We start from the raw sequence: 72,089 nt of genomic DNA, 5'->3' as shown, positions 1-72,089 counted from the left end.
AAATCAAATTCTTATTTTAAAGATAATTTTAAGTAGTTGATAACTTGGTTATTAAAAAGACAGGAGAAAAATTAATAAATAATATTTTAAATTTACAGCATTAGATTGTTCTGATAAGAAAAAAAACTTACAAAGGTAGAGATAAAAAACAACGTAATTATTTTCTTTCTCCTAACTTGAAGATTTTAAATATTTGCTTATGATTATCTAAATATCGTGTCTAATATCCCTATAATGAATTTAAATTAATAAGTTCTCTTGTATTGTTTTTGGTCACATTAATAAATACTGGAATAATAGGAAAAATTCATTAATCTCTTGGATTTACTTAATAAGATGTCAGCGATCTTGTGATCCTCAGATTTTCTAGGTTGTATTTTGGAAATTTACTTGTAAGTTCAGTCACTGCTTACAGAAAGGAGAAAATACAAAACTTCGAGCCTGATTCCTCTGAAGAATAATGTTTAATATCTGTTTAAAATAATAAAGAAGATGTAAACAAGAACATTATAATTTTTGAAGAAAATAAATATTTCAATAAGATAGTGAAGATTAGCATTCATCCTTGGTTAGCTGAATACATCCTTCCTTTTTTATAGCAACACCATGGATAATTTTTAATTTGTAGATATAAAACAAAATCTACAATCTAAATGGAAAGATAAAGTGGTTTGCTTAGTAACATGAAACATTGACTATAGGTAGCATTTTACATCTATAATCTATAAGTTATTCATCTGAAATTTACAATTATGAATATAGTACTAACTGAACTTGAAAATCATTGCTAATTCTGTGTGTATGTTGTATGTATGCATTTATGCACATCCACAATTGCACAGACCTGTGTACAAGAGTGTTCCGGTTCAAAACATTTCCTGAAGGAGATTAAGAGCACAACTGAAAGAGAGTAAAACAAAGTGGATATGGATCTTTACCCCAAGCTGGTAAAGGAAAAAAGAATCTTGTCTTTGATTTTCAAGGTCTAGTGTGGAATCTACTATTCAAGTTCTCAAATATCTATTAGGTATTAGACCACAGTGAATAATTATACGTTAATTAAAAAATGGTATTACCTGAATGGTTGTGTCCCCTTACAATGTATATGTTGAAATTCTATCCCCTAGCTGGTGATATTAGGAGGTCAGGCTTTGAGGAAGTGATTAGGTCATGAAGGCAGAGCCCATTCTAATGGGATTAATGCCCTTATACAAGAGGCCTAAGGGATCTTACTTGCTCCTTTTCACTATGTCAGGGCACAGTGAGAAGGTCTCATTTCTGAACCAGGAAACAAATCCTAACCAGACATATTGATCATGGACTTCCCAGGCTTCTGAACTGTGAGAATATTAGCAAAAACGAAAGTTATGAAAACACATGGTAGTACATAGAGGTACTCTTGGAAAAAATATATTAACATTATTTTCTGTTTATCATTTCATACTTTGTTATAATCTTAGATAATATAAACATATGGACATCTTTTGTAATATAACTTGACCATGTTGTGTAGATAAAGTTATAGTAGTAAACTAATTTTATCATTAAAAAGTAAATCTAAGTTTAACTTTTTAAAAATTGATGTTATATGTAAATATATGGAAGTTTATAAACTTGCATGTATTTAGTACTTAAAATACAGTTTACACATGTCATTATGTACATATTAGATTACATGTTTCTGCAAAATAAAAAACATGTAATATTCTATTATTTTATAATAATGACATAATTTAGTTTACAAATGAAAATTTTACAATACACATTCTGAACTACATAGGATCTTCTATCAACAATAATGCAAAATGTGCTTATTATCTCATTAATCCTTAAACTGATGTATTAATATTTATTCAATCCCCTTCTTTTAGAAATTCTTAAATTAAAGGTATATTACATTGTCAGCTGTGTGTTGTGGCTCATGCCTGTAATCCCAGCACTTTGGGAGGCCAAGGCAGGAGGATCACTTGAGGTTAGGAGTTTGAGACCAGCCTGGGCAACATGGCCGAACCCCCTTCTCTACTAAAAATACAAAAATTAACTGGGCATGGTGGCACATGACTATATTCCCAGCTACTTGGGATCCCAGCTGAGGCTGGAGAATTGTTTGAACCCAGGAGGCGAAGGTTGCAGTAAGCCAATATCGCACCACTGCACTCCACCCTGGGGGACAGAGTGAGACTCTGTCTCAAAAAAAAAAAAAATCAAGTTTGAAAATGTTAATTGACTTACAAAGTCAGATAAAAATATTTTGATTATATATTAAAATCTTCAGTTAAAGGCATTTGAGGAAGATAAGGAATTAATTAAAAGAATTAGAAATATTTCAAAAGCAGGGTACTTTCAGAAATAAATTATTGTAATAGTCATAGATAATATTCTCTGATTTTTATGGTAATCATATAAGCAATTCACTTGTCTCCCTTTTAATTCTATGTCTATACACTTTACTCCTCATGGCAATTTAAAATAGAGACCAAACCTGCTTTTATTAATAATGTGAATGAATGCTTTTCAAAATCACTACACCACACAAAAGTTATGAATGACTGACAAATAATTATGAATTTGACACCATTTTATTACACAAAATGTTATAGTGTATCCTGAAATTGTTACAATGAAAGGTGATTTAGAGCCTTTATTCTCTTATTGTTTATAGGAAAAAATCTAATTCTTAATGTACTTATGTCAGTTTTTAAAAATAATGAATAAATTGAACATTAATGAAAACACATAACTCATGTCTAAATTGTCAATATTGAAAAACATTTTTAATGATTTAAGTACATGTTTACTCCATTCTTATACTAAAAAAAGATTTCATTATCATGTTTTTATTAAAATAATTCTTATGTATTAAAATTATTTAATGATCTTTATGACTTCAGTGTACTTCTATTTTTTAAAATGGTAAAGAAGTATATTAGTGTATATATATGGTGTTCTAGATTCGTTGGATTAGAATTAAAACACTACGATCATCAGATTCTCTTTCAATAATCCTTGAAATAAGGCATGCAATGTTTTATAATTAAGACTTATCTATTTTCCAAAAAATTATGAATTATCGATGTCTGAATTTATATCAATTTTAATATAGAACTAGCAGAAATATACTTTATTAAGTACAATAAAATATTTTAACAACAGTTTTGACATTTAGTTGGTAATTTGATATAACAAAAAAGTAATCAAGAAATACATAAAAGTAATTTCAAATTCCCAGAGAGATTTGGAAAGATCAATTACTCACAAAAGACAATAAAAGGTAAATTGAAGGAACAAATGGGAAATAAAACTATTTAATATTATATGTTAAAATCCTGCAAATTATTATAGTTATAAAATCACTAAGAGTGTAGTATGATATACTAGTTACAATTAAAAGTTGAAGAGATACATTGTATTTTATCTCTCTGGGGTTCAACTTTGATTTTTCAAAACTGACTCAGAAGAGCAAAGTTTTTTTGCAATTTTGCTTTCTCGGTTGTCCTAAATAAATATCTTCTTTATTGTATACCTGAAATTTGCTTGCAGAGTAGATCTTAAGTGTTCTCACCACAAAAAAATGGTGATTTTGTAAGGAGATGGATATGTTAATTAACTTGACTGTAGTAATCATTCACCATGTATATGCATATCAAAGTAGCATACCATATGCCTTAAATATATATAATTTCCACTAAAAAAGAAAGAAAAAATGTTCAGAGATAGTTTATTCAAAGAAAAGTGTATTTATCAAGATATAAAACATGCAGATAAATACGTCCAAGAAATCTATAAACAAAGTGTTTAGTCAAGCTAAAATGTATGGCAAGTTATTGCTTTACTTGGCTTAAATCAGAAAGTCTTAATAGATTTCAAGAAATCTTATTTTGAAAATAAAAAGATTATATAACATAAATGCTTTAAGCCACTGGAATATTTTACATTATTTTTCAGTTGTAGGTTGTTTTAAATGACAGTTTTATTGAGAAATAATTATCCCAACATAAAATCTATACTTTCAAATGTACAATTCAATTTTGAAAATATATTCAAAGAGTTGTGTAACCTTCATCACTATATCACTATATAAAAAATTTAACACCTGAAAGAGAAACCCTATACTTATTAGTAGTTACTCCTAATTTCCCCCTGTACCCATGCCACGTAAATCACTAATCTACTTTCTGTTTCTATGGATTTTTCTATTGTGGACATTTAAATGTAATCATATAATGTGAGGCATTTTGTGCCTAGATTATTTCCCTTAGCATAACAACATAATTTAGTTTTAGTTTAATTTAGTTTAAGGTATGGCTACGTTATAGCATGCATATTTCATTCATTTTAATAGATAGAATGTTCCATTGTATGGACATATGATGCTTTATGCATAAGTCAGTTTAAAGATATTTGTGTTACTTACACTTTTTGACTATTACGAAGTGTGTACATTTTTCTTAGGTGTATGTCCAGGGGTGGAATTGCAGGGTCATATGGGAAATCTGTGATTAACTTTCATAGAATTTTCAGTTTTTCAAAGTGGCTGCATATATCACAATCTAGCAGTGTATGATGGATTCTATTTCTATAAATTCTCCTCTACATTTTATTGTTTGTTTGATTTGTTTTAGCCATCCTAGTGTGTGTGAAGTGGTATTTCATTGTGATTTTGATAGCGATATTGAGCTTATTTTCATGGGCTAATGTGCCATTTGTTTGTCTTCTTTGGAATGATGTCTATTATTGACATTTAATTGGCAATTTTATTTAACAAAAAACTAAACAAGTCATTTACCTTTCAGGTCATTTACCCAAAAATTGCTGTTGTTTAAGAATTACACACTTTGGAGTTAAATACCTTTGAAAACATACCTTGTAAATATCCTATGCTTTGAGCCATCTTTTGATTGTGTAGACTTTTCCTATAAAGCACAAAAGCTGCTTTTTTTTTTGCTTTTTGTTTTTTGTTTTTTTAATTTTGGTTATGCCCATTTACTTATTTTTTTTTTGTCACTTGTACTTTTGATGGAATACCTAAAAAAAAAACCATTGCTTAATTCAAAGTTATGAAGATTCACTTTTTTTTAAAAGCGTTTTTTAGTTTTAACTCTTATACTCAGGTCAGTGTTTAACTTTCAGGTGATTTTTTTTATATTGTGTGATATACACTGCACATTTAGTCTTTTGCTTGTGGATACTAGATTGTCCCATGATGGTTTGTACAAGATTTGTGCACTGTGTATTAAAAAGTATCATATAAATAAATTGGAGAAAACAGAAATAAATGAAAAAACTCACAAGATTAATGGATTGGAAAAATTGATATCATTAAGATGGCAATACTTCTCTAATTGATCTACAAAGTTAAAGCAATTTATACCAAACTCTAAGATATTTTTGCAGAAACTGATAAATTAGTCACAAATTAGGAAACTCAGGGAACATTGAATATCAAAAATTGACCAAATAACCCTTTAATAAACAAAATTAGAGCACTCACACTTCCCCATTTCAGAAATTTCAGAATTTACTTTAGGGTTACACTAATGAGGATAGTACGGCACTGACATTTGGATGGATATATAGAGCAATAGAATAGAATTATGATTCTGTTTCTTTTTAGGTCACTTTTAGCACTAGGTATCTTTGTATAGGTTATTCATATCTTTTAGGTTACCTAATTTGTTAATATAAAATTGTTCATAAAAATACTGTATAACTTTTTTTTATATCTGTGATGTCAGTAGTGATGCCTTCTGTTTTAATCCTGATTTTATTAATTTAAGTCTTCCTTTTTTCTTGATCAGTCCAGCTAAATATTTATTAATTTTCTTGATTTTCCAAGAAATAAAATTTTATTGAGTTTTTCTATTATGTATTACTTTCACTTTTATTTTCATGCTTGTATTTATACTTTCTTTTTTTCTTGCTTTTTTTTTTTTCTAGTTTCTTAAGTAGGAATAGTAGAAAGCCACATTTCTTATCATCATTTTAGCTCTATTCTTTAAGTTTTGGTGCACTGTGGTTGTATTCTCATTTATCTCAAAGTATTTTTGAATTTTACTAGTGATTTCTTCTTTGACTCATTTGTTACTTAGCAATATGTCAATTTGTACATTTTTATGAATTTCCAAATGTCTATCTATAATTGATGTCCAATTTCATTTCACAGTGGTTCAAGAATATACTTCATATGTTAATCCTTTACAATTTTTAATTTATTGTGGCCCTTTCTAATGATTTAACATATGGTGTATGGAGAATGTTTCCTGTGCCCGTCAGTGAATGTTTATTTCTTTTTTATTGACCGAAACAAAATAAGCCCATTCAGTTTCATTGGTTCATATTGTATCTTAATCTATTTGTGTTGCTGTAAAAGAATATCTGAGACTGGGTGATTTAGAAATAAAAGAGGTTTATTTTGCTCACAGTTATATAGGCTGTACAAGAAGGATGGTGATGGCATCTGAATCTGGTGAGAGACTCAGGCTGTTTCTACTCATGGCAGAAGGTGAAAGGGAGCCAGTGTGGGCAAACCAAATGGCAAAAGATGAAACAAGAGCGAGAGAGTGGAGATGCCAGACTCTTTTTAACAATTGGCTCTCAAGAGACCTAGCAGAATGAGAGCTCACTCACTCCCACCCCAACAAAGAAGGAATTAATCTATAAGAATCCAACCCCTCATAACTCAAACACCTCCCAATCGGCCCCATCTCCAACCTTGAGGAATCAAATTTCAACATGAGCTTTGGGAAAACAAACATCCAAAATAGAACATACTGCTTTTCAAATCTTGTTTTTCCTCTTTTCTTCTGCCTAGTAATTTTTTAAAGTGCATTATTTAAGCCTCTGTTATGGTTTGGCTGTGTTCTCACCCAAATCTCATCTTGAATTGTACTCCCATAATTTCCACAGGTTGTGAGAGAGCGTTGGTGGGAGATAATTTGAATCATGGGGAGGGGGTTCCGCCATATCGTTCTTGTGGTAGTGAATAAGTCTCACGAGATCTGATGGTTTTATCGGGGGTTTTTGCTTTTGCATCTTCCTCACTTGCCGCTGCCATGTAAGAAGTGCCTTTTACCTCCCACCATGTTTCTGAGGCCTCCCCAGCCATGTGGAACTTTAAATCCAATTAAATCTCTTTTTCTTCTGAGTCTCAGATATGTTTTTAGTAGTAGTGTGAAAACGGATTAATACAGCTTCCAACTATTACTGTCAAAATGTTTATTTCTCCGATCAATTCTGTCAGTTTTTGCTTCATGTATTGTAAGCTACTTGTGCTAAGTGCATATATGTTCATAATTTTAAATTATAAAATCCTAGTGAATAGACTCCTTGTGATTTGACACGTTCATCATTTTAAATTTCCTTCTTGGTCTCTAAAACGATAAAACAATGTTTTTCTTAAATGCTACCTTTTTTCCTGATATCACCATTATTTCTCCAGCTCTCTTTGTTTATGTTCCATGGTCTATGGTTTTTCAGTTCTTTCATTTTTAACCTATTGAATCTAAAGTTTGTCTCTAGCAGAAAACATATACTTCGCTTACGTTTTTATTTTTTCTGATTTTTGTAATCCTTATCTTTCAATTGAAATGTTTCATTCAATTACATTTACCATAACTATTATTTTGCTATTTGGTTTTTGTATGTCTGATGTATTTTGGAGTGTTATTCCTCCATTACTTCTTTTTCTTGTTTTAATCAAATTTTTTCTAAAATACCATTTTAATTTCCTTCTTTTTTTTTCTACATTTTTGTGAGATATTTATTAGTGGCTTTCCTGATAATTAAAATTACCAACTTAGTTTAATACAATTTCAATTAACACCAACTTAATTTCAAATTATACAAAAAATTACAGTACTATGGCTCTATGTCCTCTTCTATCATATCGTTGTCATGTGAATTATATATTTATGCATTATCAATCCTTCAACTTAGTTTTATACTTACTACTTTATTATTTTTTAATACAAATAGCAAGAAAAATTAGTTACAAACAAAAATGCATTAATGCAGTCTTTTATATTTATCTGTGTAATTATACTTACCAATGCTGTTTATGTTTTCATAAAAATTAGAGTTATAGTCTACTGTCCTTTCATTTCAGGAAAAACTGTTTTTAGTATTTCTTGTAGGATGGGTCTTCTAGTGATAGAATCTCTGGGTTTTGTTTATATGGAAATCTTTCTCGCTCTCTCTCTCGTTTGTGTGTGTGTGTGTGTGTGTGTGTGTGTGATTTTTAAGGATAGTATCAACGAATGAAGAATTACTGGTTGACAGTCTTTCATCATATGGAATATGTCATCCACTGCATTAGAAAACTGACTTCTGCGGTTTCTAAAGAAAATTTAACTGATGATCTAATTGATAATCTCTTTTACATGATGAGTTGCTTTTTCTCGTACTCTGTTCAAGTTTTTCTTTTAGTATTGGTATTTGGCAGCTGACTGTGATCTATGCATATATGGATCTGCTTGCATTAATCCTATTTGGGGTATCTGGAACTTCTTTGGTGTACAAAGTAATGTTTTTTTGTTTTTTTTTTTAATTTGTTAAGATGTACTGTTATTTTTTTCAAATATTCTTTATCACCCTTTCTCTCTATCCTCTCCTTCAAAAATTCCTATGATGCCTATGTTAGAACTATTGTTGGTGTCCCAAAGTTCTTGGGCTTCTGTTTTATTATTATTATTCATTATTTTTTTCGTTCTCTCCTGTGCATTGAACAAAGTCAATGGACCCGTTTTGAATATACTGATTCTCTGTTATGTCAATTAGAGTATGCTGTTGGGCCTTTTTTTCAGTTATTTTACTTTTGATTTACAATATTTTTATTTATTTCATTTTTATAACTTCTATCTCTTGATGTTCTGTGTTTGGACAGAAATTATTTTCATGTTGTTCTTCATTCCTTAGTCATAGTTTCCTTTCTTACGTATATTTTAATAACTGATTTAAAGAAGTTCTTTTGTATTCCCAACACCTGGCCTTTCTTATAGACTTTTTCTATTCATTTTTTTTTTCTTAAATGTTAGTTATAGTTTCCTATTTTTTTCACATCTTGGAAGGTTTGCTGAAAATTTTCATTTTAAATAATATATTGTGGCAATTCAGGAAATCAGATCTTGCTCCATGCACCTTTAGGTTAAAAGACACTTAAAATTCTTGAACCAATGAGTTTCTCAGTGTTTCCCAAAGGTGTGTGTGTGTGTGTGTGTGCCTGTGCCTGCATAAATGTGTGTGTGTGTGTACACATGTGTGTGTATGTGTGCGTGTGAGTCTGCGTTCTGAAAATTAAAATTTTGGCAATCATTTGTGTCCTCATTATGACAAAGAGTTTTTGTTTGGCCAAACTTTAGTTAGGTTTCTGAAACTTCTAGGCTCATCTGTGTTCTTCTTTGTAAAATTCAGTTTTAGCAAAGAACCCTGCTAAGTCAGTTATCAGGACTCCCCAAACTTTATATCTGATCATCCTCAATATCTCATCAGATTCCTCATTTTCCACCATCTTTTAGATGATATTTGATCACCAGGCCTGTCTTCAGCAAGAATCCCCATAAGTCAGTTTAGCCAGAATCTTCTTTATTGCTGATTTTTCTTCTTAGTAATTTTCTCTTCACTGTGGTCCTTGGCTGTAAATTTCCACTTACCAATGCTGTGTTTAAAGTTGAGCCCAATCTCTTTTTCCCACTGCAAAACTCCATTGCAGTAGTCCCTATATCCATTGCAAATATTTAACAAGGATCAATGGATAATTATTTTTTAACAATTGCTTTTGTGGAGGACCATATTTTTCTTACTTTGCTATTCCTGAAATGCTTCCAGCCTCAAAATTTAAGAAATATTTAATAGATATTCATAAGTTTAAGAAAATGCTCAAATGTTTCATATGTCATAATGAACTTATCTTGGAGAGGATTCACAGGAAGAATAGATTACTAAGATGATGAATTGTTCATTATTATTATAAGAGTGTAGTAACGTGTTCATTGTGTACAGCAATGATCTACAACCAAGTCATTATATAGAGCACAGTAGTGAATAATTTAGATTATCTATGAATCTGGGTATCTCAAATAGCTTTTAATCTCTAAGTATTTGCCAAAATATTTTCCGAAGTATTATAAAACTGGTGATGTAATGAAAATGGCAGCTGGTTAAATAAAAAAAAATTACCCAACGTCTTTACTTTGTGGAAAATAAACACTATAAGACAAATGCTCGAGCATTTTCCTGGATTGGTTATAACAATATTTTGAAGACAATGAACCAAACCAACAATAACGAGAAAATATTTGGAATCCAAAATAATAGAGAGTGCTACACCAGGGAGAAAAATATTCATGCAATAGAAGTTAATGTTCTTCATTAAACAACAATGGTCTTCATAACTAAAAATTAGTTTAACACATAAATAATTTAATGCTTTTATTTAGAAATCAATTTTGAGTTCCTCCTTTTGTAAAGCACTTTACTTATCCACATACCCTACTCTGGAGGATTGCTTATTCTGCATGAAAATCAATTGTGAAAGCAAAAACAATAACTGAAATTCAAGTAACAAGTAATTAATTCAATTGGCTTCTTAAAGCCTTAAAAAATAAATAGAAATTCCTTAAAAAATAAATAGAATTTTCCCAAGCAAATTATTGGGAGAATATTGAGAAAGAGTACATTGTAATCAAAAGCACAGAGATGTAGAAGAACATGGCATGTTGAGGACATATAAAAGATGGTCAAGTGTGAACCTAACCAAAGGCTGTGCTGGAGGAAATAAAGCTAGGGTGGTATGTAATGGCTAAAATATAAAAAGTGTTTGACAAACAAAAATTCTTCCACCTACTTCTCCAATCATGTTTATTATGTATCTGAATTATATAATTTTACACAGAGGCTTATTCTCAAATAATAAAACCTTCAAACTAAGAATATCACATTTACATGTAGAAATGACAAGGAAGGAATCTGGAAGGGATTTTATAGGGCACAATCATAGATATTAGCCTATGGTGTGTTACATTTTCTGTAATATGTTTGCATTAATTTTACATAAAAATGGATTCCTTTCTGAGATATTGATAAAATCATACCAGGAAAGTCAATAACTAAGGCTTTCTATCTTCAGCATTAATGAAATATTGTTAGTATGTGCTGGCTGCATTTCAAAACAATTCCTTCAAAATACCCCTTTAAATATATTTATGGTTAATTATATACATAAATCTAGAACATAGATTCAATATGAAAAAATAAAATAACAATATGAATTAAATGTTGAGGTGCATATAATTTATTTTTTAGTGGTTTTATATTCTGTGAAACAAATTAGCAGAAGTTTGGTAGATTAAAACACACAAAAAATATTATCTCACATCTTCCATGGGTTAGGCATCTGGTATATTTCAAATGAATCTTCTGTTCAGTGCCTCCATATTGTAAATGTACTAGATATGTCTATATATTATGATGTTTTGACATATTAAAAAGCCTTTCTGACTGGGGAGAATCTGCCCTTCGAGATTGGTCAGCTCTTAAAGATAACAAGGGTCCCAGCCAGGAGTATGTCTTTGATAATCAAACTAACCAAGCCGAATCCATACATCCCGCATCTGTCCCATATACTCCAGGAGACAATATTCGTCTGCTTTAATCATTCTAGGCCCATGTACCTGGACCACCCTTACCACCTAAAACCTGCCCATATGATTCAAAATAGCCAATCTCAAACTCTTCACCCTATGCTGTCTTACTTTAGCTGGAAAATTCCAATTAAGGTAGTGGCCTAAAACTTCCCCTAGCTCTTGTTTCCTGCCTTCTGTCTCCACCCAGGCATCCTTCCCATATGGCCCTGCATGGCTTGTCTCTAGGGCCTGTGAGTATAACAAACTTTATTTTTTTTCTAAACCTCTCCTTTGTCTCCTTTTGTGACGACATCTGACTCACCATCTCATAAAAAATATATATGTAAAACAGTCTCACAGACTGGAATCGTGGTATAAGTTGGTTAGGTCCTCATCTGACAGTACTAGGGAAAGATCTGGTCCGTGCTCCCTCAGGTTGTTGGCAGAATTTATTTTCTTGAAACTGCAGGTCTGATACCTCCTTATCTATTATCTGTTAACTGAGTACTATTCTCTATTTCTAGAGACCACCTTCAGGTTCTCGCATGTTATGCCTTCCACAGGTCGTCTCAGAATCTGGCAACTTATATTTTCAGGACCAGTAGCAGAATTTCTCTTATGCTTCAAATCTTCCTCCAGGCTGGACATTGTCCATTTTAAGGATATAACTGATTAGATAAGGCCAACATTTTTATTAACTCAGCTTAACTAGTTTGGGCCAGAACTCTGGGCATGATATTTCATCATATGTCCAGGTTTTGCTAAACTCAAGAGGAGGGTATTATACAGAGGGTCTGCATGAGGGAGAGGAGCATTATCCTTTTTTCATAATGTATAAGATATTTGCCTAAGACAGTAAATACGCTTTATTTAAAGTTGAAATTTTGATAATTTTGAATTGACCATTTTAATATAGTTTTAATTTGAAAACACTTCTCTGTACTGTTGGGATTAGAAGACATGCATTAAAAGTATTCATGGTAGCAATATACAGGTCTTCTCTTAGCCCTAAATTACAATTAAAGGCTATGCTTTAATAAAAGTCTATTCCTAGTAGGCTTTAATACCAAAATGTAATGTCTCAACTGTTATACATGGCTTGTTTGATAAACTTTTTAGCTTGGATTATAGCATTAAGGCATTAAGCTTTAGTATACTGTATATATTTAGTATATACAGATATAACTAATGTTATATCTATCTATCTATCTATCTGTCTATCTATCTATCTTCTACCTATCATCTCTCTATCCATCATCTTTTTCTCTGAATACGGTAGTATTCCTTCATCCTTTATCCATGTGGAATACTTTCCAAGACATCCCAAACTCACAAAAATTCAGCAATTACAGTGAGAAATTGTGGAGCAAATATTGCCTGGAAAAGACTGGCCTTTTCACTCAAAGTCTTGACCTTTACACACCAATTTAATGACCAATTTGTCACCAAATCAGTCAGTAATAGTGCTTCCTAATAGCAAAGTAGCTTGTAGGAACATGAAATACCAACATCATTAGGTATCAAAATTTAAAAAAATTAATGAAGGTGTTTAATGAATGAGATATCTTCTGGAGTGTTACTTTATGTTATTTTTTTGACAGATGTTTCAAATACTCTGGTGCATCTAAGTGCTTTCAATGACAAACTGAAAAATTTATGCCTAAGACCACATTAGTGAACTAAACAAAAATCTCATCGTAAAAATTAAAACTTTGGTTAATTAAAACTAAATATAGAAGAAAATGTCATTTTTTTTTTCTGAATCAGAAAGGGTAGCATATTCAAAAAATAAACTTTTAATTATTCAAAAGAATATTATTCCATACACTGATGGTTCAGGATAGACACCAGATATCATAAGTCTTATAACATCAAATGGTATAAAGAAAAAAATACTGGAAACATATAATAGTATAACTCATCGCTTTCTAAATAGCATAATTACTCTGTAATTACACTTTTATGTAATTATGTTTAATATGTAATTACTCTGTTTTGGTGTTATAGCTTTGAGAGATATAATTAAAGAGATATTTTCATATGTACTGAACTTGGGGTATATCTTGTGAAAGAAAAAGTGTTTTAAAGCAAATTTTTAGCAAACATAAGTAGATATTGCTGTGTGTTTCCCAGATCCCCGCTTGAGCATGCAGGCACTCAATCCTGGAGCATTACTTCCATATGGACTCAAAACTTCTTACTCTGGAAATTGCCCTTGGTGGAATGAAGCAGCCTCACTCAAGTATATCACCTTCGGGGCATATCACATTCTAGTCAGTGGCTGACAGGAAGTAATAAAGGTAAGAGGTCCCCTTGGCTTAATTGGGACAATTCGGAAAGACCTTCTAGCTGATAGATTTTCTGAAAGTTAGCTGAGGACTATTTACAGATACAACAAAGGTCAACTTGTGGCTCTTTCCATCCTGCTTCCTTCGCTCTGTCATGGATATTGCTGCTAATAGTATTGTTCCATAAACTTTCTGCATGCAAATCTCTTTCTTTGACTTTGTTTCCGGAGCCCCTAGCCTGTAGAATTAACCTGAGAGAAAATGTAAGAAACTCTGCGAGTAGCTAAAACAATGTTTTCTATAGATCATGAAAGTATATCAGTCCTAGAGAACATATTTCAATTACTTACTTGCATATTTACTTTCACATTTCAGTTATCTTCAGTATAGTGTAGTGGTTGAGGGCTCTGGCTCTGAAGGTAGACTTGGGTGTGAATGCAGAATATACCCCTCACTAAATCTGTACCTAGACATTTGCAGCTTCATAAGAATATGACGGCAAGAGAAATGTATATAAAGCTCTCAGCATAGCGCTCAATTGGCCGGGCGCGGTGGCTCAAGCCTGTAATCCCAGCACTTTGGGAGGCCGAGACGGGTGGATCACGAGGTCAGGAGATCGAGACCATCCTGGTGAACATGGTGAAACACCGTCTCTACTAAAAAATACAAAAAACTAGCCGGGCGAGGTGGCGGCGCCTGTAGTCCCAGCTACTCGGGAGGCTGAGGCAGGAGAATGGCGTGAACCCGGGAGGTGGAGCTTGCAGTGAGCTGAGATCCGGCCACTGCAACTCCAGCCCGGGAGACAGAGCGAGACTCCGTCTCAAAAAAAAAAAAAAAAAGATAAAGCATAGCGCTCAATAAAAATAATAAAAATAACAAAATCCTTGTCAGATACAATTGCTATTATTAATAATTATAATATGAATATAACAAATTATGCATAATTTTAACAATATATTAATGGACATAGAATCTTTTGCAGACTAGACCTATCCTTTTTTTCATAATGTATAAGATATTTGCCTAAGACAGTAAATATGCTTTATTTAAAGTTGAAATTTCCATAATTTTGAATTGACCATTTTAATATAGTTTTAATTTGAAAACACTTCTCTGTACTGTTGGGGTTAGAAGACATGCATTAAAAGTATTCATGGTAGCAATATACAGGTCTTCTCTTAGCCCTAAATTACAATTAAAGGCTATGCTTTAATAAAAGTTTATTCCTAGTAGGCTTTAATACCAAAATGTAATGTCTCAACTGTTATACATGGCTTGTTTGATAAACTTTTTAGCTTGGATTATAGCATTAAGGCATTAAGCTTTAGTATACTGTAATCTTCCCTTTAATCCAAATAATAAAATATCTGAGTTAAAATCCACAAATAGCAAAGAAGCTTATCCAGAGACAAAAAACTAAGTAAAAGTTTGTAAGAAACAGATCAGTGGCAAGGGAAATTGCTTAGTATAATAAGATGATATATTCAGACCCTCAAATGTTTTTGTTTTCCTATTGGTGCCACGAAGAACCAGTTAAAGAGTAAACACTCATCATTACTTTCATTAAGTTTTCAACTCAGTTGAAGAAATGCAGCCCTATTATATTTCTTTAACCAAATTATGACATACTAAGTAAAGCAACAGTACCATTTTCCTCAGCCATCATCACTAACATTGGGGAAACAATTTAGTCATTTATTGGGGTAGTTGTTCTTTGTTATGTATCTCTAGTATTGAACTAGTGTTTGGGAATATTATCAGAGGGTTCTTAAAAGAAACCTCTTCCTGTGCTTGCCTGGGTCAAAGGAGGAGGAGGATGTATACCAGTCTATTTCATTAATGCATTAGTGCAGAACAATAGTAATCAGAAAACACTTCTCAACCCTCAAAGGCCCCTCAGCCTCTTTTCTAATAACTTTGAATCAGAAGTATAAATGAGCAAGGAATTCAACAACTTTACAGTATTTTTGTGATTCTTTATAATGTTTCTTTGTTCTCTTCTTTAAAAAAAGTAAAAGAAGTCCTAAATAAGAATTTTTAAAAATGAGTAAGAGAGTCGGGAGTTGTGGCTCACACCTGTAATCCCAGCAATCTGAGAGGTGGAGGCAGTCGGATCACTTGAGGTCATGAGTTCGAGACTAGCCTGGCTAACATGGTGAAAACCCCTGTAGTAACAAATACAAAAAAAAAAAAAAAAAATAGCTGGGCATGGTGGCGGGCTCCTGTAATCCCAGCTACTCCAGATGCTGAGACAGGAGTATCACTTGAACCCAGGAGGCGGAGGTTGCAGTAAGCCGAGATGGCACCACTGCACTCTAGCCTGGGCAACAAGAGTGAAACTCCGTCTCAATAAAAAAAGAAAAGAAAAAGAAAAGGTGGCTAAGGAAGGGAGATGGAGTGGACAATTTATAAACAAAAACTTTCGAGAAAACCTATAATAAACATGAGCGGCATCTAGCTTACTATCAGGAAATTGCTTATTTTACAGAGACATAGATGAGCACCATCAATGTGTGGGCAAAAAGACCATGCAGAGTAACTCTTCCCTGATTCTTACTGCTTTCAAAGTCCATCTGTACTGCTCAATGCCTCAGAATCCCTCTTCCTATTCAATCCTTTTCCTTTCCCATTAAAAAGACTGAAGAGCAACTTATGTCAAAATAGGAAAAGTCTCAAAATGGCATGCCGTTTTTCAATTAATTTAAATATTACTTGAATTATCATTATTCCTACTTGGTGACAGAAATTGATATTTGTGTTTTAGTCAACAAAACATTTTGATTATTCTGGTTATGCAATAAATTTTCAAAAATCATTTCTTTATTTCAATTGAAATGCTTCTGACTGTGAAATAATAAATAATGCATGCAATTTTATAAGTTTAATCACAGTATGACTAGACATCCAGTTGTATTTGAAACATGATTAAAAGTAAATTGTGTTTTATACTGACTGTAAATATTTTACACTTTTCTATTTTTTATTTTTTTCTAAGTTTCTCATCTTATTCTTTTACTTTTAATCTCTTGTAACACTTTCTAACTTTTTTATTCTGTTCTTTTAATTTCAAACAATATTTTCAAAATTGCATATTTTTAAACATTGTCAAGAAATAAAGGGACAAAAATATGGAAAATGCCACATCAGATGTCCTTATTTCTTCTAAATTGACCATTTAAATTATAATATCTCAATTATAATTAATTAGTAATATATTATTCATATTATAACAGATACATAAGAAACGAGATACATATGCAAATCAAAATGAAATAATTTGAAAAAAATTGGGATTTTAACTGTCATTTTTATAGGTATAAATACTATTAGAAGTAATCATTATTTATTCAATATTTAAATATTCTTGCATGATTTCTGTAATTCTGATGACCCATTATTTGACTGTTACATTAGTTTGCTATAATGTTGGAAATCTCAATGTATCCTGAATAGAAACATATTCACCAGAATCTGAGATTAGTTATTAGTACACTTCGTGCCCTAGCATGCCCTAGATAATGTGAAGAAAATTTATCCAATGTAAATTGGCTTACTTGCAGATTAGGCAATATGAAATACATGATTATATCTACTAAACATTCTGAAACAAATATAAAATGGCGATATTATATATAGATAGATAGATATAAGTGCTGGAGTCTCATGATCAACTCCAAGTTAAGTTCAATGCAGATTGTATTTATCACTTTTTCAATTGTATTTTAATTTGGTGCTTAATTTTTAAAATAAAAACTCTGCATTTTGGTATAAGATGGTAGAAAAGATCTAGCAAAACTTTTCAAAGTGATTATGAAATTAAATAATTTTAATGTTAAGTAAACTATTTATTCCTAGAGCGGCTTTAATATAACAATGATATAGGACTATCTTAATTAAATTAAGTACATTTATTTTATTAAACCAGTGTATTTCAAATTCCTTGAAATTTAGGCTCTGCCATTTGATGTCCATTGGAGTTTCCAATAATTTCAGATTCTCTCCAGTTGTTGAAGATCTACATAAGTGTCAGATTTTTACTTTTATTTCTAATTCACACTTTATATGCAATAATATCTTAAAGATGTTATTTTCTTTGCATTATGTCATGCATTAGTTGGGTAAACTTTTGATCTTTTTTTCACATGAATTATCTGGTCGGCAAATCTTGACATTAATAAGACATATTAAAAAAGTTAATATAATAAAAATATATAAATAATATAAAGCTTACCCTTTTATGACACACTAAGTCACAAAACCTTTTTTCTTTTTTTTTGAGACAGAGATCTGCTCATGTCACACAGGCTAGAGTGCGATGGCATGATCTTAGCTCACTGCAACCTTGGCCTCCCAGGTTCAAGTGACTCTCTTGCCCCAGTCTCCCAAGTAACTGGGATTAGAGGCATGCACCACCATGCCCGGCTAGTTTTGTACATAAAAATATTTTAATAACTCGAATTAATTTAAACTTTCATGGTTTCATTGTTTGCAGAAAAATTAACAAAAATATGTTTAACCCACACAATTTCTCTACACTATTCTCTATATTATTGAAGATAATCTGACTCCTGATATTTGTGTCATTCCTCACATAAGTGAAATATTTCTTTATATTTACTTCCTTTGATTTGTTTCTACGTAAGTTGATTCTCTCATAAAACTGCATTTGTTCATACATTTTGCTTAGTTCTACTTAATTATTTCAAACAAGATAATTAATAAACCTACTATTCTAAAAGTTTGCAAATTCTATCTTAATTTGCATATAAACATAAGGCATCACCTATAAATTTTTCTTCTTTTTTTCTTTTAGGATGGAGTGCTTTTTATCTCATAATGGAATTTCCTATTGACACAGCAAACAACATATCGGAAAAGAAAGTGAATTTATTCACTGAAAATTAATTCTAACTATATAGATCCCAAATATGCAAACAAGGTTAATGTCAGGCACTGCAGTGAATGACTGATAGAAATCAAACAAACTCATTTTCACATATTCATTTTTAGAGTGCTTCTGCTTAAAAATATTGGACCTGACTCCTTAAAAATTTTAAAGTGGCAAAGTTTTTACAAATATTTTCTAGCTGTGATAGATAAATTATGAGAATATGAACATATTCCTTGTAAAGAAAAAGAGCTTGATTCTTTATTTTGATTTATTTTTAAGAAAACATTTGCTTTCAATTTTTTCTTTGAAAACAATTTTGGTAAATAGTAGCAAACAATGAAATAAAGGCCAAATGTTGCCTTATTTTGCATGTATTATCAGTTTTACATTTTTTATTGGTGTGAAAATTGAGTATCATTAACGGACGGCAATATATCGTGATCTTTTAGTATGCATTGTATTTTCCAACTTGTAAACTTTATTGAAGAATTCTAAGGTAGTTTTCACAACATTGTTATTTGTCAGGATTTAAGAGTCTTGACATCCGTTGCCACTTTTATCCAAATTAGGTTTAGTGTAGCTCAGGAAATGTGTTTAGCTATCAAGAATTCTGCTGTTTTTACTTAAAGTTAATTTTAAAATGTGTTTAATCAATCACATTTGTTCAATCATTTTAATGAAAGTAACTCAGAAATACAAAGAAATTTAAGTATATATGTTAGTTTTGGCCCAGTGATGGCTAACAAATACCATAGCTTGTTTTTGTTTTGTTTGTAATTATCTATATGTCCTGATTATGAATGAGGAAATCACTGTAACTTAAAAGGAACACAGATGCAGAAGAGCTGGTTTTACATAGCATATGTTACATCTGTCATAGGGATTCTATTTTATGACTGTAACATCATATTTAGCACAGCAGCATTCATCACATGAATATAATGCTATTAATTTAATATTTTGCATTATTAGTACTGATTTTGAATTCTTATGGATTTTGTGTTGATTTATGTCTACCTTTTTGTCTAGATTTAAATTTTTACTTTTGTAGATAATACAGTAAGGAAATATAATTTTAAGACCATATTAGTGACTAGAATTCTACTTACCATGTAAAGGTTTCTGTAAATTACTCAATTTATTGTTAACATTTGAAGTACCAGCATGTCCATTTAGGGGACTTAATACTTTTAGCCTAAAGGAATTACCCTTGTCAAATCTTAGAAATTGGGTGTACTAGGATGTTATCCACTTTCTTCATCCATGTAAGTAGGAATAAGTATAAAACATAGATTTTTTAAAAAACATGGCAGGAAGATCTTTTTTGTAAGTATTCTAACTAGATCAGTGTATAGATAGAGAAGACTTAACATTTTTTCAATACATTTCTTATTCGTGCTTTCCATCTCTATTGACATGAAATAGATTTATTGAAATTTCCCATCAGATTTTGTACTCAAGCCAGTCATTTATCACAGAAAGATATCACAGTAAAAACTTGCATGTAGCACCTCTCTGAGGGTAGTACTTCTAAATGACGTTCTGAGAGAGGTGATTTTAAGTCAACAAGAGTTTGCAGGTATAGGAGCACTCTAAAAGATAACTACGTGAAAAGAAATAATCTCTTTTTAGATTTTTTGTTGTTGGCATGCCTTTTTTTTTTTTTTTAACTCCTCTATGTGTTTATTTCACAGGATGAGATTTCACGCAAAGTTAAGGCACCGTCATTATAACAACTTCAATGCTTTCGTGACTCTTTTTTCTCCATTTTATCAATGAGAGACACGTATATAGTCTCTTTCCCCTAACACTTTGTATTTTCCCTTGGAATTTTTTGCTTTATATATGGTACCTACAGAGCATATATATTTAATATTTATGAATTATACCAAGAAAAATAAGAGGAGCCAAAGATAAACATAAAACTTGAAAGGTAAGGGTTAAGATAATTTGACTCCATTTAAGAACTTTTATGTTGAAATTCAGAGGAGTACTTCAGACATTTACGCAAACAAAAAGGCCAATACTTGGATTTTTCTGCTAGGACTGCCACAACAAAATACTACAGACTGCATGTCTTAAACAACAGAAATTTACTACTCAAAATTTTGGAGCCTGGATGTCCGAGATAGAGGTGCCAGCTGGTTGTTTATTCTTGAGGCCTCTCCTTGGCTTTCAGATGGTTATTTTCTCATTGTCTTCACGTTGCCTTTCCTCCACATTTTCTCCATGTGCCCATCTTCAGGTCTTTCTCTTCTTAAAAGGAGAGCAATTGTATTAAACTAGAGCCTTCGTCTCATGAACTCATTTAATGTTAATAGCCTCTTTAAAGACCTGTCTCCAAATACTTTCACGTTGAGCATTAGGGTTTTAACACAGGAATTTCAGGGGATTGTAATTCAGCCTACCACAATACTCCTTTTAAGTAAATGTGTTCACTGGTTTAAGAAAGGAGGAAATATTGAGATAATATTTCCCATCATGCAGATTTTTTTTTTCTACGTAGGATGTGGTCAGGATAGACAAGATGCTCAGAGGTCCTCAGAGGATTGTAGAGTACATGTCCCCATCTCCTTGACAACAAGCATGTTCTGAGAGAGGTTCAATAAGCCTGGGTAGTAGAGGTGTATATTACTGTGGGCAGGCCAAGAGATCTTCTTTTCTTGCTGTCTTTGTTTGTAGACCAGATCAAAGCAGTACAATCAGTGCCTAACTTTTAAAAATCCAGAAGGATGGAGATATTGCAAGAAGGAAGGCACCGGGATCTCCGATTTTTTTTTTTTTAATTGGACTATTGTTGAGAAATTGTCCGCAATTATTCATTAAGATTATGTATTTCTAGCCATTTACTTGCATTGATTTACAAGTACTTTAATGTTACATACACAGAAAGAAAAAATTGAAATAAAGTATAATTATAACTATGAATAAGTACGCTGACTCAGGAAATTGTCAAAACTATTATGCTGCATCAGAGAAGAAAACGATATGTACACAGCCTTAATTGATATAAGGAAAAAGTTTTAGAGCTGTGTAGCATTTTTCCTTTATGGATATATCTGAGAAACTCCCTTTTTCTTGAAGGAACATAATTACTTAACAGAGTTCCTAGCAAAGTGTGACGCCTAATTTCTTGCTGGCTCTTCTCCAGTATGCACCTTGGCTTTGCAAAGCACTAAAATAAAGAAAACCTCTATCCATTTTTGCTTCATAATGCTTATGCTGGAAAAAAAGGTAGAAATTTATTGTCCCTTCAATTTCTAGAATATGAGAAGGTTTAAGAGACCAGGGGAAGGGGTGTCATGTACTGAGATGATAGTGAGAGCAACTGAGGTGGGGGGTATAAATGCAGGTACTTCACGAATCAAATGAAAAATCTGTTAAACCTCATGGGAGACTTACTTCTTGCCATGGCAAATAATGACAGAATGAGTAGATCTTCCAGGGCTCTTTCTCTTCTCCCTTGTCTTTATGAAATGAACCAGCCATCTTTTATATTCTGGAGTCTTCATAGAAAAATCATGAACCTGGCTGGGCACGGTGGCTCACACCTATAATCCCAGCACTTTGGGAGGCTGAGGCGGGCAGATCACGAGGTCAGGAGTTTGAGACCAGCCTGGTCAATATGGTGAAACCTTGTCTACTAAAAATACAAAAATTAGATGGGCGTGGTGGCATGTGCCTGTAGTTCCAGCTGCTCGAGAGGCTGGGGCAGAAGAATTGCTTGAACCCGGGAGGTGGAAGTTGCAGTGGGCCCCAGCCTGGGAGACAGTGAGACTCCATTTCAAAAAAAAAAAAAAAAAAAATTCTGTCTCCTTATTGCAATAAACACATATGAAGCTTTTCCTATAAACTTACTTTTCATCTGTTATTCTATGGCACTTAGGTGGGCCTTTGGGTTTTTCTATCTTCTTCAATAATCCAAGACAGGAGAGAGATGAAAAAACTGTTGTATATCCATCCTTACTTGGTTCAATGTGAAGGGAAGACAGAAAATAGCAGAAAACTCTTCATCAACCTCTCACTTAGTCAAGCTCACAAAATATAGATCTTTCTTTTGAAATTCTAATGTCATATTATATGGGCTGAATCTAGTATTGAATTTAGAGTCAAAGATTTTCAGTTTGTTCACTTTGCGATAAGGACAGGAGTATGTATTGCAATTCCTTGGCACTTTAAGACATGGAGATGCTAATTACCTTCTTTCCCTAATGTGTCTTTAGCTGAAGTTCTGAAATAAGGAAAAACATTTGCCCTTATTTTTTGTTAAATGTATTTGATCTCTCACAGGACTAACAATTATGTCTACAACAGTTTGAAGGATCAGATATTGTCTTTAAGATTTTGCTTACATGACATTTCTGTTTTTGTTAATTTTTTTGGTTTGTTTTATATTTGATTATATGCTTTTGCAGATTTTTTTTGTTTGTTTTTCCTTTAGGTTTAGTGCCTGAGAGACACAGTTGGTTGGTTTGCTGTTCCAATGAACAATGGATAATTTATTTAATTCTCTGCCTTCTTAGTTACAAAACAAAGATAATGTTGACGCTACAGTGTTTGTGTAAAGGGAGTAGAAAAAATCTATTTACCGTTTCTGCACACTAGTACAAATTTCTACAAGAGAAGACTCCTTAACAGGATTTACTTGGTCACAGTTGCCCTTTTCCCCCATCATCTGGCAAAGTGCCTACTCAGGCTAGGTGATCAATTAAACTCTGAATAATTAATGAATGCATAAGTGATTCAGTTATGTTTTATAGCAAAACATTGTATATCCTGGAAAAGTTCCACCTAATAGCCTAGGTAACAATTCATTTTCTAGACAATATTAAGGAGAACAAATAAGTTTCAGGGGGAAAGTCTCTGGATCAGTTACTGCCAGAGCATAAAACAATGTGTGTCGCTGAGGATTCTGTGCATCCCAGGATACAGAAACATGTTGAAAACACCAGCGTATGTGGTGAAACAATTAAAAGTCGGGAATAAATTACAGGATATGTGTGCATAAAACATAATCCTTTTAGTTTTTATTTTTCCTTTGGATAGAATGAAGCATGCAGATGACATTGCTAAGTTAACAGTGAGGAGGTAGAAGCACTGGAAATTCAAATGCTTTGTCAGTGTTACTGTCAAATATTAAAAGTGGTCATTTTAAAATATTAAAAGTGGTCATTTTAACTTAACAGTGAGGAGGTAGAAGCACTGAAAACTCAAACGCTTTCTCAGTGTTACTGTCAAATATTAAAAGTGGTCATTTTAAGACTGAATGTGGCACTCTTGTGAGTGAGTCCCTAGAAATTTGGCGCTACTTTATATCCAGCAGAGTTATCATCTGAAGTTCTTAAAACTCACCTAACTTTTATCTAATACCCAAGGAAAGTCTTTCAAATCTATTAAGAACATATGTATCAAAAGCAGCAACTATTTCTGTGCTATACCCAGCATTCCAATACTAATGTTTCTCAGAAGACTGAATATTGTAAGAGTCTGAAGTAGCAGTTAGCAATAGCTTTACCTTTATGACCTTGCCTTTTCAATTTAATTTGATGAAACCAGAATATGAATATGTGTTAAGGCAAATTTATCAAATTATCTCACCTACAAGCACTGGAAGGCAGGGACTATTACTACTGAAATAACGTGATGGCATTAGTATGAATTCACTTTTCTTCTTTCAAAATTGTCCCTGGATTTTACTTAAATTGAATTTTGTTCTTGTGGATCAGTAAAGATATAAGTGCAAAAGCATTTTAATGTTATCTTACTCGTGGTTTTGATTGTTTTGAGAAATTTCTATTTCACCTTCCTGGTTACCTAGGAAACAATCATGCGAGAGAGCCAGACTTCTATAATTTGGGTCTTACTTGATTGTCTTATGTTTGTTTTATATTTTCTTAGAGAGTTGGTTATTACTAGTTTGCTCCAAAACTCATATCAAAAAATGGTTTAATGGGCTTTGTGATGCTTGTATGTGCTCTGGCTATTCATAGATGTCCCAGAGTTTCCATGTATTTAGTTTATTTTTATATAGCACTACTCCCTATTGATTTGCATCAAAGAAGGGTTTATTATGCAGGAGTATGGTTCATTATGTTGCTGATGCATCATATTTAAGCAGCTATGAAAATTAACTGCAGTGCATGCTCAGCAGCTAATTTTCAAACTCATAGCTTTTGGGGATATGCTGGTCACCCATATATTTAAAAGGCAAAAAGATTTAGGCAGTTTATTGCCGACCTTTAATGATATTTTGTGAATGTTTTTATGATGCCATTAAACTAGTTTGTAAATAGTAGATTTAATGCTGAACCTCTGTTGGCTGCACCTTCAGGGCAGAGAAAAACACATTATACATAGAGTGAGGAGCTGAGACTAACAAAATGCCACTGGTGCATGATCACCTTTCAGACATCACAGAATCAGAAGAAAGCATAATTAACTGCAAATATGTGGAATTATTTAGAGATACCGACGTTTTTTATTTGAATGTACATATCTCTGAAGTTTAGTAATGTATGATGCCTCAAGCAGAACACATAACTCTGTCTCCAGGATCTGTCTCTCCAGTTTTCCTGTCTCTACTGCTTTTCATTATCTGCACCACACCTATTTTATCATGAGATTAACTAACTACCCAATGAGGTGATAGAGAACTAGTTTAATGCAGAGAACAACTGTTTCAGACTTGCCGACTTCTATAATTCATGTAACAAGTTAATTATTTCTACATTATGTTAAAGTGTCCTCTGTTAATTGCCTTTACACAAAAATGGCAGTTGACAGGAAGTTAGAAAATGGCTTGCAAAACATGGAAGCGTCATTAATTATCTGAGTAGTATGAATACTCAAATATTGAGTAGCATGAGTAGTATGGTATATAAGTTGCCATCTACTTAGTTTCTAGTTGACAGATGTTAACTTGAAATCTTGGTGTTCAAAACCTGAACATTCTTCTTGTCTATGGTTCCTGACCTGACTACTAATAATCAATTGTTATCCAAAAAAAAAAAAAAAAAAAAAAACTAGAGGGATGATAAATTGATATACTGAAAGAAAGCATGCTGGGAGCACCTTCCATTATTAACTAAGTCAGTCTATTCGCTTTCTCTGGGCTCATTGCCTTTCAACAAAGGAAAGTTTAGATTAAATGTTATAACTTTATCACATGACTTATTTTACTGTCTGGAGATATCTTTAGAAATATGGATTTGCATGTATATGTTCATTAATGTCTTTATGTATAACTTAATTTCAATTAATTAGTAGGTATCTTAAAATACCTTTATCTGATATTCTGATTATACTGTAAAGTTAGTATTATTTTTATTCTGAATTCTATATGCAACCAATACTCAGTATTCTTAGAATTGTAGAAATTAAGTAGAAAATACTTTATTTAAACAGATACAACAAACTGTTCCTGACAGTAATATAATATAACACACACCTCGTAGCATTTTGTTACCTTTTAGCTGATCTGAGACTAAAGCAGTATTGCTAACTTCAATGAATTTTGACCCTGATTTTGCACCAGTAGTGGACATAGTTGTGGTTGTTGTTTCATAAGCAAGTCTATATAGTCCCCATGTGCAAGAGATGCTAAGTGAAGAGGCAGAATCAAGCATCTCTACATATATTAAGCTCCACATGTGTCTAATAGACTAAGGTTAAAAATTGTAGCAGTGGATATCCCTGTCCCTCAAGGAATTAAAATAATTTGAGAATACCATGATATTTAACCAGAAATGCAAAGTATGCTTATTGTTTGAGTTCTCTACAAAGACATAATGTAACATTTGATTCAGAACAGAACTTTTTGTTAACAGTCAGGCATTACTTGACCTGTGAACCTAACAAAAAAATGAATAAATAAACAATATAAGGCAATAAAATAACATTTTACCTTTATGCATACCTAATATAGGCAAAGATGTTGGGAAAAAGATGTATTTGTTCTTTGCTGCATAAATAATATTTTCTTTTTATCTTGCAAACAATCAGAAACTCTTCTGCTAAGAGACACTTAGTTGAAACTTGACATGGCTTAGATAATGACACAATGAGTTTGCTCCTTATATTGTAGACATAGATAACAAGAGAGTGAGTTACAAAGTTTGGTAATTTATCCTTTAAAAAAATACTCAAGTAACACTTTAAGCTTTGCTGTGACATGGCTAAACCCAAAGTTAAGAGGCCAGGGAGTGCATTATCACTATCAGAACACCATAGAAAAGAGGGAGAATGAAAATAATGGGGGCAATATTTCAATCCACAAAAGTTATCAATTTCAGAAAGATTAATAATCTATTAATAGATTTTCAAAAATATGATTTTAAAAATAAATACTAATAATCCACTAGCTATTTTATGTATAGCATATATTAACTGCTTGTTTCTGAGCTAGAAATTACTAGTGACCTATCAAAATTTATATGCAGATTGCTCTGATACTTCTAGAATAGCAAAGTGGACTAAGTGCTAAATACAGAAACAGTACATTTATAGCCTTGCCTCTAAGTGATATAATACTAGTTTATATTGGGCATATCTTTTAAGTGTGGTGATGATTTTTAGATGATGTTTAGATTTACATGATGTACCACAGGTATGCAGCAACTCCTCTAACTGATGAATCTTATTTATAAATAAGTTGAAATATTTCTTACAGATAAATCTGAATTTACCTGAATCCACACACCATCAACTATTTGGACTTGGCTTGGACAATGAAAACTATTTGTAATTTCGGATGAGATTATTCTTAAAATCCCTTACATTTGTAATATCCGGGGATTTCTAAGTGTCCTTCGATGCCTAAAAACCTCTTCTCCAATCTAATATAGATTCCAGTTTTGAAGGGGGAATCATTAATCTTGGCCCGGATTTGGATATATTAGTTTGAACTGCATTGTATACTAGCACTGTTGTCACCTATTCTTATCAGATATTACGTTTCACTGCAAAACACATACTTTTTTTTACGAACTGGACCAAAACTATCTTGTGGTTCAAAAGAAACTGAATGTTTAAAGTCCTCATCTTTTTTTCTCTTCTTCGGTACAACCAGTCTTATCTGCCTAGTGACTCCTTATCCAACCTCCCAATTCTGCAGGACTGGGTTATCTAAAGAGACCATTCAAAGCAATAGCAGGACAGTAAACTCACTCCTGACCTTCCAGGAGACTTTTCTAGCATAAATTCTTCATAAAAGGCTAACCACTTCACTGAGCGAATATGTTTTAAATTACAAAAACCCTTATTTTTTAGTTTAAAGAATTGTTGAAGTAATTTCCTTGTGGTCCATCAGACTGAAATGAGTTACTAAATTTAAGAGAGTGCAGTGCAGCTGAGATAACACAGGAGGGGCTAGAACAAAAATATGAAACATGAAGTTTCTTAGAACTTCCTCAGCTCTCCAGAAGGGCCCCCAAAATTACTTAAATTACAGTACTTTAAGAATGTTTACATGATTTTCTACATAAATAGCTTATTTCAATAGTTTTAATTTTTATTTCAATATATCTAATGCAGATTGGACAAAACAAAGAAACTGAGCCTACATCCCACTTCTAAACAAATGTGGAGATAATATTTAAACGTTTATATTATAGCAGACTTCCTGACATATATCATTGGTGCTAGATACTCTTAAGCAATAAAGTATAATCTTTCAGGCAGCATATATTCTTGTTGAGTAACAAATTATATTAATTTAAAGGGAACACAAGATCTCTGCTCAATTGAACAATTTAAAAAGAAAAGTTTTTTGTAGGAATGCAACGGATTTTTATTTGTTGATTTTGTATTCTACAATTTAATTGAATTTGTATATTATCTCCAAAAATTTTTGGTGAAGTCCCAGCCATCAATATTCAATATTTTGTTGAAAATCAAGAAATACAATATTAAATAAAAATATTTTCACATAAATTGTCTACCAGAGCTTAAAAACCTATTGTTATTATTAGCAGCACTTTTGAGGTTTTCCTCTGGTTAAGGTGACTCTGCTACATATTGTTTCATAAGCATGGAAGTTAAGCCACGAGTCTAAAGAGAAGTTTTTCAAATGGAAGTTCTAGAAAATGAATTTTGTCTCAGTTCACAAAAATATCAAAGGCAGGGAGAAAGATAAAGGCAAGAAGGATGTAACTGGTTCTCACTAAATATCATTTTTAATAAATGACATTTTATATAATATATTATAATGCATAATGTATATATGTGCATATAAGATTATCTAAATGATCATCTTTGAGTATCATGCTAAAATACTCTTTTTATAATGAATATCACTTCATTATTTGGTAAATAATAGAGATAACAATTCAGCAGTCATTTTCAAAAATTTCCTTCAGCCTGGTTCGTTATACTGGCTCTTTTTTATTATAAAAAGGAAATATTTCTATGAAAATTGTAACATAATTTCAATAGATGAAATTTGATAGTGTTAACATTCATAAAATGTCATTATTTTGGACTAGCCTTCCATATTAGGTCCCAACAGACCAGATCAAATGAAGCCAACTATGCTTAGTGCCATTTGATCAAACTGAATTTGAAAATAGGTCACTTTTTGTACAAAACCAGAAAATTTTACTCACCCTGAATTCGCATAGTAAGGAAGTCTCCTCTGTTTTAAGCCTGTAAAGCAAGTAACTTTTAAATAATCAATCCATTTTTTGTTCTTTGATTTTGCTTTCTTTAACACTTTTCTGCATATAAAACCAAACTTCTCTGTTCAGTTTATTGAGATACTCATGTCATTTTATAGTAAGAGGTGCTGCCTAATTCTAAAATTACAAATAAAAGCCAACTCAATCTTCAAATTTTTTTTTTTGTAATTTTGTCTTTTAACAATAGGTTTACATGTATATTGTAGAGTCATATTTTAAATAATTATAATATTTGTGACTGTACATGTATGAGCACTTTGGAAATACAATCTTATATGGTGTTTTAAAAATTATATGTACTGCATAGAGTACATACATTTTGAAAACATGACTTGAGTAAAATTTGTTCACTTTTATAGAAAATGTAATTCCAGCTCCATCTTGTGGTTTATAATTTGTTTTCTAAAATGATGCATTATTATGATTACATTTTATTCCTATTGCAGTATCTATTCATTAATTGAATGTCTAATCAATACTTGCAGTTCTATATACTTAAGAAAGTTATATACATTTTTCCCTATAACATATTAAATAGACTTTTGATTTTAAGGGTATCACAAGATATTTCCTATTTAAAATATTTACACAAATTGTCTGCAAACATAAACAAAAGTAAAACAAGTATTCATGCTATACTAATCAATATTGTAAGCCCCCTTGAAGTATATAATCTGAGATGTCTAACCAACATAGGACTTAAATTTATTTAGAACTTTTAAAAGTATAGTATCAGTATAACATTACTTCTTTCAAAACTATTTTTATTTGTTTTCTAAATCACTATATCTATATCACATATCCTAGAAAAATTACAGACTACTTTACCTGAATAGTCTAGGTAAATTAAGAGTATTACATTTCAAATATGAACTCTGTTTTTTTTGTACTCTGCAATGAAATGAATTTAATGTGGCATAGTTATTTGATAGTGTGGTTAGTCATTCCCAACTGGATTATTCCCAACTGGATTAACCTTCAAGCAATTTTGAAATTAAACAGTATTTATGAAGTGCCTATTTTAGTAACAATGTAAATTATCCTGCTTTAGGTATTAATTTAATTAATATTTACACTAATTTCAGGTCTACAATCTCATGAGTTTTTTAATGATGCCATTAAAAAATGATGCCATTTAGTATGTCTTATTTAAATTTCAACCTATTTCACTAATTTCATTAGTGAAGCTTTATGCCTAGACAATACATAGCCGATCAGAACCCAAGATTAGTCCTGCAACTATACTCTTGAAGTCAGAAGAAACAATATGTGATTCATGAAACACTTTTAGTTAATTTTAATAGTTTATACACAGTCATGTAGTCTGTCTGGCTATAATAATCAGAAGTAAAAATGGAGTATGACAGAAATAATCAATCTGTGAACTGTTGTGTTTGTCATGAAAATAATTGACATATGGGATAAATATAACAATAATCTAAGATCTATTTTCTCTTTTATCTGCAGTTTTTTCCATGTAGTATGTTATATTTCTTGTGTGTTCTATTGTAAATTATTTCTAACTTTATGACAGTTTAAATACCAATGAAAACAAAATAATAATTTACATCTTACCAAATAAATTTTAAGATAAATTCAGTTATCCAACCACAAACAGAATAGGGCTTTACAAGTTAAATGTGAATATACATGTACAAATGCAAAAATAATAAAATATTATTTAATAAGTTAAAAAATAGTCAACTTAATCAACTAAAGTATTTTAGGAGAAAACATATGAGAGATTAGGAAGCTTCTTTTAGCTCTTTCTTGGTATGTTTTTTGATATCGTAGTCTGAGAAAAGGCATCCTGGCTCATAAAATCTTTTGGTTAAATAAAATTTTATATAAATTATTGAGTCTCAAAAATGTACAAGAAATTCAAGCATAATGACATATGATTAAATTTATGTAGACTATAATAAATATAAACAGAATTTTCTTTCTGCAAAGATTATTTTCCGGCACCAGTCTTTTGATCTCCACATCATTTTCTCGTCTCATGACTTTCAGCAAGAAGACCTTATTACATAAATTGCCTTTAAGCCAGAGGTTTTGGTCTGATATACAATACACTACAAAACTGGACAAACTAATCATATATTTCTTTATTATTATGGATTGGAATAAAGAGTATGAGCTGGGTTTCTCTCCTAGCTGAAAGAAAATTATGGAAAATCATAGAGTTGCTTGGATTCATGCTTCTTGAATTGTATATTAAAGTAGCATAGGAAAAACGTCTCTACTGGGGACAGTAAAGAATGGACGGGAACAGAAGAAATGAAGATAGTCCTCAGGCCATGGAAGTTCCCATCCAGTTTTTACTGGACCCAACAATTGGAAGTTCCTGTTTCTAGTTTTTATTGAGATCCAACAATATATCTACACTTGCATTTGATAAAAAATTGCTATATTTTCATAATGATGGTTCCTTTTTGCTTATGCCAATTTAAACTGCATTTGAGTCAGTCAAATCCAAAGTCACCTAACATAAACAAAGCTAAATTGTATTTCATGCAATATTTAGAAGGCACTTCAAGGTTGCAAAGTGTTAAATCGTCATTAACCGAAGTTTTAAAAATGCAATGTGCACATCAAATTCAGGTACTAGAATTTTTTGATGTAATTTACCATTTTATATTAAACTTATTTCTCAATATTGATAAGTAATCCCCTCAGAAGAACAGTGTACCATATTTGAGAAGTTTGTAACTACATATACAGGCACACACATACCAACATGAATGTATGTGTATAATGGCTCAGAAAATGGTAAGAACAAACATAGTTGTTATTCTACCAATGTTTTCAGTCCTCAAAATGATATGTTACATTTCTTACATAGAAAATATTATTATGAAATTTTAAAGTCAACATTAAGGGGTCAGGAACATAAACATGATAAGACGTTTGCCAAGATATAAGGCAAAATTTTTGTTTACTCATTAATGTGATCAAAATTTAGATGTTAATATTTGAAAGGTCCATATTTGTCAAAAATGTTTTAATTAATGCAAGTTTTGAATCTATAGATGCATACCTTCACTTGTCAATGAGCTTCTCCCCTCATTTTCAGCATAAGAAATAAACCAATTCCTCATCTGTAAATTTCCATCACTGATCATAATGTAACACACAAGATATCGCAAACTCCAGCATTGTGCGTTTTGAAGTAAAACAGACATGAAGTGGAATCTTGGATAGACCATATATCTGATGTGTGCATTTGTATGACTTATTTATCTCTAAACCTCTTCTATTTTTTCATCTATAAAATATCAGTAAAGTCTACTTTTATGCTAAAATTAAAGACTTGATTTGATATAAAGCTGTTGATTCATTGTCTAGTTGATAATAGATGTTGAATTTAAGAGGGGTAGCTTTTAGTCTTCTTTTTATTTTTAATAATTATGTTCAATGTTTCTATAAATGAAATTGTGAAGTACTTTTATAAATAAAAAGAAGTCTGAAAAAGATTTATGTGACTTCTGCTGAATTTAATTAAGCTAAATACTTGCAAGCAGTTTGAAAAGCAAAAGAAAAAATGCTTATTTAAATTATAAAAATCTCAATAGTATTATCTAATCTCATAATTGGAGACTTTATCACGTTTTTGTACCAACAAATGTAATTTTAACATCTTTCTCTAAGGATAAGCATATTCAAACTAACGTTCTAGGCTATTTAGTATGTAAGTAGAAAATACATGTACAAATTCAAATTCAGAAAATAGCAATGAATAAGATCATTTCCAGCCTTTTATGATTCTATCTGCTTCACTTTTATCCTATGTCATCTACCCCACACAATAGCAAAGATCACTCTCTAAGAATTCTTTGAAACTGATAATGTACTAAATTCTGTAACTGGTTGAAAAGGTGGGAATTTCCAAATAACAACACAGTACATAGACTATATGATTAATAGTTTTTATGTTATGACACTCCTAATCCTTTTATTTTCTTTGTGTGTGTGTGTGTGTGTGTGTGTGTGTGTGTGTGTGTTCCTTTAATAATGACAAATATTCCGGCCTTTTTTTTTAATTCTCAGACTTGCAAATCTAGTTCCATAATATTTTGCATCATATGCTTCAAAAACAGTTGCTTATTCTTTTTGTCAGTCGAATCTTAGCTAAATGCCATCTTCTCAAAGGGCACTCCTCCAAAACCTCAGCCTCCCAAGATCTTGTTATCATTATGTCACTAATTGCCTATTACCCTTTCTTAATTCTCTGCATCATAGTTACTAGTATATAATATTTTTATGTATTTATTTAGTTGACTGAAATGTACATTCCTTTTATTAATCAAATATTAAAGGCTAGGAATATTAATGGACATGTCAATGAATGTATGAATGAATGAAAGAATTTCTACAAGTTTCAGATTTTTAAAAAATGTTATCCAAATTCCAATACTAATAAATATAAAAATTTTGCTTTGTATCTATGTGTCTGACTACAAAATGTGAACATTCTTTTAACTTAATTTTTTCTCATTTTAACACTCTAGTCAATATTTCATACCACTGCTGCTTTTCAGAAAATATGATCTGACTGTGACTAGCCTAATTTAAAACACTGATTTTGATACTTTTCTGCCTCCATGTTGCTTTTTTAATAAAGGTAAAGTACCTTAGAATGGCTCATCAAGAACATTTACAATCTAAAATCCAGTCACATTTCTAACCATAACTCATAATGTAACTTTAGGCTGTATTTTTTACATGGCTATTCCTTGATTTCTGAAAATAAGTATATACCCACTTAATTTATTTCTACATTATATTAATCTTGTAGGAAATGCTCTTTTCTTTATTGTCTTATTCATTTTCTCCACTTAATGAGCTCTTCTTATTTTTCAAGAGTTATGGAACAAACATTCCTCGACTACCCACTCAGGAGTACTTTATTTCTCTTCTCCATTTAATAGTTTCATGTATCATTAACAGGACAATAGACATTGTGAAATAACTTTCTACTTTAGTATCAACTTTTCTCTTTCTTCCCCTTAAGGTAGAGAGTACCTCTTTTAAAACCAAAAATATTTTCTTCTATCAACATATGTTGACAAAGAAAAAAATGCTCACAATTCAACAAATATTTAGTGAATTAAAGTGAATTTTCTAGTCCTTCTACCTATAATAAAATAAAATTTTTCCTAAGAGATAACATGAAGAAATAGGATTAACGTTTTTTATGCTTTACTTAAATGCTTATATTTCTTTTTTTTTTTTTTTTGTGGAAAGATCTTAGTTTTAATACCAGTCATATTTTGAGACTAATTCCTCAATTAAACAATTTATCTGAGCTATAAAAAACTTTGAAACTCATTCATCCCAACCTGTTATTTACAGATTAAATGTGTGCATTGTGTCAATTCCTAAAGTGATTGAGTTACCCCAAGCTAATTAATAACAGATAGACCTGGAACCCAAATATTTGTAATTGTAATTTAGTACAAACACCAGGGAACTGCAGTTTAATACAGATGCTTTCTTTTTTTATTATTATTATTATTATACATTAAGTTCTAGGGTACAAGTGCACAACGTGCAGGTTTATTACATATGTGTACTTGTACCATGTTGGTGTGCTGCACCCATCAACTCGTCAGCACCCATCAACTCGTCATTTATATCAGGTATAACTTCCAATGCCATCCCTCCCTACTCCCCCCTCCCCATAATAGGCCCCAGTGTGTGATGTTCCCCTTCCCAAGCCCAAGTGATCTCATTGTTCAATTCCCACCTATGAGTGAGAACATGTGGTGTTTGGTTTTCTGTTCTTGCGATAGTTTGCTGAGAATGATGGTTTCCAGCTGCATCCATGTCCCTACAAAGGACAAAAACTCATCCTTTTTTATGGCTGCATAATATTCCATGGTGTATATGTGCCACATTTTCTTAATCCACTCTGTCACTGTTTGCAGATGACATGATTGCATATTTAGAAAACCCTATTATCTCAGCCCAAAATCTCCTTAAGCTGATAAGCAACTTCAGGAAAGTCTCAGGATACAAAATTAATGTGCAAAAATCACAAGCATTCTTATACAGTAGTAACAGACAAACAGAGAGCCAAACCATGAATGAACTTCCATTCATAATTGCTTCAAAGAGAATAAAATACTTAGGAATCCAACTTACAAGGGATGTAAAGAACTTCTTCAAGGAGAACTACAAACCACTGCTCAGTGAAATAAAAGAGGACACAAACAAATGGAAGAACATACCATGCTCATGGATAAGAAGAATCAATATTGTGAAAATGGCCATACTGCCCAAGGTAATTCATAGATTCAATGCCATCCCCATCAAGCTACCAATGACTTTCATCACAGAATTGGAAAAACCTGCTTTAAATTTCATATGGAATTAAATAAATGCTTATATTTCTAAGCATATCAATTTATGCTTAGACAACAAGTATTTACTGAAGATTAACTTTTATTTTAAGTTCAGGGGTACATGTGCAGGTTTGTTATAAAGGTAAATTTATGTCATGCATATTTGTTTTACAGATTATTTCATCCCCCAGGTATTAAGCCTAGTACCTACTAGTTTTTGTTTGTGATCCTCTCCCTTCTCCCATCCTCCAACCAACCTCCAGTAGTCTGCAGTGTGTGTTGTTTCCCTCTGTGTATCCATGTGTTCTCATCATTTAGCTCCTACATAAAAGTGAGAACATGTGGTATTTGGTTTTCTGTTCCTGAGTTAGGTTGCTAAGGAAAATGTCCTCCAGCCCCATCCAAGTTCCTGTAAAGAATATAATCCTGTTACTTTTTAATGGTGTATATGTACCATACTTTCTCTATCCAATATAGCATTGATGAGTATTTAGGCTGATTCCATGTTTTTGCTATTGCAAATAGTGCTGCAATGAACATATGCATGTATGTGTCTTTAAAATAAAATGATTTATATTACTTTGGGTATATACCTTGTAATGGGATTGCTGAATAAAGCGATATTTATGTTTTAATGACTTTGAGAAATTGCCTACACTTTCTTCCACAATAGTGGAACAAATTAATCTCACCAGTATCTATTATATTTTCTCTCTTTTTAATAATAGCCATTCTGATTGATGTGACATCATATCTCATTTTGCTTTTGATTTGATTTTTTTCTTTTTTTCTTTTTGTCTTTTTCTCTTTTTTAGACGGAGTCTCACTCTGTCACTCAGAGTATATAAAAATACTATATATATATATATAGTATTTTTAGTAGAGACGGGGTTTCACCATATTGGCCAGACTGGTCTCGAACTGGTCTCGAACTCCTGACCTCAGGCAATCCGCCCTCCTCAGCCTCCCAAAGTTCTGGGATTACAGGTGTGAGCCACTGAGCCTGGCCAATTTGAATTTTTCTAATGATCACTGATGTTGAGTTTTTTTACATATGATTATTGGCTACATGTACATATTATTTTAAAAAGTATCTGTTCATGTACTTTGACCGCTTTTTTTATTATTATGCTTTAAGTTCTAGGGTACATGTGTACAATGTGCAGGTTTGTTACATATGTATACATGTGCTATGTTGGTGTGCTGCACCCAATAACTTGTCATTTACATTAGGTATATCTCCTAATGCTATCCCTCCCCCATCCCCCACCAGTGTGTGATGTTCCCCTTCCTGTGTCCAAGTGTTCTCGTTGTTCAATTCCCATCTATAAGTGAGAATGTGTGGTGTTTGTTTTTTTGCCTTTGCAATAGTTTGCTGAGAATGATAGTTTCCAGCTTCATCCATGTCCCTACAAAGGACATGAAGTTATTCTTTTTTATTACTGCATAGTATTCCATGGTGTATATGTGCCACATTTTCTTAATCCAGTCTATAATTGATGGACATTTGGGTTGGTTTCAAGTCTTTGCTATTGTGAATAGTGCCGCAATAAACATATATGTGCATGTGTCTTTATAGCACCATGATTTATAATCCTTTGGGTATATACCCAGCAATGGGATGGCTGGGTCAAATGGTATTTCTAGTTCTATACACCTGAGGAATCACCACACTGTCTTCCACAATGGTTGAACTAGTTTACATTCCTACCAACAGTATAAAAGTGTTCCTATTTCTCCACATCCTCTCCAGCACCTGTTGTTTCCTGACTTTTTAGTGATCACCATTCTAACTAGTGTGAGATGGTATCTCATTGTGGTTTTGATTTGCATTTCTTTGATGGCCAGTGATGAAGAGCATTTTTTCATGTGTCTGTTGGCTACATAAATGTCTTCTTTTGAGAAGTGTTTGTTCATATCCTTTGCCCACTTTTTGATGGGGTTGTTTTTTTTCTCTTAAGTTTGTGTGAGTTCTTTGCAGATTCTGCATATTAGCGCTTTGTCAGATAAGTAGATTGCAAAAAGTTTCTCCCATTCTGTAGGTTGCCTGTTCACTCTGATGGTAGTTTCTTTTGCTGTGCAGAAGCTCTTTAGTTTAATTAGATCTCATTTGTCTATTTTGGCTTTTGTTGCCATTGCTTTTGGTGTTTTAGACATGAAGTCCTTGCCCATGCCTGTGTCCTGAATGGGATTGCCTAGGTTTTCTTCTAGAGTGTTTATGGTTTTAGGTCTAACATTTAAGTCTCTAATCCATCTTGAATTAATTTTTCTATAAGGTGTAAGGATGGGATCCAGTTTCAGCTTTCTACATATGGCTAGCCAGTTTTCCCAGCACCATTTATTAAATAGGGAATCCTTTCCCCATGTCTTGTTTTTGTCAGATTTGTAAAAGAGCAGATGGTTGTAGATGTGTGATATTATTTCTGAGGGCTCTGTTCTGTTCCATTGGTCTATATCTCTGTTTTCGTACCAGTACCATGCTATTTTGGTTACTGTAGCCTTGTAGCATAGTTTGAAGTCAGGTAGACTGATGCCTCCAGCTTTGTTCTTTTGGCTTAGATTTGTCTTGGCAATGTGAGCTCTTTTTTGGTTCCATATGAACTTTAAAGTAGTTTTTTCCAATTCCGTGAAGAAAGTCATTGGTAGCTTGATGGGGATGGCATTAAATCTATAAATTACCTTAGGCAGTATGGTCATTTTCACGATTTTGAGTCTTCCTATCCTTGAGCATGGAATGTTCTTCCATTTGTTTGTGTCCTCTTTTATTTTGTTGAGCAGTGGTTTGTAGTTCTCCTTGAAGAGATCCTTCACATTCCTTATAAGTTGGATTCCTAAGTACTTTATCATCTTTGAAACAATTGTGAATGGGAGTTCACTCATGATTTGGCTCTCTGCTTGTCTGTTATTGGTGTATAAGAATGCTTGTGATTTTTGCAAGTTAATTTTGTATCCTGAGACTGCTGAAGTTGCTTATCAGCTTAAGGAGATTTTGGGCTGAGAAGATGGGGTTTTCTAAATATACAATCACGTCATCTGCAAACAGGGACAATTTGCCTTCTTCTTTTCCTAATTGAATACCCTTTATTTATTTCTCCTGCCTAATTGCCCTGGCCAGAACTTCCAACGCTATAATGAGGTCATTTTTTTCTTGTAAATTTGTTTAGGTTTCTTTTAGATGCTGGATATTAGACCTTTGTCAGATGCATAGTTTGCAAAAATTATCTCCTGTTCTATAGGTTTTTCTGTTCACTCTATTGATAGTTTCTTTTGCTGAGCAGAAGATCTTTAATTTACTTAGATCCCGTTTGTCAATTTTTGGTTTTGTTGCAATTACTTTGGCACCTTTGCCACAGAATCTTTGATAATTCCTATGTCCAGAATGATATTACCTAGGTAGTTTTCCCAGGTTTTTATAGCTTAGGATTTTACATTTGAGTCCTTAATCCATCTTTAAACCCAGTTAATTTTTTAACATGTTGTAAGGAAAGGGTCCAGTTTCAATATTCTGTACATGGCTAGCCAGTTATCCCAGCACCATTTATTCAATAGGAAGTCCATTCTCCATTGCTTTTTTTCTTTTGTCAGATTTGTTTAAGATCAGATGGTTGTGGATGAGGAGGCTATTTCTAGATTCTCTACTCTGTTTCATTAACCTATGTGTGTGTGTGTGTGTGTGTGTGTGTGTGTGTGTTTTTACCAGCTCTGCTGTTTTGATTACTGTAGCCCTGCAGTATAGTTTGAAATCAAGTAGTATGATCTTATTACTTAACATTGCCTTAGTTATTTGGGCTCTCGTTTGGTTCCATATGCATTTTAAAATAGCATTTTCTAGTTCTGTGAAGAATGTCATTTATTGTTTAATAAGAATAACATTGAATCTATAAACTGCTTTGGGCAGTATGGCCATTTTAATGATATTGATTCTTTCTATCCATGAGCATGGAAAGTTTTTCCATTTGTATGTGTCATCTAATTTCTTTGAGCAGTGTTCGATAGTTTCCCTTGCAGAGTTATTTCACCTCCCTGATTAGCTATATTCCTAGGTATTTTATTCTTCTTGTGGCAGTTGTGAATGGGACTGCATTCCTGATTTGGCTTTCCACTTGACTATTCTTGGGTTATAGGATTACTAACAATTTTTGCACGTTGATTTCGTATCCTGAGATTTTGCTTAAGTTGTTTATCAGCTCAAGGAGCTTTTGGGTCAAAACTGTGGGGTTTTCTAAATATAGAATCATGTTGTCTGAAAACAGAGATAGTTTCGCTTCCTCTCTTCCTATATGGATGCCATTTATTTCTTTATTTTGCCTGATTGCTCTGGCCAGAACTTCCAATACTTTTTTGAATAGGAATGGTGCAACAGAGCATCCTTGTCTTGTGTCTTTTTTCAAGGGGAATGCTTCCAGCTTTTTCCCATTCACTATAATGTTGGCAGTGAGTTTGACAGAGTTGGCTCTTATTATTTTGCAGTATGTTCTTTCAAAAACAGGATTGTTAAGAGTTTTTAACATGAAAGGGAGCTGAATTTTATTGAAAGTCTTTCCTGAGTGAATTGAGATAAACATGTGATTTTTGTCTTTAGTTCTGTTCGTGTGGCGAATCATATTTATATATTTTAATATGTTGAATCAACCTTGCATCCCAGGGATAAAACCTACTTTATCATGGTGGATACACTTTTTGGATGTACTGCTGGATTTGGTTTGCCAGTATTATGTTGAGGATTTTTGCATCTGTGTTCTTTAAGGGTGTCAACCTTGAGTTTTCTTTTTTCTTGTTGTTTTGTCTCTGCCAGGTTTGGGTATCAGGACGATGTTAGCCTCATAGAATGAATTAGGGAGGAGTTCTTCTTCCTTATTTTTTTGAGGAAGGCTTGGTATCAGGTCATCTTTGTATATCTGGTAGAATTCAACAGTGAATTAATCTGGTCCTGAGCTTTTATTATTTATTTATATTTTGTTGGTTGGTAGGATATTTATTACTGACTCAATTTCAGAGCTCATTATTGATCTGTTCAGGGATTCAATGTCTTCCTGGTTCAGCTTGGGAGGGTATATGTGTTCAGGAATTTATCCCTTTCTTCTAGATTTTCTAGTTCATTAGCATACAGGTGTTCATAATTCTCTGATGGCTGTCTGTATTTCTGTGGTGTCAGTGGTAATATACCCTTGTTTCTTATTGTGTTTATTTGGATCTTCTCTGTTTTTTCATTTATTAGTCTAATAAAGGCGGGTCTGGTGGCAATGAATTCCCTCAGCATTTGCTTATCTGCAAAAGATTTTATTTCTCCTTAGCTTATGAAGCTTAGTTTGGCTGGATATGATATTCTGGATTGGAATTTCTTTTCTTTAAGAATATTAAATATTGGCTCTCAATCTCCTCTCACTTGTTGGGTTTCTGCTGAGAGGTTCACTGTTAACCTGATGAACTTCCCTTTGTAGGTGACCTAAACTTTCTATCTGCCTTTAACATTTTTTCTTTAATTTCAACCGTGGAGAATCTGACGATAATGTGTCTTAGGTATAATCTTTTTGTGAATATCTTACTAGAGTTCTCTGCATTTTCTGAATTTGAATGTTGGCCTCTCTAGCTAGGTTAGGGAAGTTCTCATGAATTATATTCTGAAATATGTTTTTCAAGTTGGTTCCATTCTCCCTATCCCTTTCAGGGACGCCATTGAGTCATAGATTTGGTCTCTTTACGTAATCCCGTATTTCTCAGAGGTTTTGTTTGTTTCTTTTCATTCTTCTCTATTCTTGTCTGACTGTCTCATTTTAGAACAACAGTCTTCAAGCTCTGAGATTCTTTCCTCTGCTTGGCCTATTCTGCTATTAATACTTGTGATTGCATTATGAAATTCTTATAATGTGTTTTTCAGCTCTATCTTGTTGCTTACCTTCTTTTTTATACTGGCTATTTTGTCTGTCCACTTCTGCATTGTTTTATCTTGTTTTTTAGATTATTTGGATTAGGTTTCAATGTATTTTTGTAGCTCAATGATCTTCACTCCTATCCATATTCTGCTTTTTTTTTCCTGTCATTTCAGTCACTAAGCTCTATTCAGAAATCTCACCGGAGAAGTGATGCAGTCATTTGGAGGGAAGAAGGCACTCTGGATTTTGTCAGAGTTCGTGTGCTGTTTTTTTCTTATCTTTATTGGATAACATTCCTTTAATCTTTGCAGTTCCTGACCTTTGGAATTTTTAAAAAATCCTATTTGATGACCACAAGGGTTTGATTGTATTATGTGGTAGATTCAGCCGAGTCACATCATTTGTCGGAGATGTTAGGGGGCAATGCTTAGCTCCTAACTCCAGGACTAAATCTCTAACTTGCGGGGAACTTGCATTGAGCCCGACTTTGTTCTCTAGCTCCTTGAGGTTAGGAATCCACTGCTCTGTGGGAAGCTAAGTTGCTCCTGGAGCACCACTAGTGGCTGGTGTCACCCAAGGTTTTCATAGTGTAGTGACAGTGGGATTTGTTCTCCTTCACATATGCCAGCAGCAGACACAGTGGTAGTGCTGTGGGGTGAATGCTTTTTGGCTGTGGCAAGGCGCTAGTGGGTGCCAGGGTACCTGCTTCCCTGCAGACATTAATCACAGTGGAGGAGGCCAGGAAGTTAGGGTAGAAGAGAGTGAGGGGGAGAGGGGGGGTCTCTGCTGGCAACTGTGTTCCAGTTTCATTGGTGCTGGTGTTACCTCTGGAGTGAAGCGCTGGTGGATACAGGTTTGTGTTCCTTCCCTGTGCACCACAAGCAGGAGTAAGCACTCAGTTCGAGGGAGGATTCATTGTTCTCTCTGCCTAGTATCACTCCTGCAGTAGAGTTAGTGCAAGGGTTGGCTGGCTAGCTCTGTGCCCTCCAAGGCTCCATCTGCAGTTGCCAAGGGTTGAGGGGATGGACTGTATTCATCTGGCAGCAGTGTCCGCGGGCAGGGCAGGGTGCACGCACATTTACGTACTGGTGGAGCAAGGAAAGCAAAACCCGCCTGTTCAGACACACACCAGCAAAGTAATGTGGGGAGTTGCGATGGGTACAAGGGAAGTTGCAGTGAGGGGAGGGAGCCAGTAGGCTGGTGTGTGTGGCCATGAGGGCTGCCCGCTGAAGCTCTCTGCTGGTCAGGCAGAGTCCCGCCTGCACAGAAGCTATGATAAGTATCCCCAAGGCACTGAGGCTGCCCTGCAACTAGATGTGACCAGGTTGGGGCTCCTGGAGAGGCCAACAGACCAAGGGGTGCTCAGGCCCCATCTGATGGGCAAGACCACCCTGCATAGTTCGGGACCTGCAGTTCCCTTAGGGTTAAAGTCTCGTATGGTAGCAAGTCTGGCCTATGAGTATGGCTTTCTCTATCCAAGCATGCTACAGAGTTTCCTGCACCAAACCCTCCAGGTCCATTTCAGTAGGTGTGCTGCCCCTACCACTTCTCTAAGCAGATCTCCCTGCCAAGTCCAGTCTCCCTGGTGATTGAGGGATCTCCTCTTGCCAGAGTTCCAGAGGTCCCGTAGCGAGAGCTGGTTGTTCCTTGCCAGTTCAACTCACCCATGCCCCTGGAGTCACTGGGGGCCGGGAATGAGTCCAGGTGCTCAGTAGCACCGTGTAGGGTTCCCAGCTTTCTCCCTATTCACCCTTGCTTCTGTATGTTTCCCTCCCCTCAAGGGAAGATCTGTGAGAAGCACAGCGGTCATCTGGGTCCCTCGATGGCAGCAATTCCACCTGGCTGTGTCTAGTCAGCCATCTTGCCCTCTGAAAACCCAAGGATTAACTCTTTAATGCTAGCTCAGTTGCCTAAGCATCTGCCTTCATGAAAATGTGATACGCAAAAGCAGCCTTGAAAAGGGTAACTGGAATTTAAAAATAGGAGAAAAATCCTGAAAGAAAACCAAATAAAATAATCTGTAAACTCAAAATGTATTATATAATGTGTAATTTAAGTACTTACACACTAACTCATTAAAAAGTAAATATATGTATAATATTTATAAATATATATTGCAGATGAATAAATATAATGCATGTTTGTGTTTTTTATATATGTGTATTTCATACACATTTAAGAAAATGTATACATAAGACAATAGTTTTGGGTGTATATATGCATATGTTTTATATTCTGTCATTTACTTAGAAAATTAGAAAATATTAGAAGATTCAAATCTAAACAAGTTTGCATATATAAATATTTAAATATCTTAAAATATAATTTTTTTACTAAATGTAGAATAAGATCATTAGCGGTTTTTATCTCTATTATAATTTTTTTCTATTTAAATATGAAGTGCTTAGAACTAAAGAGGAAATATTTTAATAATCCTGACTGTAGCTTTTTGATTGACAAATATATGTTAAATATTTTGTGATAAATATTCTATAAATGATTATTAACTATTAGTATTAATTAAGCAATTATGTTTTAACAATTTTAGGATTTTTTGTATCATAACAGTTGAATCTGAGAAATAACATTATAACGAGGACACTAAAGTGGATATTCATTAGATGTGATCATTGGATATGCCAAAAGTTTTATATAGTTGGCTCTGAAATCTCAAATTAAGAAACACGGTACAAGTATAAAATGTGATGACTAAGTTATGGCCTTAATGAGACAAATTATGATAGATATAAAGAAAATATTTTGTTCTTCCTTTAGGGATAGCTAACCTTTCAGTTTTATTTTCATATATTCAGTGTGACCAATTAGAGGTAAATGTCTGTGGATCCTGTTAAAATAAGCTATTATATTACATGTACAGAATCTCTCTGCTTTACAAAGAGCCCCAGAGGAGTGATTGACAGTCCATAGAAACCAATTTATAAAGATTACAGAAATACGAATTTTGGATATGACAGAAGGTAGGACATTTCGACAAAGCAGCAAATCTCAGTCCTGGTGTCCTACCATTTAGGCAGTTAAATGTATGCAATTTGATTTAAACCCTGCTTTTAACACAATGAATAAACTGAAACCAAATTCTGGAGTCACAGTATAAGCGACTGGAAAAATATGAACTAACATAATGAATAAATTACATTTGTCTAGAAACAATTAAAGTAAATTTATATTCTTAAAAGAATTACATTAGGTGACATATTTCTTACAGGTTTTTATGATATCTCTAAGTATTTATTGTATGATATATTTAATATTATCATATTCCTCATTTGAGCTCTTTTAAAATTATTTAAATTCAAAAATAACCAATAACAAAGAAGGTATTGTAAAAAGCTTTATCAGAAGTATCAATTGTACTTTTATACCAACTGGAATTAGTAATATTGACAATAGCCGATGAATTCGTAGGTGACTTGATGAGCAATTATCATTTAGCCACCTAAAAATCTTCCACTGTTTCGGTTTCTCTGTTTATCATTCCTGGATTTAAACAGTAAGTAAAATTATCTTTTTTCATTGGAATTCCTCCAAGCATAGAAGTCAGCTGTAAAACAAAGAATCACAAAAGAGAAAACCAAGCAAAATCAAAAGAAAAACCTTTTATCTTATCCCAGTTGTGAATCTTTCCTTTGTCTAGACCTTACTGTATTTTGCCTTTTCTTCCCCTTTCCTTCCTAACATCTGGGAAGCTACAATACTGAAAACTCATTACCTCTTTAATTTACACTTTTTGTGGAAGAGGAGGAGACGGAGACAAATTATTTACAAAGCAGTCACAGACATTAGTACTAAGGAGAAAAATTCTTCTCAAGTGAACCCATATCATTTCTTATGTCTTTTTTTTTTTAATGAATTAACCTTAGAGACATCTCTTATTTCACACTAGAAAATAACTGAGGTGCTTTTAAATAATAAATAGATATAGTAAAATGCTCATGACTGGCTTCTCTGTCCAGAAATGCTGATTCAGGTGGTTTGGGGTGGACCTTTGGCATCAGTATTTTTAAAACATCCCTGAATACTTCTAATGAGTGAATAGATCTAAGAATCATTTCTTAATCGTTCATACAAAACATATTTTTTAACTTCAACCTGCCCCCACCCAACTCTCTTGTGCTTCTGTATATAGTTTGTCCTCAAAATTTTACTAGTGTATCCCCTAAAAGCTTCTGAAAAAATGAAGTTATCCTTTTCTTTATAAAAATCATACTTTTATTTTAAAACACAGTAAATAATTTAACTTGTCTTTACATAATTTAGTATTTTAATAATGCATACTTTAACAGTAAAATTTTAATATAAACTATTGCCTCATTTTTCAATGAATCCAGTGCTATCTAACCATCAAGGTGATTTGATGTGCACTAACACTCAATGAAAAATACAATTTAAAAACAATCTCTAATTTAATCCTTTTCAATTATACTTCACTAATAGATTATGTCATGATGACATATTGAGATATTGAAAGTCTTTCCTTGTACATCTTTTATATTTGTTATTATAGCTATGTAAATTTTAATACAGACTTCTAAAGCCTGAATATTTATGTCCCACAAAATGTATATGTTGAAACTAATCCCCAAGATGATGATATTAAGACATGAGGACTTTGGGAAAGTGATTAGATTGAAAATGGAGGATTTTATGAATGGAACTAGTGCCCTTATAAAAGATGCATCAAAGAGCCTAGACCTCAGAAAGCCTAGTCCCTTCCACCATGTGAGGACACACTGAGAAAAGGCAGCATCTGTAAATCGGGAAACATTCTCTTAGCAGACATCAAATCTGACAGCACCCTCAATTTGGATTTCCAAGCCTCATGAACTGTGACGAATACATTTATGTTGTTTAGAAGTTTCCCAGTCACAGTAGTCTGAACAAAGAAATACATATGTTTAAATTTGAAAAATAGTTTTTCGTGTTAGAGCTTTTTATGACTTAAATTATGTTTCAACATATGATTAGTATAAATTTAACCAAAATTATACAGATACCTAAAAATTTTTATAAATATTTTGTAGATAATATTTAATTAGATATACTTCTATTAGTGAGATTACTATAATTCATGCAAAATTGGTTGTTGTGTTCATGGATAAGTATTACTTATACTGATTCAAGGAGGTAAAAATTATTACTTTTTTTCCTCAAAAAAATTTTTTTTTTGAGACAGAGTCTCACTCTGTCACCCAGACTGGAGTGTGGTGGCAAGATCATGGCTCACGGCAACCTCCATCTTCTGGGTACAAGAGATTCTCCTGCCTCAGTCTCTTGAGTGGCTGGGATTACAGGCATGCACCACAATGCATGGCTAATGTTTGTATATTTAGTAGAAACAGGGTTTTGCCATGTTGGCCAGGCTCAGGCTGGTCTCAAAGGCCTGACCTCAAGTTATCCGCCCTGCCTCAGCCTCTCAAAGTGCTGTTATTACCGGTGTGAGCCTGCACCTGGCCTGTTCCTCATTTTTTTTATACATGTAACTGTTGAAGAAACTTTTCACATAAATGTTTATATAGAAGTAAGAAATTATAGCAATGAAACTCAGTTTTTAAAAAATCCTTGAAAAGTATACAACTTAATCTCATATATCTGCATCATTAGAATTAATTTAAATCATTCATTGCCTAAAAAATTAAATTGAATCTCCCTTATTTTATTGAAAACAGATAATTACAAACACCTACATGTGAAAACAACTTTTGAGCCATTTTAGAGTCATTCACTTTTTCAATAAATGCATCAATTATTGCCAGTTTTTTGTGACAGTTTTTTTGTACCCTTGAGCAGGTTAAAAGTTTGAATGGATAAATGTTTGCCTTTCTAATGTAAAGTAGAAGAAGGAAGATTACAAACATGCAATTCAAACTGGTGTCATAAAGCCAGGACAACCTATGCACAGTCTCAGGAAGATAAATTTTAGGAAATAGTGCAAAAAGAATTTGAGTTCTGGAAATTAATTGCATTAAAACTATCCAATCCTTCAGTCCCCTTGGAAACATCTCTTGTATCCCAATGGTAACCCAACTGAAAGATTGCTATTCAATGTTTGCCTATGAAACGCTTCCATTATGATTTTTTAACAAGAATAAACTGCGATAACTTATCCGGAAATATAATTATTCTTTCTTCAGGAAAATATATATATGTAGTATATAACAAGAATAGCAACTGTAAATTTTGAAATTCAAAATTGATTAACACTTTCGTGGTTAGTTCTTATTGTTACAGAAAATATTCTAATCAACAATATCAGCACAGTTTTTATTTAGAATTAGACATTTATGTTGAATTCTCATTTTTTAAATTATCTATGTCTTTACTTCCCATGTTTTTGTAATTGTTATTATTTTTTCCTAACCCTTATAAACCTTTCTTTTTCTTTTTTTTAATGGTATAATAGAGAATATCTATTTAATACAAAAGAAGTCAGCTAATGGCAGAATATGCAAACAAAAAGGAAATAAGACATACGGAAATGAAATAGCAAAATTGCAAATGTAAATTCTACCTTACCAACAATTACATTAAATGTAAGTGGTTTCAACACTCCAATTTAAAGGCAGAGATTGACAAAAAATAGATTTTAAAAACTGTAAACCACTTCCATGCTGTTTACAACAGGCGTATATTTTAGAGTCAGACACAAATAGGTTGAAAGTTTAAAGGATTAAAATACAAACGGTAATCAAAAGAGAGATAGAGTGGATATACTAATATCAGGCAAAATATACATTAAGATAAAAAATTACTGAAGCAAAGAATATTTTATTTTCTTTTTATTATTTTTTATTATATTTCTTAAATTTTATTTTATTTTAGATTCCAGGATATATGTGCAGAATGTGCAAGTTTGTTACATAGGTAAATGTGTGCCATGGTTATAATCCTTTCTTAATGTGTTCCAGCATTTCCAAACTGCCACTTGTTTAATTATTCTTTATTTTTTAAACGCTTCTTTGTATTTAGTGTCATTTAATACTTTTTCACTATGTATTACACATATATCATATAAATTATTTTTTAAAAAATAATTTTCGGCCGGGCGCGGTGGGTCAAGCCTGTAATCCCAGCACTTTGGGAGGCCGAGACAGGCGGATCACGAGGTCAGGAGATCGAGACCATCCTGGCTAACACGGTGAAACCCCGTCTCTACTAAAAATAAAATACAAAAAAACTAGCCGGGCATGGTGGCGGGCGCCTGTAGTCCTAGCTACTTGGGAGGCTGAGGCAGGAGAATGGCATGAACCCGGGAGGCGGAGTTTGCAGTGAACTGAGATCCGGCCACTGCGCACCAGCCTGGGCGACAGAGCGAGACTCCGTCTCAAAAACAAATAAATAAATAAAATAATTTTCTGCTTAGTGTATAAAATATACAAGAAAATGAAGAAAAAATAATGTTACTAATTACTACTAATGCAGAGATAGTTACAATCAATAATTTGGCATGTAGATTAAATGTTCTTTTTTGATGTTATTGTACAATTATTAATATTTTACTGGTAAATCATAAAAATATGCATTAGTGTATATTTTTCTTTGCAGTTTGTCAATTTGCAAAGTTTTCATTAGTTCCAGTAAGTTTTCATTTCTCCTAATGGCATTTCTGTGAAAAATAATCATGCTATCTCGAAAATAGTAATTTTCTTTCTCTTCCCATTGGTAAACCGATTATATTTTTCTGTTTCAAAAAACATATGTTTATTAGCAATAACTACTAAACATATGGCTACCATATTAATATTTATAATGCTTATCTCCCTACAAACATCTATAATTGAATGATCTACTCTATGTATCCTCTTTTAGTTCTTCAACTGAACTTATCATATCCTTGTTCTTCCTTGTATCTGACTGGATTTCAGATAAATAGTATCTCTTTAGCCCAATCTCCCATTTCTTAATATTTCATCTGCTTCACTCTTCATGTAATTAGTTGCCGTATCCACTGATCACATCGCTGTAATTCTTGCACCCTACTTGCATTTTTGGTGTCATACCTTAAGTGAGCTCCTATTTCCCTCTCAAAATCAATGAATTCAGTATATTTTATTTGATTATCAATTTAAAATATTTGTCAAGAAAATGTATGCACACAATTAAAAATTCACCTTTTATACAGAAAAGCTGATAACCAAAATAAGCCCTCTGCCTCATCCCTCAGCAGATGTTTTATTATTCTGGTTGATAGGAATATTTTATGTATTTTAAACATTTTTAATATGTAACTATACATATATCATATCAAATATATGCATATTTATATATTTTTAATATTTTATATATGTGGTTAATGGGAATAGTCTTTATGGAGAATAAAGAAGATTATGTTATCACTTAAAGAAAGTTATGCATATCGAGGTCTAACTTACTTGTAACATTACCTATCTCTGCTTTCTCTCTTTTTCTATTGTTACATAATTCTTCAATGTGGAATGACATTCTAAATTTCTTTTTCTTTTTCAGCAAGTATATGCAATATTTTTTGACATAGTACTTTATGAGATGAGGATGCTTGCACTCCCAAAATCTCACTACCATTTCTCTGCTATCTGTTTTCTTAGGCTCTGTCATGGGAACATCCACTTTTATAGTAAAGATAATAATAGGTATGTTTTGCCCTGGAACCAAAATATACTCCATATGATTTGTGTACAAAAGTTTAATCTAAGGATGAAAAACAGTACATATTTATTTTCTATGTATCACATAATAAATATCATTTACCACAAGTCCAAGTAAAATACAAAGGACTTAAAATACTTGAGTTATCAAATCCATATGGGCAAATCTAGTCAACTCTTTTTTAAGTGCTCACATAATCTATGGATCAGGAATTTGGATGAAAAATGACTTGTTCTGCTCTGCGTTTGGCCACAATTGGGAAGACTTTCACATCTAAGCATAATTAAAATGGCCAGGAGCTGAAAACATTGGGCGATTTCTTTTTTCATAAGTGTGATGATTGTGCTATGCTGAAACAAAGACTGTGCTCAACTGGAACTGCCAACCAGGGCTGCTACACGTGGATTCCCATGTACCCATGTGGTTTGAGCTTCCTCATACCATGGATGCTTCAGAGTAGCTGAACTTCTTGCATAGTGGCTAAAAGATCAACAAAAGCAAGAGAGATGTTACATAATCTTTTATGACCCAGTCTCAGAAATCACAAAATATAACTTTCACTATTTATTGGTGAAAGAAGTCATTAATAAGGAAACCTGTCTTCTTAATAGGTGACATGTCAAAGAATTTTGAGTATGTATTGAAAATAACATAACATTCACATATTCAAAGTGTTACCTGAAGACATTATATGTATGCAAAATAGGATAGTTTAGCCTTCTAACTATACAGCATATTTTAGATTGCAAATTTAATGAAATTCCGAACTTCAACTTTGGAAAACTGTAATGCCACATGATCCTGAAGCAGCTTTGTCATCTGTGGTAAATACCCAGGATTCGTTGTCTCGTGGCAAGAATATTTAGGACATAGATGACACCCATGAGGACTTTAGGAGTGGAGAATTCATAGGCAAAAGAAAGAGAAAGGAGACAGCTCTCTCTCTAGTGGGAGAGAGGGACTTCTGAAAGGAAAGACTGTCCAGCAGCGGAATTTGTCGGATTTTATTGGCAGGCTTGAGGAGGTGGTGTCTGATTTATGCAGAGCCCACAGATTGGTTTGATCAGGTGTGATGTTTACATAGTGCACAGGGAAGGCTGGCCACCCTATCCTAATCTTATTATGCAAATATAATTTCCCGTAGACTGGCACCATCTTGCTTGCTCTTCACTGTACATGTGGCTGGCAAAGGGAAGGGAAGATGAAGCTTGAATTCTGAACATATCTAGTCTCAGACAGTTCCCTCCTGCTGGCATTAACCATTGTAAGTCTCCAGCTTGCTTGTCTGTGTCCACAGCTTGATTTTACAGGCTGCTCTTCATTAGAAAATGATCTGGAGCTGCTTTTCATTAAAAAGGAAAACTATACCAAGGACTCCAGTACCCTCACTATCAGCCTAAGTAATTTCTTTTAAACTCCCATATCAATCCTAAATGTGGAAGAAAATTATAAGAATATTCATGGACTGGATATTAGTTACCTGACATATGACATGTTCAAACATTACTTGTGTCTTCTCTGAATACCAACAAAATTGACAAAGATTAAGAAGCAGTGATAGCCACAGAGATTAGGAGTCAGTTTCCTTCTAATTTAGGTACGTATTTTTCAGTACCTGAAAACATCTACAACATTTTTAAGTGTCAAAACTAAGACAATCTTATTAGTGCAGACTATAGTAATGACTATAAATTGATTTGTGTTTATATATTATGTAATTTTTTCAAATCCAATTTGTATCAGAAGGATGCTTCCATTTGAATCTGTTATTAACATATGTCAAGTAAAAATGCTGCAATAATTTAATTAATTCTGAAATGTATATTTTTGGAACATGTATCAAAGGTATATCAAGGATTATGCCTTCATTATAGTTGGGTTATAAAGAAATATGACAAGCCCATAGCATATTTCCGTAAAAAAACCACACAATAATTTAGAATGTTTCAATAATTAAATAAAATACTTGTGAAATAGCATTATTGTTTTCATTTTGTTGATTGCAAAGTTAGTCTTCCTGCAGGGGATATTGGAAAAATTTATGGTTTTAACCTTTAGTTTAGAATTAATGTTATTGCAGAGCTTTGGGATTATAAATAGCTATCTATTCCCAACATAACTACAGACAACCTTTACAAAAGTCATTTAGTAAATACTGCCTTCGCTAGGAAATAAAAAAAGTTTATTGTGTGACAGCTATTGACAAAGGGCAGATAATCTAATGAAGAATGGTTATAATATTAACAAGGAAAAAAGCAACTTTACTTCTATTGATAACTTTCTATCCAAAGGGCAATAATAGAGCCAAATTTTCTAGCAAAGATCTTCCTTTAAAAATTTTTTGAAAACATGCTTCCTAGATGGCATTTTATTTAACAAAATTAAAAATCACTTACATATTCCTAAAAGCAAGAAATATCAATGGTTATGTTAAGTGGGGAATATTTTGAAATAAATGTTAATATTTAATTTATATATTTTGTTGTGCATATGAAAAAGTAATAATTAAGCCAAAAACTTATCTTCAAAGGTTTTAATAATCTAAATTAAAATTTTATAAATATATAAAATTAAGCTTCGGGATAGTATTTTTTAAAATATTTATCATTTCATGCCATTCCCTGACAAGTATATATTCATTATATAGTTATATCCATATTTCCAGCATAATATATTGTTTTTGTCTTTTGTTTCTATTAAAATACTGAAAATACCCTGGTAAACTATTGTCTGTATCCGTATGTGTCACTTTTTTTTTTTTCTGGTGTCTGACCAAAAATTTTGTAAAATTAGCTATTTTAATATGGAGTGCATTGCGTATTATTTTCTTTAGGCAGTCTTTTGGTTCAATAGTGCACAAATAATAATGTCTGAGTTCAAGGATGAAGGATGAGCTTCTTAGTAAAGATATAATTAGCTCTTTGATTGTGTGATCACTCAATGTGGAGTTTGTGTAAAATGACACAAGGGCGCTAAACACAGAACACAAGGCAGAGTGTGAATATCCTTTAATGTGTCCAATGTGATTTGTTGTTTAAGATTAGCACAATTGGCCGGGCATAGTAGCTTACGTATGTAATCCCAGCACTTTGGGAGGCTGAGGGGAGCGTATCATCTGATGTCAGGAATTTGAGACCAGCCTCTCCAACATGGTGAAACTCCGTCTCTAATAAGAATACAAACAAAAAAAAAAAAATTAGCCCAACACGGTGTCACGTGCCTGTAGTCCCAGCCTCTTAGGAGACTGAGGCTGGAGAATCGCTTGAACCTGGGAGGAGGAGGTTGCAGTGAGCTGAGATCATGCCACTGCACTCCAGTCTGGGCCACAGAAGGAGACTCTGTCTAAAAAAAAAAAAAAAGAAAAGAAAAAAAATTAGCACAATTATGCACATTTAGTCATCTACATAAATTTAAGTTTTATTATTTTTAAAGAAAGGAGATTTGCAAATAAGTCTATAACTTTCTTATTCAGAACAAAACACAAGAAGAAATATATAGAAACATATTTTAGTGCATGTTGTTACTTTGTCATGTTCCATATTATAGAAAACTCTTTCGTTAAAAAGCAGCTCAGTCAGTAGCAACATTTCAAGTTATGATTTAATACTATGATATTAGGTAAGTATGCTAACAAAAAGGTTTTTTTTCTCTTTATTCCTTTCATTAATATTGTTCAAACACTTGGTGAGTTTTTTCCAGTATCATTCAAAGAAAAAAGTCTAAGTAAAGCTTAGTTCCAAATTAAATAGAACAGACCAATCAAACAGTGAGGCGATGTTGGCTTATAGTGAGTTTTGTTTATACGTTTGATTGTTTACTTATTGTATACATGCTATGTATGTACATTTGTGTATATATATATCATAAATATATATACAAACGTGAACGTACTATATTGTGCTTATATTTTAAAGTTTTACAAGGTATATATGAATCATGACTTTTCATTTAAGGTAAAATAGTGAATTACACATAATTTATAAATACTATTGCCCATTTTGGGTGCAAGTACTAATTGGAGAGAAAAAAATACATTAAAAAAAAAAGTTGTAATGACACAAGTTACAATAAATGACAGCACTTTGCCTTTCTTGACGCAAATAATGTTTTTGCCTAACTTTAAAACAATAGAATAGCTCATGGAAATCACATTATTTTTCAATTCTTGTCACGACTGCATTTGTTCTCAAATTTTAAACAAAATCCAATGTTGCTATAAGACAAAGTACACAGAAAAAAACATTTCAGAATGTAGTATGAACATAAATTCATATATACTTGACAATGTCAATGAAGCCTATATTTTTTTTTTTTTGAAACAGTTTCACTCTTGTTGTCCAGGCTGAAGTGCAATGGCACCATCTCAGCTCACTGCAGCTTCCGCCTTCCAGGTTCAAACGATTCTCCTGTCTCAGCCTCCTGAGTAGCTGGGATTACAGGCGAGCGCCACTACGTCCGGCTAATTTTTGGTAATTTAGTAGAGATGGGGTTGCACAAAGTTGACCAGGTTAGTCTCGAACTTCTCACCTCAGGTGATCTGTCCCTGCCGGCCTCCCAAAGTACTGTGATTACAGACATGAGCCACTGCGCCCAGCCATGAAGCCTAAAATTTTTAAAATTTTTAGTTTACAAATGTTTCCCCATAGAGCAGGCAGAAGACTACTGAAGAGTTCAGGAATTGGCAGAAATAATCTTACAATATAATTTACATAAAGGGGCAATGGGTTTTTAGGTAGCCAAATATGAATTAATTACAAATACACTGACAACTAAAATTCGAGTTTGCTTTTAATTACAGTTATTTTACCATAAACTTTACACTGCTTTTCTACTTGCTTCAATGTATCATAAATTCCAATAGCTTTTAATTTTTCTCAGAAATAATACAACCAAGAAAGAACCTAAAATTTTTGTCCTTCAATTATGGATGTGGGGATGGCTTATGGGTACAAAAGAAAAGTTTTAAGAATTAATAGGACTTAGCAATTGCTAGCACAACAGGGTTACTATTGTGAAAATAATTTAACTGTACATTTTTAAATAACTAAAAAAGTACAATTAAATTGTAACATAAAGGATAAATACTTGAGGTAATAAATAACCATTTTAGCCCAATGTAATTATTATACATTGCATGCCATATCAAAATATCTCATGTAACCCCAAAAATATATATACCTACTATGTACCAACATATTTCTTTTAAAGATGAAAATACTTGTTTGGGTAATGTGCTTGATCCTGTGGATAATCCAAAAGGCAAGAGAATGTTGGCACGATATAGTATTTGATTATTTGTCATTGTCAAGTACAATCAACTGATCAGAGTAAGGAGTGAGCATTACATGCTTTTTGTTTGAGGACTTTCAATATAAAACTTTAAATAATTTCTAAGTAAAAAATGCTCATTTCAGAATGTGAAAATGTGTGTTGGGAAAACACAAGACCTAGGGAGAAAACAAAAGTGAATATAGTATGAAGGGAATAGAGAGTTCTAAATAAGAATAAGAGTATAGAATATGCATATTAAAGCGTGAAAACAAACAACCCCTTGAGGGGAGCAGAAAAATGAAATGAAAACTTTTAAGCGGTCTTTCGGGAAATAAATTTTCTAAATTTCTTTAACTCAGAGTTTCCCATGCTTAATTGACACTATACACAGTATTTCTTACTTTTTCTACATCACTTTTGATGTCTGGACAAACTTCTGTTTTACAGAACAACTTTGGGAAAACGCTGTTATACATAATTGATTTGGGGACTGAGTTTTGATGTCGTTCAATAGGAAAAAGAAATGACTGAACAATTTTTCAGTGGATGAAATGATTGAAAATATGTATTGGGTGAACTGGTTTGGCAACATTATGTAAAATGGACTGGAAATGGCAGCCCATCTTATGTATATGCAAATATGTGTCAAAGTTTGATCACATCTTTGACTCATTTGTGAAAGCCAAGATTACATTAGCTGATATAGAAGAGCCAAGCTAATTCTAAATGTATGATGCTAATTGTGGACTTAAAAAACAAGGGATGAGGGGGCAAGCGAGGTGGCTCACCTTGTAATACCATCCCCTTAGGAGGCCGAGGCCAGCAGGTCAGGAGGTCAAGAGATCGAGACCATCCTGGCCAACATGGTGAAACCCTGTTTCTACTAAAGATACAAAAATTAGCTGGATGTGGTGGCGCGCGCCTGTAGTCCCTCCCAGCTGCTAGGGAGGCTGAAGCAGGAGAATTACTTGAATCAGGGAGGCGGAGGTTGCAGCGAGCCAAGATCACGCCACTGCACTCCAGCCTGGCAACAGAGCGAGACCAAAACAAGGGGAAGGATTAGGATCTGATAAATGTCAAAGGAAGAATTGTTAAGGAATAATGTCAGTTTTCAGATAAAAATGAAAAGGAATTAAATTAACACAGATTATAAATATAAGAACAGAGTAGAAAGAAGTTACAATAAATAAAAAATGAAAGCTCAATAGTTTAAGCCATTATTATTATTATTATTATCTTTTATCAAGAGGCAATTGGAAGAATTTAGGGAGATTTCTTGTTTTGTTTTGATGTGTGTGTGTGTGAGTGTGCGTGTGTGTGTGAACATATTAGATTTAGAGATGTTTCAAAGAACTCCAAGACGAAGTCAACATTGCTCCAGAGGAATAATATAATAATGACACATCTAAGATTGTGTGTTAATTAAGAAGACTTTATCTCTAAGGAAGTTTTTGTGGAGAGATCAATGGTGGGGAGAGAAGGGTCTGACAATGCCAGGCAAGGAGAAGAGAGAAGAAAGAAGAAAGAAGCAAAGAGAAGTGAAGGCAACGCAAAGGAAGGAAAGGAAAATAGAAAAGGTGAAAAGAAATGACAGTACCCGGCTGGGCACGATGGCTCATGTCTGTAATCTCAGCCCTTTGGGAAGCCGAGGTAGGTGTATCACCCGAGGTCAGGAGTTCAAGACCAGTCTGAGCAACACAGTGAAACCCCACCTCTACTAAAAATACAAAAATTAGCCTGGCGTAGTGGCGTACGCCTGCAGTCTCAGCTGATCAGGAGACTGAGGCAAAAGAATTGCTTGAACCTGGGAGGCGGAGGTTGCAGCGAGCTGAGATGGCGCCACTGAACTCCAGCCTGGGCAACAGAGTGAGACTCCACCTAACAAAAAAAAAAAAAAAAAAGGAAAAAATAACATGACAGTACCCAAATTCAGAATATCAGGACTACTATCTTAATTTTTAAAAATATAATTTTTGTTAAAAATTCTATCAATCTCAAAAGAGTATAATTGAGCGGAAAGTTCCTAGTTCCTAGTGACACCACAGCTGTCATAATTTTGTAGCACATTTTTTTATACATTTAGTATAGCCTAAGTCTGCAGTGTTTAGAAAGTCTATAGTAGTGTACAGTAATGTCCTAGGACTTTACATTCACTCACCACTCAGACTCCTCACAAATAACTTTCAGCCTTGCAAATTTTATTTATAAGTGTCCTATACAGGGATACCACTTTTTATCTGGTAAAACATGTTTACTGGCTGGGTGCGGTGGTTCACGCCTGTAATCTCAGCACTTTGGAAGGCCGAGGTGGGTGGATCACGAGGTCAGGCGATCGAGGCCATCCTGGCTATCACAGTGAAACCCCGTCTCTACTAAAAAAAAAAAAAAAAGGCTGGGCATGGCGGCGGGCACCTGTAGTCCCAGATACTTGGGAGACTGAGGCAGGAGAATGGCGTGAACCCAGGAGGCAGAGCTTGCAGTAAGCAGAGATGCGCCACTGCACTCCAGCTTGGGCCACACAGTGAGACTCTGTCTCAAAAAAAAAAAAAAAAAAAAAAAAAAAGTTGACTATACCTTGTCTATGTTTAGGTGCACAGATACTTATTATTGTGTTACAATTGCTTACAATATTCAGTGCAGCAACATGCTGTACAGGTTTGTAATCTAGGAGCAATGGGTTATAACATATAGGTATGTAGAAGGCTATACCACATAGGTTTGTGTCAGTACACTCTGTGATGTTTGTATAAAGACAAAATCATCTAATAATTCTATTACCTAAAGACTCATTTCTCAGAGCTTATACCCACTTTTAAGCTACGCAAGATAGTATATTGAAATAACTGTATGAATAAGAGTCTGGAAAATTAAAACTTTGGAAATATTTTCTAATGAGTTAATTGATATTGACATAGTATTTCTAAAATCTGGATTCAAATGTAGGACTTTTATATATAAGAATATATCTAAAACCATGAATGCAGTTATTATTAATAAAATATTGTGCAGAAATATAGTTTGTAAAGTTTATTACAATAACGATAGCTTATGTAAACATATGGTACATTTTTAAGCTTTTTAATTAAATATTATTCTTAAATAAAATTACATCATTGCTAGTATATTCTGCAGTGTCTGATAAAAGATATTTTAGACCTTTCAGGACAAAAAGGCAAAAGAGAGAATTTGATGTATGGACTTACATAACAAGAAATAACATGCTCTCACAAAATTGTAATTCCATAATTCAAAGAATAATAACAATATAATATTTGTATAATACAGGTATACCAATAAAAGTAACATATTTGGGAGGGATAATAACATTTCACTTAAACGGGATTCAAAGTGAGTATTCCATATGGTCAAAATTGGTTGCAAGTATTCATCTAACATATAAGGCTGATGTGTAGTGAGATTGGCATATTTCATTTTTCAAAAGTCTTTTTACTTTTTATACATATAGGAACTTCCAAATAATGCCATCAATCCATAATTTGTTGTAAGATATTTATCAAATGTTATTTGATTTTTCTCTTGATGGTGCCCTTTTAGCATGTCTTAATATTGAAAATTAATCTCTTCTAATTGAAGATTATATAAAATCTCCTTAATTGCACAAGGAAACAGATTTTAAAATGTGGACTCTTTATTTGGACCTTTCTTGAGGCCAAAAAACACTGCTAGAACTGTAATGAGTTCACCAAATATATCTGCTTCAAATTTGTTGGGGCTATAGGAATATTGATTTTTATTTTAACTTTGCAGCATGTCTAAAATGGTTTTAACTTTAACCATATATAAAGCAAATTTTTAGTATCTGTGATCCTAGCAATATAAGCAGTTGTTCAGATTTTTACAATACATGTTAAAAAGTACTATTTTGCTTTGTAATTTCACTAAAAAAAATACTTAAGAACTTTATGAGGTCTGCAGCAAAAGTTATTCTGCAATGCTATTTAATGTTTAACATCAGTGGTTGAGGGTGGTACTCTTTCAGTTAAAAAAAATAAAATCTATGTCCTCAACTAACAGAATCACAATACAACTACATTATTTTAAAGTTATAAAACTTGTTTGTGGTAAAGCAAGCCACAATATTCAGCTTCTATTTTGGCAAAAAAAATCATGAGTTGGCAATAGTTAAGTTCTTGAGAAGAAATGAAGCTTACCATTGACGCTACTGGCGCAATTACACATGATAGGTTTAAATATTTCCTACAAAGTGTCTGCTGAAAAGTAATGTATTGGATAACTATAAGCTTTAAAGCCTTGTATTTCTACAAGATTTGTGAATTTATTTAAATGTCTTTTTCTGCTCCATACTTTTTTCCCCACAATCAGCCATAAAACATCTCAGCAGATTCCACTACAAGTTGTACTGCATTACTGCCTCCTCAATTTCTTTAAAAATCTTGTCACCTGCAGTTGTTTCTTGCAAAATATGTTGTAGGAACTTTTTTTGCTGTCACTTCAAACTTGGCGTTGACTCTTCAAACAACTGCTTTGCAGTACCAGTAGCATCTGTGAACATACCAAGAAAAAGGCAAACCTCTTGAGTAATTTTCCTTGTTTTTTTAAGTAAATATTGAATTTACTCCTAATGTCCTGAATTCTTCTAGCAACTGTTCTTGCCAAAGGCTAATAATCTTAAACGAGTTTATTTTAGTTGAATACTTTTATCTGGCTACTGCAATAAAAAAATTAAATAATTCATCATAAGCAAAAATTTCCCTTACTTAGCACAAAATGAGCTGCCTAGACTTACTTTGGTTCCGTTTTTATTTACTTTTAAATTTTTTGTTAACAAATTCTGATAAGATGAAGTATTCCTTTTTAAGTTTTCTTTTTTAAATTTTTGTGTTTTACTTTAAGTTCTGGGATACAAGTGCAGAATGTGTAGGTTTGTTACACAAGTATACATGTGCCATGGTGTTTTAGTGCACCTATCAACCGTCATCTAGGTTTTAAACCCCACATGCATTAGCTACTTGTCCTAATGCTCTCCTTCCCCTTGTCCCCCACTCCCCCCCAACTGTCCCCGGTTTGTGTTGTTCCCCTCTCTGTGTCCGTGTGTTCTCATTGTTCAACTCCCACTTGTGAATGAGAACATGTGGTGTTTGGCTTTCTGTTCCTGTTTGCTGAGGATGGTGGCTTCCAGCTTCATCCATGTCCTTGCAAAGGACATGATCTCATTCCTTCGTATGACTGCGTAGTTTTCCATTTTATATATATATCATATTTTTTTATCCAGTCTATCATTGATGGACATTTGGATTGGCTCCATGTCTTTGCTATTGTAGAGAGTGCTGCAATAAACCCATATGTGTGCATGTGTCTTTATAGAATAATTATTCATATTCCTTTGGGTATATACACAGTAATGGGATTGCTGGGTCAAATGGTATTTCTGGTTCTAGATCCTTAAGAAATTGCTGCATTGTCTTCCACAATAATTGAACCAATTTACGTTCCCACCAACAGTGTAAAAGCATCCCTATTTCTCCAGTGCCTCGTCTCTTGACTTTTTAACAATCGTCATTCTGACTAGCATGAGATGGTATCTCATTGTGGTTTTGATATGCATTTCTCTAATAATCAGTGACATTGAGCATTTTTTCATATGTTTGTTGGCCACATAAATGTCTTTTGAGAAGTGTCTGTGTCTTTGTGCACTTTTTACTCTGGATACTAGACTTTTGTCAGATGGGTAGACTGCAAAAATTTTCTCCCATTCTGTACATTGTCTGTTCATTCTGATGATAGTTTCTTTCACTGCGCAGAAGCTTTTCAGTTTGATTAGATCCCATTTGTGAATTTTTGCTTTTGTTGCAATTGCTTTTGACATTTTTATCATGAAGTCTTTGTCCATGCCTATGTGCTGAACTGTATTGCCTAGGTTTTCTTCTAGAGTTTTTATGGATTTTTGTTTTACATTTAAGTCTTTAAATCATCTTGAGTTAATTTTTGTATAAGGTGTAAGGAAGTGGTCCAGTTTCAGTTTTGTGCATGTGGCTAGCCAGTTTTCCCAGCACCATTTATTAAACAGGGAATTCTTTCCTCATTGCTTGTTTTGTCCCCATTGCTTCTTATTTCTGAGGTCTCTGTTCTGTCCCATTCGTCTAAATGTCTGTTTTGGCACTAATACCAAGCTTTTTGGTTACGATACCTTTGTAGTATAGTTTAAAGTCAGGTAGCATAATGCCTACAGCTTTATTTTTTTGCTTAGGATTGTCTTGGTGACTCAGTTTTTTGGTTCCATAAGAAACTTAAAGTAGTTTTTTTTTTTTTTTTTTTTTCCTAATTCTGTGAAGAATGTCAATGGTAGTTTAATGGGAATAGCATTGAATCTGTAAATTACTTTGGGCAGTATGGCCATTTTCAAGATATTGGTTCTTCCTATCCATGAGGATGGAATGTTTTCTCATTTGTTTGTGTCCTCTCTTATTTCCTGAGCAGAAGGTTGTAGTTATCTTTGAAGAGGTCTTCACATCCCTTGTTAGCTGTATTTCGAGGTATTTTATTCTCTTTGTAGCAACTGTGAATGGAAGTTCATTTGTGATTTGGCTCTCTGCTTGTCTATTGTTCTTGTATAGGAATGTTTGTGATTTTTGCACATTGATTTTGTATCCTGAGACTTTGTTGAAGTTTCTTATCAGGTGAAGGAGTTTGGGGGCTGAGATGCTGGAGTTTTCTAAATATGGAATCATGTTATCTGCAAATAGAGACAATTTGACGTCCTCTATTCCTATTTGAATACCCTTTGTTTCTTTCTCTTGCCTGATCACCCTGGCCAGAACTTCCAATACTGTGTTAAATAGAAGTGGTGAGAGAGGACAACTTTGCCTTGTGCTGGTTTTCAAAGGGAATGTTTCCAGCTTTTTCCCATTCAGTATGATATTGCCTGTGGGTTTGTCATAAATAGCTTTTATTATTTTGAGATATGTTCCATCAGTACCTAGTTTATTGAGAGTTTTTAACATGAAGGAATGTTAAATTTTATCAAAGCTCTTTCCTGCATCTATTGAGATAATCATGTGGTTTTTGTCATTGGTTCTATTTATGTGATGGATTATGTTTATTGATTTTCATATGTTGAACGAGCCTTGCATTGCTGGGATGAACCCAACTTGATCATGGTGAATAAACTTTTTTGATGTGCTACTGGATTAAGCTAGCCAGTATTTTATTGAGGATTTTCACATCGATGTTCATCAGGGATATTGACCTGAAGGGTTTATTTTCTTTTTGTGTTTGCCAGATTTTGGTACCAAGATGATGTTGCCTTATAAAATGAGTTAGGGAGGAGTCCCTCCTTTTCAATTATTTGGAGTAGTCTCAGAAGGAATGGTGCCAGCTCCTCTTTCTATCTCAGGTAGAATTTAGCTTTGAATCTGTCTAGTCCTGGGCTTGATTTGGTTGATAGGCTATTAATTACTGCCTCAATTTCAGAACTTGTTATTGGTCTATTCAGGGATTCAACTTCTTTCTGGTTTAGTCTTGGGAGGTTGTACGTGTCTAAGAATTTATCCATTTCTTCTAGATTTTCTAGTTTATTTGCATAGATGTGTTTATAGTATTCTCTGATGGTAGTTTGTATTTCTGTGGGGTCAGTGGTGATATTCCCTTTATCATTTTTTTTATGTGTCTATGTGATTTTTCTCTCTTTTCCTCTTTATTATTTTCTTGCCTATATTTCCAGTGTGGGAGTAAATTACATCAGTTGTCTCTATATACTTTCAAGTACAGAAAACAGATTTGTCCAGTAATTCCAAAAACATATATTTTTGTGAAGATTATATCTGAAATATTTTCTATGTTTTATAAAGAAAAACCCAAATTAAAGCATTCCTTCTTTCTGTTACTACAATCAGAGTAGTTCTCTTTAGAAGATTCATTTATTCACAAAATTACATACTTGGAAAAATGAATCACATATGTTTACTACAAGTTTTTTATTGGTAAATCAATGGCAAAACATGGAAACAACAAGAAAATACATATATTCTGAATAATAAATCAGTCTGGGAACAATGACTTATCCCTGCAATTCCCAAACTCTGGGAGGTTGAGGTGGGCAAATCTTTTGAGCCCAGAGGTTCCAGACCAGCCTAGAGTACATGATGCCCTGTCTTTGCAAAAAAAAAAAAAAAAAAAAAAAAAAAATTGCTGGGCATGGTGGTGTGAATCTATAGTCTCAGTTACCTGTGAGGCTGAGGCAGGATAATTGATTGAGCCCAAGAGGTTGAGGCTGCAGTAAGCAGTGATTGTGCCACTGCCCTCCAGCCTGGGCAACAATATCAGGGGAACCAGCCCCCAATATTTCAATGTAAGTTCTTTCTATTTTCCATAAGTATCGGTGGGCTAAGAAATAAAGAGAAAGAGTACAAAGAGAGAAATTTTACAGCTGGGCCTCGGGAGGTGACATCACATATAGATAGGACTGTGATGCCCACCTGAGCTGCAAAACCAGTAAGCTTTTATTAAGGATTTCTTTTTTTTTTTTTTTTTTTTTTTTGAGACGGAGTCTCACTGTGTCACCCAGGCTGGAGTGCAGTGGCTGTCTCAGCTCACTGCAAGCTCCGCCTTCCGGGTTCAAGCCATTCTCCTGCCTCAGCCTCCCGAGTAGCTGGGACTACAGGCGCCTGCCACTTCGCCCGGCTAAGTTTTTTTTTTTTTTGTATTTTTTAGTAGAGACGGGGTTTCACTGTGTTAGCCAGGATGGTTTCGATCTCCTGACCTCGTGATCCCCCCGTCTCGGCCTCCCAAAGTGCTGGGATTACAGGCTTGAGCCACCGCGCCCGGCCTATTAAGGATTTCAAAAGGGGAGGGGGCGTATGGACAGGGAGTAGGTCACAAAGATCACATGCTTCAAAGGGCAAAAGTGAGAACAAAGATCACATGCTTCTGAGGAAAGAGAGCAAGGACAAAAGCAAAGATAACAAGGCAAAGGGCAAAATTAGAATTACTGATGAGGGTCTATGTTCAGCTGTGCACGTACTGTCTTGATAAACATCTTAACAGAAAATAGGGTTCAAGAGCAGACAACTGGTCTGATCTCAACTTTAGAGGGTGGGGTTTCTTCCTCACCCTAATAAGGCTGAGGGTACTGCAGGAGACCAAGGTGTATTTCAGTCCTTATCTCAACCATGTAAGACAGACACTCCTAGAGTGGCCATTTATAGACCTCCCCTCAGGAATGCATTCCTTTCCGAGGGTCTTAATTATTAATATTCCTTGTTAGGAAAATAATTCAGTGATATCTTTCCTACTTGCACATCCATTTATAGGTTCTCTGCAAGAAGAAAAATAAGGTTCTATTCTGCCCTACCCCACAGACAGTCTTACCTTATGGTTGTCTTCCCTTTTTCCCTGAAAATGGCTGTTATTCTGTTCTTTTTCATGGTGCACTGATTTCATATTGTTCAAACACACATGTTTTACAATCAATTTGTAGAGTTAGATACAATTATCACAGTGATCCTGAAGTGACGTACATCCTCAGCTTATGAAGATAACAGGATTAAGAAATGAAAGTAAGACAGGGGTAAGAAATTATAAAAGTATTAATTTTGGGAACTGATATATGTTCATATTAAAATGAAATCTTCACAATTTATGTTCTTCTGCTACAGCTCCAGTTGGTCTCTGCATTCGGGCTCCCTGACTTCCCACAACATAACAGAACAAGAACCTGTCTCAGAAAAAAAAAAAAAAAAAAAAAAGATTAAACCAGGAGATGAAAAATCAACAATAATTTTACTAGATAGATGCATGTATACACATTATTTTAAGTCAGTTTAATTCGATTTTAGTGACTGATTTATTCTACCAGATAATAGCTACTATAATAATTGGCACTTATTAATTCCTGAATTTGTCTGACCTGTTAAAACTAGTAAATACCTGGCCTTTCAGTCTTGTCTTTTTTTTTTTTTTTGAAACAGAATCTTTCTCTGTCACCCAGGCTGGAGTTCAGTAGCATGATCTGGACTCACTGCAACCTCCGCCTCCTGGATTCAAGCAATTCTACTGCCTCAACCTCCCGAGTAGCTGGGATTATAGGCACATGCCACCATACCCAGCGGCTTTTATATTTTTAGTAGAGATAGAGTTTTGCCATGTTGGCCAGGCTGGTTTCAGACTCCTAACCTCCAGTGATTCATCCACTTCAGCCTCCCAAAGTGCTGGGATTACAGATGTGAGCCACTCTGCCTGGCCCAGCCTTTTCTTTTTAAGCATAGAGTGCTTTTTAAACATTAATATATTAACTTTATATTTACAAGTATACTGCTACATACCTTTTTTATACAAAGCCATAAGGTGCCAAGCATAACAATGCAGATAAGCTGCCCATAAAAACTAGTAGCATATAGAATTCAAATTGAAAAATGACATTTCTAGAAAAGATATCTTTTTATTTCTCTGAAAAATTATAATTTAGTAATTCTACACTAGTGGAATGCCATATTGGTATATTTTCTTAACACTGGTTTCCTATCATTACAAGAAAACACCCATATTAAATAATCTTTTTGTTGGTATAATGATAGCTTTGAAAAGTGCTTTACAATTTCAAAGAGTACTTTCATACATTACTCCTTCTGTCTTTCAAAATAACTCTGCCAGAATGCAGATAACTTGTATTCTTAAAAAAAAAAAAAAAAAAAAAAAAAAAAAAAAAAAAAACGGGGAATTGTGGTTTAAAGATTTATAATGTCACTATAGCAAATTAATAACAGACTTGGTCTTAAAACCATGTCATATAACTCTTAGCCCAATGTTCTGATCACTAAACTACATAGAAGACAAATGTGAAAAATGAAAAATCAAGTCATCAAGTATCATAACAAATTAGACTGTATTTAGATGACACCAATCATTTGGCTAAAAGAGTGCTTCTCTGACTACAAATCAAACATTTACAAACATCTTACATTTCAAATCATACAGCTCCAACTTTAGCTAGTTTTTTAGAAAAGAAGATTATCAGAACAATAAAGACAATTCACCTAATTAGATCCCAAATATCATTTGCCTGAATTCAGTTGGTAGTGAGTCACAGGTGACACATTATTATCTTTGTTTCAAAAGACTACACTTTCAAAATAGAATTCACTAATGATGTAGTCTATATTCTGGACAATCCATATTTTTCTTAATAATTCTTAGAGCTGCTCACTGTTTGAACTGATTTTGCAGTTCAAAAGGATGCAAATAATTTTCAAGGCAATAGAAAGGTTTCTATGAAAATGCGACAAGTTTCAGGCACAATAAATATTCAGGTGCAGCCAAATGATCCTGATCCTTCTCTCTCCTTCGGTGGAAAAGAAATCCCATGCCATGCCTGCGTACTATACCAGTTTTCAGAGAAAAGCATCTTACCCATTCTCACTCATCTGTTGCTGCTCTTGGAAGATTCTTAGGAGGCTCCATGTCAGGAATAGGTGCTAGGCATTTCTTCTGACCAGAACTGTCTTCCCTTATATATCAGCATAACATGATTTCCTGCCTCTTTTAGTTCCCTGCTCAAACATCACCTTCCTTAAGAATATATCCTAGATCACTTTATGTAGAAAAGCAGCTTTAGTTCCTCATGACATTCTTATATTAACTTTATTATCCCTGTTAAGCATTTACCCTTAAAGTAAAAATAAAAATATTTATTTGTTAGTTTAATTCCTATTTTTCCCCCTATAATGTAAGTGTAATTAGGAAGGGGCTGGGCTGCTTTTACTTCACTACTATATCAGCAATACCTAGAAGAGCAGCTTGCAGGTTGGTGCTGATATTTAATAATTAGTTCATATCACTCTCATTTTGCTCATGGAGATTCAATATTCTATTATTGCTACCATAAGATTGGAATTCTTATACTATATCACCAATGACTGGATATTTCCAAGTTCAGACTTAGCCAAATAAATGGTCTCCATCACACTTGTATTGAGCTATTATACAGAAACTTTCAGCAACTAAGATGGTATAGTAAATGCTGATGTCTCTGTTATCATTTTGGATTAAGTTATTCTAATATCTTCATTTATCAATTTATTGATTCACTAAAGATTTCATAGATGCATTTTATTTTTTGTGGTTCATTAACAATAATGAGAAACTGAAGAGTATTTTGATTAGTGCATACTATAGAATTTGCTAGAGAATATCTTTTATTTCGAAAGCTTCCAATAAAAACCGAATCTGGGAACATATTATGATTATTTGATACTATATTTGTATATTAAGAAGCAATGAAAGAGATGTATTATTAGAATCAGCATTTTCATGAAAGTATTTAAAGATCTTAGCTAAATATGTAGCTCATTCAAACTTGGAAAAGGCTATGTATTTAGCTGAGAACCCAAATAATTACATTATTAGAGTATACTGTTGACACTCAAACACATTGTTAAATGTGGAAAGAGCTATTATTTGCATTTTTCATTGTTACATATTATTCTATGAAAATCTTTTATTAATAAATAAAAATAGAGCACTTCTTTTATTTACAAACTTCAGACTTTACTTATATTACTAAACTTAACTTCAGCTAATGTAATATTTAAATAGGCTTTTGCCAGCAGAGAGCTCATTAGCATGGTACTTTGCTGAAAACAAAAGTCATTTATATTCCAATCAAAACCAGATGTTGCAGACATATTTTTGAATTGCAATGTGGAGTGATTATGCTCAAATAATGTTTCATTAAACCAAAATCAGATTCAAAACTTCATTCATAAACAGAATTACTTTACTAATAATGTTAATGAGTTCTTACCTAATAAGCCAAATTGTTGACTACATAATATGTGTGCAGTTTTACAGGAAAATACATTCACTTGAGTGAAAATGCTCCTAAGTTAGGGCTGATATACAATCAAAAAGCAATAAGCTGAGACTGACAAATATGAGGTCATAGGTCATTCTTAGGTCATTGAGCACTTTTCAAGTCTCTTAACCTGCTTGAATTTTTGATGGTTTTCTTTTTACTTTTGTGGAGGCAAATACCATTGTTTTTTGATCATCACAAGTTGATTCAAATACAATGGTGCTATTTTAGACCTGTGACTGACTATATAACATTACAATAATTATAGTGTTTATAGCAAGTCTAGTAAATTTCCAAAAACTTATATTAACTCAAGCCATTTTTTTAATAACCTTCTGCAAAGTTAAATAATTTGCCCAAGGTCATATTACTTGGAAACAACAAGGCTAGAATATTAACTCAGTCCATCTAGCTCAGAGAATCTCTCCTTAGTTTAACTATTGTTCAAGACTCTCCAGGAGTTTGTTGGACTCACTACTTAAGTTTTAAAGACATAGAAAGAATAAAGTTGTTGTAACCCGCATCCTTCCCTTTACACTATTGATTCTTTCTTGTTAAAGAATATTTCATACGGAAGTCAAATTTGGTATCTTGAGCAAAACAATTTGGTCTCTCAGACATTAGCACATGTCTCAGAGGATTTCCTATCTACGGGAAAGTTGTAGGTGCATCTCTTTAGATGGTATTGTGAATATTCTGAAGTACTCCAGTTATACTTTATTTACTAGTTAATTATTGAATTAACCACTTCAAATATCCTTCCCCTAGAGTAAAATTAGAAATGAAAATTACTGTTCTATGTTTATGTCTCATAGTGTTTTGTCATAAATATTCTCAAAATGAGACCCTAATCACTGTTGAAACTTTCACCATGTCTACCAATTTATAATAAATATGTCTATTCAACTCTGGAGTGTATTTAAGTGTTTTGCAATTGGTATTCATTTGTTTTCTAGATGGGATTGTATTGATTTACGTCTCCACCAACAAAATGCCTCTCTCATTACACATTGCCAGCACAGGTATTATTGTTTATTGACAATGTTATAGTTGAAGTAGTATTTCTCTATTTTAGTTAGTATTCTTTCAATGAATAGACATAATGGACATTTGCTACATATTTGGAGACATTTATATATCTTATATCTTATATTACAAATTGTTTTCTTTCTTTATTAATGTATCAGTGATTTACTCATTTGTTTCTAAATACCTTTGTGTAGAATGGGCTCCAAGACTTGTTCATTATGTAAGTTATTAACAAGTAGTCCAATTAGATCCTGCTCAAATCTCCATCTCCCATAAAAATCAGTATAACTGTTTTATGTATACAAAATTAAATTATTTCCTAATATGCATAAAAGCTTCAATCTTAAAGCTGATTTTACATCAGAATTACTTACAGAGGTTAAATTATGAAATATCTATTTAATATTGGTCTTCTATTACCATATATTTTTAAAATATCACAGATTATTCTAATGTACAGTGAAGGTAGAGAACCATTATGGATCCAGAAGGCTGACATCTGTTTCAGTTCTACTAGAGCAAATCTCACTTTACTACTTCCAGAGAGTTGAAGGTTGAAAAAATATAGAATTACATGATCCTTATTGTGTATTATTAACAGAGTTCTTCATGTCTCTGTACTCTTTTACTTCTGCTTGATTTTTGTCAATTCTGTTTCTAGAATACATTGTACTACCATCAAGCCCACCACCCCTTCAACATTTTTGCATTCTTTTCCTTTTCTGAAAGTTGCAGTCAAAAATAGATTTTAATAAAATAGTTAAAAATCTTTGTGTAGATGAAGCAAATATAATTTTATCTTAACGTACAATAGCAACAGCTGTCACCTACTATAAATGTTCAGAAACATACAGTTCTATTATGTTATGTGCTGTGCTCTTTCTGAATGAAACTCATGATAAGGGGAGAAGATCAAGGAATTTCTGACTACTCAAAGCCTTTTGTATCTTTTGTTTCAGCTTTGTTGCAGCAATGGAACATCATCTCAATCTGTGAATACATGTATGTTCCCACTCATTTCACTGGATATATACTTTGACTGGTAACATCAATCAGCTTATGTAAAATACTTTCTTTTCTACTTTGAAATGCAAGATTTAACTTATTTTTCTCATAAATGTTTTATATACCAACAGTGTGCACTGAAAATAAAAAGTACATTGTCCACATGCTCTGTTCACAACTGGCTAAAGTCAGGACTGTCTAATACATACATGGATAGGGGTAGACAAAATTAGAAAATAATAAGTCTTGTTTCTTTTTTAGTATGTAGATGACACAAAATGTAAAAGATATTAAATTTAAGAAAATGTTTATATTTTTTCTTCTACAAATGAATGGTTGAATATATTTCAAGTCTTTAAATCAGAAACCTCAAATGCAATTTGGTGAATTCTAATTACATTGAAATATAATGATCATACCATAAATATAAGATCTATGACTAACATTAAGTCAAATGATTTAAGCCAAAACCAAACAGTAGGAAATGAGAGATATATACCAAGTAAATTATAGAACACTTTATTCAAATTGATGGTGCCCAGCAAGATAAAACAAACATGTGTCCATAATGTGTTAATGATTCCTTTACTGTGTTAATTATTCAGTTTGCAATTAAGCTTCTAGTTGTACTCATTATTCCATTAGAAAGAAAATATTTTTGTACCAGTATTATGCTTGAATCAGTAAGTTTACATTTTATTAATCTTGGGCACAAAATGAACAAAGAAAGACTTTTGGTTGACTAGAGTTTCTCTTTCTATTCTGATGTTCTTATTCTTTATGCTCAGTGACACACAATTATCAATTAACTCAGTCAAAAACCAAACTAATAACATTGCTTCTTTTTCTGGCAATCTTTAAGGGAATTCAGCAAGAACATTCCAAGCCAATAAAAAGAAGCAAATTAAAGCATTCAGTGTCACTTGAGATCCTCTCTCATAATGCCTTTTCATTTAATGTGTTTCTAACAGCTAAAGTCTGTTGATTTTTTCAGATAAAGTGGCTTTCAGTAATTAAAACCAAAGTCAAGCCAAATCTAATGACAAGGAATACTGTTAACATAAAAAAAAAATCCTAAACCACAGGCATGGCTGAAATGCTACACATATATTGAACAATACTAAACAAAATAAGATGTTGCTGTGTCAGATATTTTACATACTTGTATAATTACATAATTTTTAAAAATAAAGTGATAAATTATTCAAAATAAAGTGTTAAATTTTTCAAAGGACTAGACTTTCAATTTATCTATGTATTCCACTATTTTTTTCTATTTCCCATAATTGTTTTTATCTAATAATTTATTTGATAAAGACTTTAGCTTTTTGTGTTGGAAATATATATTTTAGTTGTTTGTGCTCACTAATAATAGTATTTAAGTTATAAATGTCTTCTACTTGTTTCTCTCCCTTTTTCTTATCTCCTGTCAAAACATTAGCTATATTCTCTGATTACACAGATAATAGTATTTTCATTTTTATTTTCAACTGTGTTTTAGTCATAAAGTGTTTTTCTTTATAATATCAAATAATTTATGATTTACATATATCCTTTTCCAATAATTATTGCTCATTACATTTGTTCTTCACTTTTTAGAGTCTTGAAGTCATCTGGCTTTA

Source organism: Theropithecus gelada, chromosome 5 (assembly GCF_003255815.1).
Source record: "Theropithecus gelada isolate Dixy chromosome 5, Tgel_1.0, whole genome shotgun sequence".
Lineage (NCBI taxonomy): Eukaryota > Metazoa > Chordata > Mammalia > Primates > Cercopithecidae > Theropithecus > Theropithecus gelada.
The sequence above is the reverse complement of the archived record's forward strand: the minus strand, read 5'-3'. Positions refer to the sequence as shown.